Source organism: Papaver somniferum, unplaced genomic scaffold (assembly GCF_003573695.1).
Source record: "Papaver somniferum cultivar HN1 unplaced genomic scaffold, ASM357369v1 unplaced-scaffold_57, whole genome shotgun sequence".
NCBI lineage: Eukaryota > Viridiplantae > Streptophyta > Magnoliopsida > Ranunculales > Papaveraceae > Papaver > Papaver somniferum.
The window spans coordinates 4,226,077-4,298,165 of NW_020648415.1; the positions used below are offsets into that span (position 1 = coordinate 4,226,077).

Genomic DNA, 72,089 nt, shown 5'->3' on the forward strand with positions numbered 1-72,089 from the left:
TTTAATTGTATTTGCATGTGCATGAATGTATTTGTGGAAATTGAATCGACTTTGCATGCATGAATATATTTTAATTGCATGTGCATGTGCACGTGCATGAATGTATTTGTGGAAATTAAATTGACTTTGCATGCATGAATATATTTTAATTGTATTTGCATGTGCATGTATGTATTTGTGGAAATTAAATTGACTTTGCATTGAAAATATTTTAATAATCTTATTTATGAGTGGAAGATAATTATGGAAATTATATATTAGTTAATGGACACGTTACAATCAACAGAGCAAGCAAATGTAACCGCCAAACATAATGAGTACAAGGAAAAATAGTCATAAAGAAAATAACGATCATAATGGCAGACAAAAGAAGAAAAATAACGCGCATGCAAGTGTAAAATTTAGACATGAACAAACATCATTTGGCACACAAACAGACAAACATTGATTTTCAATTTTTTTTTCCTAAGAACACAATATGAAGTTTGCAAGCTAATACATGGATTAGATAAAGGAAAAAAAAACAATATCATTGGAGTAGAACACAGAGAAGAGACAAAGTGGGACATAGTGATACACAAAAAAAGTATTAACTATGGATAGATCAACAGAAACAAGTAAACATTAAAAAAAATTATGTCACAATCATCATGGATTAAAAGAAAAGAAAATATAGTGAAAAAAATATACATCATTGATACTAAAAAATCATAGTATGGACATGAATTTCACAACTGATCATACAAATATATACATCAATTTCATACATATGATAATAGGACAAAATAAATGTTATAAAATTATCTACTCCAAATAAGATGCACATGAAAAGGAAAAAAAAATAGATGAATATAACCATGAAAAAAAATAGATGAATATACACAAGCACATTACATATTTACATACATCAAACAATTGTATCAAGAGACACAACAACATGGCAGACAATTTTTTTTTTCGTTTCTTTCATGGGCAAAAACAAAATAGAAGAAAAAGAAGAGTTTTAGGTATACCTCCGACATAGAGCAGTCTGATTGATTGGGGGATCAATAGAAATTGAGCTTGTTTCTTTAACTATTCAATCCAAGAACAAAACTACAGATCCAATAATGTCAGATTTCTGAAACTCTCGAACGTAGTGCGGGTGATTAATTCGAGAGATTGTCCTGATTACTAGAAAGAAAGAAAAAAAAAACGACATGATAAAGCATCGTGTCTGATAACGTTTTGTAGTGATAAAGATGAGAATGATAGAGAAAGAGGCAGAGTTTCTTATTCATCATCAGAAGGTTTACATGGAACAATGTCCTTTATATACATGTAGAAGGGAGACCCTAAATATCTACCTGGGACGCACATCTATGGGCCGTAAGCCCTACAACAGTTGGTGATTATTTCACACAGATATTCCGCGTAGGAGGGTTCACACACATGGCAGAGAGTGAAGTGAACAAATTTTATGTCACGGGTTCAATCCTCACCCAACTCATATTTTTCACATAATTTCTCCAGAACGACAAAAACAGAATATAAGTTAAGTTTCAACATGGTGCGTTACTTTCGCACGGTAGAAGAATCAAAGATGGTTCAGACTCAGGAGTACGAGAGACAGAACAAATGGTGAAAGACGAAGAGTGTGAGTTAGGCGTCACGCGATCGATTCCGCATACACTCATATTTTTGAGAAAATTTTTCTACAAAGGCCAACATTGAATACAAGTCAAGTTTCCACACTGTGCGTTCATTTCGCGCAAAAGGTGTAGCACAGTTGGTTAGAAGGGAATACTACAAGTCAGAGGTCATGCGTTCAAATTCGCATTCACACGAATTTTTCACAATATTTTGAATTAAGACGAAGATGATGATAAATCCACACTATCGTTCTATATACACAAGAATAAAGCTAACACAGTTGGTCAGAGGTAAAAATGACGAGTTTGATGACCCACATTCGAATCTCCCCACCCTCTTCTTTTTTCGCATATTTCTGATCTTCCAAGGGCGAAAAACGGAATAAAGTTACAGCATTATGACTTTAATTCGCATAACATAGTCTGTAAGTTGGCTACGAGCGAGGACAAGGAGTTAGGCATCACATGTTCGAATCTCACCCGAAGCATATTATTTTTCGCGTTTCTTTCGCACGATGAAGACGCACAAATGGAAGCCAAACTTCAGCATTGTGCGATTATTTCGCATAGGAGAAGATGCACATATGGTCAGTCAAGGAATATGCAAGATACAGATCCAGAATTCAAATCCAACCTCCTACACATATTTTTGCAGAATTTTTCTAAGAAAGGGTATCATCGCAGCTGTGCGATTATTTCGCATAGGAGAAGATGCACATATGGTCAATCAAGGAATATGCAAGATACAGATCCAGAATTCAAATCCAACCTCCTACACATATTTTTGCAGAATTTTTCTAAGAAAGGGTATCATCGCAGCGAAGCATATTAAGAAGAAAAGAAACGACGGAGATATCAAGGGCGATATCAACACACCAAGAGAAACTCACATCAAGAGGGATAGAGAGCTACAACAAGAAGAAAGAAAATCAAAGAAGAAAAGGAAAAATAAGACCTTAATATAAGGCACAAGTGACACCTCAGAATAAGACCTTAATAAAAGATACCAAAAATGATATTTATTATCAGATTGGCTAGGAATCCAACTGTGTCGTGCAACCTAGTTCGCATACATGCAAGAGAAAAAAGAATAAGTATAAATAAGACCTATCGCACGTCATAGTCGGAGAACCTAGAAGGCATGACTCAAGGGAAGGCTACACCGACCCCGGAACTTGAGTTATGGAGATTTGGGGTGAGAATAAAACGATGATGCCCATCCGGGAGAGATACCTTAAACTTTCAGTCTAAGATAACAATCTTAGATTGAGAAACTAAGGTGAGAAAGGCTCTCCTAAGGAGTGCAGAAACTCGATCAGGGTGCCGAGGTACACGGTTGAGTCAAGAGTTCCCGGGACGTCTGGAGCGTACCTTGCCACTATTGACAAGTCCTGACTATGATGCACTTGGTCCGAAGATACCCCACTTAGGGTGCGGTCTTGCTACCATAAACCCTATAGGTAGTGTATGCGAGACTGCGAAATCAACTGGTTGTTGATACCGGATGGGAAGATCCATAATCTTAACCCTATAGAGGTAAGATTCCTTGAAGGGGCAACCAGAGGGAAGATGAGGTCGGCACCCTCCATTAGGGAGATGAATTATGTCAAAAGACGACAATGTTATGGGGATGTTACTCACGGGAGTACTTAGGCATGTCACATTGTTGCATAGAGATATCCTGAAGAGGCAATAATACAAGAGATGATAAGGAAAGATCAATGGGTCATTGCATGAAAGTGTAAAGACGACCTGCGATTTTGCCGCCCAAAGGCAAAAGTAAGACCTTTACTTAGGAAGGACAATAAGACCTCCAGAGAAAAGAAAAATATGTTTATTTAACTAAATATTAATTTTGCAGGATATCCGAAAAAGGAGTAGCAAAACTAAGTTCGCACATGAGCAAAGGAATTGTTAGGAAAAATAAAACCTCATGAGAAAAATAGAACACAAGTTAATATTGTTTTGCAGGAATTGATAAAGAGCGGATAGGCTGCCAAGAAGATCGCATAGTAAATGTGATTGAGGCAAAGCCAAAGAAATAAGGAAAAAGTAGCAACAATACAATACGATATGATGAACTAAGGATGGACAAAGAACAAAGGTAAGTAACTCCAGATTATCTATATATTACATGACATAAGCATCGCATACACATTCATGGCATAAGCATCGCATACGTATTCATGGCATAAGCATCGCATAAGCATTACATGGCATAAGCATCGCATACACATTTCATTGGATAAGTGTTTTCGCTCAATTATTTGAAGAAAGATGTGAAAATCAATTCGCTCATCCAACACTTTCTCAAGAGTTCTTCCCTCGTAGATAAAAAGACAGAGGCAACGATGGATTATCAAGAAAACATTTTTTGTTCTTTATCTTTTCGGTCAGAATCATTTCCAAAGAAGACACTCATTCATGAATAACAAGAATTCTCACCAACAATGGAGTAAGAGAAATAAAAGACATGAAATAGGAATCACATCAAAAAAGTTTCGCATGATTGATTCGCAATACTTCTTATATTTCGAGGATTAGTACTTCTTATATTTCTTCAAGGATACTTCGTACTTCATACTTCACATACTTCAAGAAATGATACTTTTCAAAGCTTCGGAACTTAACAAAAGAATAGAGGCAAGTACGTACTTTTCAAGTCCAGTATTCTTTCGCTCGTTCCTTCAACAACAAAGATCAAAGACTATCCCAACATCACGCATCTCGCACCAACGATTACAACAAAGTGGGGTTTTCCTTGAAGATCACTCTTCAAGCGATATTCAGGAAAAAAGTGGCAAAATGTAGGATCAAAATATCGCATAGGACAAATCAAGTGTGTGATATGCATATAAGGTTATGCGAGTTCTATCAATATAAGGAGTGCGAGAACGTAATATGAGCGTGCGATGGTGTCGCATGGCGATTCCGTAAATATAGGAAATATGAGGTGTACTCCACTACATGTGAGCTGTCATCCACTATGTAAATACCTATATAAAGAGAAAGGCAGGAGAGAGAAAGGGATAGAGACACTTTAGAGAGGACACATTAGTAGAGAGAGAAAACAAAATGATTATTATTAGTATTATCTCCTTCTTCTTCCTCCATAAAACTAGAGCTCCAAATACTCATTAATGGAGTCTCAATTGTAATCCTTATGTAATTCAATAATCATAGTGAAACCTAAACCCAGTGGATGTAGATCAAATTGATCGAACCACGTAAATCTTGTGTCTCTCTTTATAATTTAGCACTTTAATCTTTATTTTGATTGTGAAATAGATTTAGATCTAGGAATAGTTAATGGGATGTGTTGTAGGATTTTTACAACTACAATATTGATCACCATTTACCCTATGATTTGATCGTCTATGAGAAACATGATGATGGATTAGTTGAAAGACTAAGAAGATATGGCCGTATACCTGTAAGTAACTTACTAATTCTTCTTATTTATATTGTATGAATTATTAAAAATGCATCTTTATGGTCAATTTTTAGTCACCATATTTAAGGTTCACTTTGCCGTCAAGATTGTTCCAATCGTGGCAGAATTATTCCACACAAGAGAATCATGAAGTTCAAAAACACATCTCAAAGATGATTGCGATTTAAGATTCATGTCCAACTAAGCTCATAAATTTAATTTCCAAACAACTAGTGAGCAATAAATCTTATATAATACGAGTAGTATTAATATTTTCCAATACACGATTTGACAGAACAAGAATCGAGCAAACGAAGATCAAAAAGCAAAGAGCTACTACACGCCAGACGATCATCTTCGAGAAACTTTATCCCAGGTACGGTAGAACCTTTTAGGTGATGAACATTTTAGATCTAACAAATGAGGATAAACATATATGATGGCACAAGAATTAATTTCTACATCAATTACCATCTATTTTATCCATTCTTTCACTAATACAAAGGATTCATCAGGGAGTGGTACAATATTTTCTTACACACAGTCGGACATAAACCTATGTATGTAGTGTGTAATATCATGCCCACTCGCTTCGAAACATAAGCTTGAATGGATGTCCAAGAATTAATATATCACATTTTGAGATCCTAATTTTAAAGTAACGTGGCCTGATTAATCTATTTCATTTCCTTCAACTGTAAGAAGTTGGAAGAAAGGGAAAAATAAATTTTGTGCAACAAAACAAGATCTACATGGATCAATGATATGTTGAACAGCCGTGCAACTTATTACAAACCATGAGTAATTTTAAAGTCTTTTACATGAATGAGACATAACTGTAGGCTATCAGCAAAGAAATTTATAATATAGTTCCACATGGGACTAATCACTTTCAATGTACAGGGCTTTGATTAGCAAAATCACTTCCATATCTGTCTCTGTATGTATAAGTTGTAGAGTGAGTTAGATGGGTCATTAACAAATCCAAAAAAGAAAAAAATGTGAAGTAAACTAATGACCCTAGCCCGTGCAATTTGCACGGGCATAACAAGATCTTGTTCTTAAATAATTGAGTATTTTAGAAAAACATTGTCAAGAGGAGAGGAAAAAACGAGGACCTAGGATAATCCGCTATTGTTCTTTTGTCTCTCTATTGATAGTTTAGAGAAAATAATAAGAAGAAAAACAAATTAATTTTGTTGAGTAACTGATTTTAATAATTTTAAAAACAATTCTTTTTATTTATAATTATAATTATACTGAGTTTTTTCAATTATGATTAAAATAATCGGTTATTATAAATTTTAACAGAGTCCAAATCTTAATTTTTAGGATTTGAATCAAATCCTCTCTTTGAGACCTTAATAACTACCATTATCATCTTGCTCAGATTTGGTCCTTTTGGACTAGATATGAGTAAGGATTATTGTTTTTTCTTAGTTTTAGTGGATTTTCTAATAGAATAATATGTTGTTTTTAATTTCTGATGTCTTTTGACACATTTCTTCATCATTTTGGTGATTTTATCTTCGCTTTGTACGCGATTTCTTCTTCGCTTTGAGAGCGATTATTTCTTCACTTTGATGGTGATTTGTTCAATCTTTGTTGGTTGCTTCATGGCTTGTTATTCTGGATTTGAGAACATCGACGATTCAACACGGCATCGCTTTGAGTTCATCTTCAACAAAAGGGATTTAGGGCATCCGGGTTTTTCGTTCATATATACAAGATTAAGGGATACACACTCATTTCTTTTTGGAAGTGTAGTGGCATAAAACCACACATTACATCCAACGAAGTAGAAGATGGTTTAACATGAAGTAAAGGTACACAAGCAAACATAGACACAAGGATATACGTGGTTCGGTATGATTACCTACGTTCACGGGGTGAAAGGATGAATGTTATTATTTATTTTCTTTGATTACAAGTTGTTTTCTCCCTTTCAAATGATGAAGCTCAAAAACTCGAGTATGATGCCTTCTTTTTCTCTCTCTCTCAACCTGCCTCTCTCTCTCGACCAACCCTTGTATTTATAGGCCAAAGTCGACATACAACAGAATTACAATGTTGGTTACATTACATCAATTTTAGCTATTCCCTATCGGACCTGCACTGCTCTCCCGACTTTCTGGTTTGACCGATAGAGTCTTGGTTTTTGATAGTTCTTCACCCGAGGCCGAGTCTTGATCATCTGGTTAACACGATGTCGCCCTTCTTTCTTCTTGTTCCTTTGTTTGACCATCTTCCTTTGTCTGACCGAGTGCTTTCTGATCGTTCGCCCGACCTGTCAGGAGATAAAGGTCACGTCACATCCGACAGCTGTTGGGCCATCACATCCGACCCACGTGATACCTCGCTCTTTGCGCAGTTCGGTTCTATCATGTGCTTCGCCGGTCTTTTTTCTTTGGTGTATCATACCTTAGGATCATTCCACCTAGCCCTGTGGATTATGTACACCTACATTTATGCCCCTTCTTTCGCTCGTGTGCTTGGCACGAGGGAAAGAAAATCGTTCCACATTCCCACGTCCTCGAGCATGTCGAGAATTCCGCCATGCAGTCTCCCACTAATTCTCCCTTTATGACTTGTAACCGTTGTTGTTGGTCGAGGCGTTGCATCCTATAAATATCTCCCTTTATGTCCTCTTTCCTTCGTTCGCCATTTTCAGAGAAGCCAAGCATTGTTATTCCTTCTTCTTTTCCTTCATTCTTTGTTGACACCATTAATTCCGGTGACCCTTTTATCTTCTCAGTCTCCATCTTCGCTGTTTATGTTGGTGAGGTTTGCGACAGTTGTGGTTGGTTCTTCTTTTTACTTCTCTCTCCATCAAAGTTCATATCTTTCCGTTCGCTTTCTGCCATGGCTACTTCTTTTCCGTCAATGACTGAAAAAAGGTGCGTGAGTGATACCTTCTCCGACGACGATGTTGTTTCTATTGATTCCTTGTTTTGGCTTGAGAGTCCTTCCCATCACGATTATCGTGCTATAAATTCCTTTTTCCCTGATGATTCTCCTTCTTTTTCATGTAGGGCTTATAAGAGGATCTCCAAAGACTTGTCTGATGATGAGTTCATTGAACCGTTGAAGGAAGAATTTGGTCTTCAAAACTATGAAGTGACCTTAGTCTCGGGCCAAACAGGTGTGTTGAAGAAGTCCGATGTCGATAGGTATGAGCAGTCATCCGAGGCAGTCATTGTTACTCGTGGGAAATTAAAACTTGGACTTCGCTTTCCTTTATACAACCCTGCTAGCCCTTTCTACTACAAGGTGTTGTCACAGCTTCGTCCGCTTCGGGCCTTGACCCAGTGGAATGGCAACACTTTCCGCCTGATGAATGAGTGGAGGGATAGAGGCGTGGGTCAAGGATCTACGGCCGATTGGTCGACCTATAAGCCTGAAGATGCTCCTAATTATACTTCTGCCAATTTCGTCATGAACTATTGGAGCGGGACACCTACCAATTGCGACCTTGCTGGTTTTGCTGCTAGCCCTTATCGTCTGAAGTATATGCCTGAGGTTGTTGAACGATTGATGCTAGATGTTGATCCCCTTGGTAAAGGCTCCAAAAAGCGTGCTCTCCACACCAATGACCCATACTGGGACCGGGTTCCACTACTTGTTCGCGACCAAATTTTGCATGGTAGCTTCCCTCCTCCTCAATTTCCTAAGGAGCCTTATCCATTCTGGGTGATTAACGATGATACGGTATGTTGCTTTTTTTCCACTTTCTTTGATTCTTGTTGTATCGGCTTGGGGTACTGATTACTTTCTTGTCGTAGGTTAAGACTCGGGGCGAGTCTACCAAATTGGCTTCTATTTCCAAGAAAAGGAGTGCTGGCACAAGGGTCGAGGAGGATCAGGGGAAGGTAACAAACATATAACTTTTATTCTAAGTACATGTACTTGCCCCTGTTTTTTGCCTTCACGTGTTCTGACGCTGAACCTTGTGAAGAAATTCTCTAGGCACGAGGATGAAGATGTTGGAGGGTCTGATACTCGTGGTAGTGAAAGTTTGGTTCCAAGGCGTAATCCTCCTCGGGGGAAGGTGGCGACAAAGGACGTGGTGTTGAAAATCTCGGACGTTGTGATCGATATCCCCGATCAAGATGATGAGGACGATATATTCGGGAAGGATCAACTGTTTGATGAGGATGCTGGTGGTCAGAAGGAAGCGACGGTTTTTGTGGAGACTGTTGTTGTGACTCATGTCGTGCAGTCTGGTGATCAGGGGCCGACCCAAACATCACTCCAAAAGGTTCCCCAGAAGGATGTTGGGTCTCCCTCGGGTGTTCAGACGTCCTTTACCATATCGGGCCCTATTTGTGATTCACTTGGCGCATTGCACTCTGAAGAGTTCGGCTCCTATACTGATGAGCAGATGATTGCTGCTATGCCCCTGTATCGTGATATCGCGCCGGTCTTTGATAATTTGGTAAGTGATTTGTTTGCACTTTTCCTTTGGATGTTATCGGACCCTACTAATATCGTCTTGGGATGGAATTTGTAGGCGTTGACTCGGTCGAGGTTGGAGGCTGCCCGCCGTCGACAGTAGATTATGAAGTTGGAGGCTGCTCTTCAGCAGAAGAAGGAACGATCTCGTGATCTGGAAATCAAACTCGCCGATGCGCAAGGTATATTGTTTGCAATAGTTGTATTGATTGAGTTCTTCGTACCAATGTCTGAGTCAATTATTATTCTTCTAGCTGAAATATCTAATATAGATCTAGACGCTTCTTTGGAGTATAGGCTTATGAAGAGAAAGTGGGATATCGAGAAAGATCTTGTGGAGAATCTTCGACAATGAATTTCCAATAAGGATGGGAATATAGACCGACAGGAGGCCGAGGTCCAACAACTTCAAGAGGAATTGGACATATATCGCATGTTTGAGTATGTCCCCGAAGAGATACATAACTTACGGGCCCGCTTGGGCATCTTTCAAAGACTTGCTGGTGATAAAACGTTACTAGACGATAATCTGGAGAGTCAAAATGGTTCCCTTAGGCTTCAAAATCGAGATCTTCATGAAGATCGGCGACGAATTTTGAGGGAAAAAAAGCTGTGGCCGAGCAGTCCAACCAAGATCTTCTTGAAAGGACCAAGGGTTTCGATAAGATGTCCAGTGACCTAGAGTGGACCCAAGTCCAGTTATCGATGCTACAAGTGTCCTATAACCGTCATAGGTCCGAGTGGAGTGATCACAAGAAATATTGCCCTTCGAATGAGTTCAATGAACAATACTATAATGATTTAACCTTGAAGTTTTCTAAGGCCGAGGACGAGTTGGCCAAGTCCGTGGAGTCGTTAGAATCTGTATTGCCAATTCTGTCAGGTCTCTGGAGTGTATGTTGGGGCGACCTTAAGACCTAGTCAGTTTGTTGTTTTTCCTCCGTATTTTGCTATGTTCCGTGTTTAATATGCTTATAATGTTTTGTTGCAGCCGAGCAGGGTCGTGTCAAGGATCTGGAGCGAGATGTGCAAAATCTCGGGCAGGAGGTGGAACAGTGGAAGAAGGAAAAAGGTGAGGGGAAGGTTAAGCTCCATGCTGTCGAGGCGAGGTCCGAGCAGCTTTCTCAGCAGATTGTGGACGAGAGAAATGCTCATCATAGCGAGCTTGCTGAGGCGATCAAGGCCTGTGTGAACGAGTACATCGCGCAAAAGCACCGCGAGGTTTCTCAGAGAAAGTGGGTAGACGGTGTTGTTCCACCCAGGAGTTGATCATGTCTTTTGTAGTGCTGCGCCACTAATTTTCCCTTTGTCGCGGGTTGTAATTCGTTTGAACACTTGACCCATGCTTCTTTGAACAACTTCTTTGAATGGGGTGCTGTGTCGCCAAGCTTGTTTTTCTTTTTTCTTTTCTTTGACAATTTCCGCCTTTATCATTGTGTTGACGCTGTTTAATTTTATGGTTGATATCTTGTTGTTTGTGCTCCGTATCTGCATTTGATGTCACATGCATTAGTATTAGTGCATTTTATGTCGAACACACTTAACAAGGAGGGTCATCGGGCCCGATGCCATGTCCCAGCCGAGGTATCTCATCCCTATATTTTAGATTCAGTGGAAGGGTTTTAGTCGTCCTAGTTCTAGGCCCGATAATCCCGAGTGGTTATCGACCAACCAACTCGGGCAAGTGGTCAGGACCACCTGCGATGGGGGTAAGATGTAAGTAGGTTACCTAGCTGAGAAGAAATTGTATCTTAACAACCTTTGGTATCTGGATTCCAACCATCGGTACCCTTAGGCTACCTCGGCACCCCGAGTATCGAATAGCCAGTCAACTATAAGTCACCTCGGCACTTCCACACTGGCTTTGCCCCGAGTACGAATGACCATTCGAGTGTAAGTCACCTCGGCACTTCCTCACTGGCTTTGCCCCGAGTACGAATGACCATTGGTCGCTTATGTCATATTTCCTACCCCTCGCGGTTTTAAAGAAATGAATGACAAGTATGTTTACCTGTTTCCCTCGAACCCATCATGGGTAATAGAGTTTCAAATGTTGAGCGTTCCACGGTTTTAACTCGGGTTTGCCGTCTGGTTTGAGTAATCGATAAGCTCCCTCGCCAGCATTAGACACGATTGTGTATGGTCCTCCCCACCTTGCCGCTAGTTTGCCGCCCTTTTTGTCACGTTCCCAATCGGCTAGATATTTCAACACTAACTGCCCTGGTTGAAACTCTCTTGGTCGAATTCGTTTGTTGTATTCTCATTGTAGTCTTCTTTGGTAATTATCCATTTTTTGCAACTCCATCTCCCTTGTTTCTTCCAAGTCATCGAGCTTTGCCAATATTAGATCTGCCGATATGTTTCACCGCCAGGCTTCAGTTCTTGTGGTGGGTATCATTGCTTCAGTTGGTAGTATCGCTTCGATTCCATAGGTCAGCATGAAAGGTGATAGCCATGTCGCTTCCCTTCGAGTGGTTCGATAGGCCCATAAAACATTGTAGAGTTCTTCGCACCAATCACCGTATTCTGCATCTAATTTTTTCTTCATATTGTTGGCGATAGTTTTGTTTGTGATCTCGTCCTGCCCATTACTTTGAGGGTGTATGGGGGTAGCCTTTCTTTTTCTAATGTTGTAGGTGTTCAATAGTAGGTCGATGTTTTCTCCCTGGAGCTGTTTTCCATTATCCGAGACGATGGCCTCCGGTACTCCGAAACGACATATGATGTGCTCCCGAATGAACCTGAAGACGTCCTTGCCACGGATATGTATCATTGGTGCCGCCACCACCCATTTAGTGAAGTAATACGTCACTACTATTAAGTATTTTCTATGCCCCGATCCCACATGTAATGGTCCCACGATATCGATCCCCCACTTTGCGAAGGGCCAGGGGCTTACTACCGAGTTTAGAGTTACTGATGGTGCATGTATCTTCTTACCAAACCGATGGCATTTTTCGCAAGCTTGCACCATTGGTTTTGCATCATCGTTCATATATGGCCAGAAGTATCCCGTCGTTTTCGCTCTCGCTGACAGACTTCGTCCCGAGCTATGATTTCCGGCTGCTCCATAGAGTAGTTCATTCAAGATTGTCTGGCCTTCTTCCTTACTTAAACATCTTAAGAGTGGTCCCAGGTATGATTTCCTGTATAGGATTCCATCTCTTAGCTCGTAAGTGGACGATTTGCTTTTCACTTTGTTGATCTCGGGTCGCCCCTTGGGTAACTCGCCTGTTTCCAAGTACGAATGAATCGACTTTCTTCAATCTCCGTTCGGATATCTGTCGGCTGTGTTGATAGCCACGTCAACGTGCACCTCGGGTGTCTCTGGCATAGATGGGGCGAGGAGTCTCGTCACATGAATACCCTCCACACTTGGGTCTGTGAGCTGGGATGCAATATATGCCAATGCGTTCGAGTGTCGATTATCTTTTCTGTATATGTGGCGAAATTTGATGCTGGGGGTCTGGTCGATATAGAATTGGGCGAGCTCCCAATACTACTGCAAAATCGGGTCGTGGATGGCGTATTTGCCTGTGATTTTTCGGATCACCAACTAAGAGTCGCTAGTTAGTCTTACATCTTGTAGGCCCATCTCGACGATTAATCTCAGGGCGTGAATCGCAGCTTCGTACTCGGTGACGTTGTTTGTCGCCTTGAATTCCAATATAAACGAATGGACCATTTTTCGTCCCTTTGGTGTGGTAAAGACTATCCCAAGTCCCGATCCATCTTTGTTCGACGCTCCATCGACAAATACTTCCCAACGTGATGGACTACTTGCTTCGAGTAAGTCGGCCGGGTCTTCTCGATCTTCTTCCATTCCTGGTATTTCCTCGACCTCATCTTCGTCGCTTAGTGGAAAATCTGCCACTACTTGTGCCTTCACTGCTGTCCTCATTTCGTAGAAAATGTTGAATTATTTGATTTGGGCCCCCATTTGGAAATCCTTCCTGATCGGCCGGCATTGTCTAGTACCGCCTCAATAGGCGATTTTGTGAGCACGCGGATCCGATGGTCTTGGAAATACATTCTTAACTTCAGAGTGGCGAAAGCTATTGCTAAAATCATATGTTCCATCATTGTATAATTTTTCTCGGCGGGACTTAACGTTTTGCTGATGAAGTAAACATGCTTTTCTTCGCTCCCTTCATTTCGGATTAAGACTGCACTGATAGCATATGAGGTTGCGCAGAGGTATAACGTGAGGACCTCCGATGGCTCGGGTCTTTGTAATACGGGTAGGCTAGCAAGATGTAGTTTAATATTATAAAACGCCTCCTCACAAGCGTCCGTCCATTTAAATTTCTCCTCCTTTTTGAGAGTGCTAAAGAAGTTCTTGCTTTTGTCCGACGACCGAGATATAAATCGCCCCAACGCTGCTATACTTCCGTTCAGCTTTTGTACGTCTTTTATTGTAGCCGGTGACGGCATCTCGAGTATAGCTCTAACTTTCTCGGGATCTGCCTCTATCCCCTTTGGAGTGATGATATATCCCAAAAATTTGCCTGATGTGACCCAAAAATCGCATTTGGTCGGATTAACTTTCATTTTATATTTTCTCATCGTCCGGAAAACTTCTTGTAGGTCCCGAATGTGATTCTTGGCTAGGGGAAGTTTTACTAGCATATCGTCTACATAGACCTCGATGGTGTGGTGGATCTGGTCTTCGAACATGTCTCCCATCAACCTTTGATATGTGGTGCCCGCATTCTTCAGACCAAACGACATCTTGGTGTAGCAGTATAGTCCCCTCGGCGTGAAGAAGGAGGTGTGTTCTTGATCCTCGGGGGCCAACGGGATCTGGTTATACCCCTCGTATCCGTCCATCAATGTTAGTGCCTCGTGCCCTACTATAGATTCCACCAGTTGATCGATGCTTGGGAGAGGGAAACTGTCCTTCAGACAGGCTTTTGTTCAGGTCGCTGAAGTCAATGCAGATTCTAACTCCTCCGTTTTTCTTTGGTACCACAACCATGTTGGATATCAACTGTGGGTAGTGCAATTTCCTGATTATTCCCAATTTTTGTAACTTCTTTAACCCCTTCTCGACGGCTGTGTGTAATTCTAGTGTGACTCACCTCATCTTTTCTCAGACTGGTTTGAAGCTTGAGTCGATCTTTAGATGGTGACAGCATACCTCCGGATCTATGCCCTCCATATCGTGCACGTTCCATGCGAACACGTCCATGTTTTCCTTTAGCACCTCCACGAGATGGTTTACTTGTTCGCCCGATAGTAAGGAACCGATCCTTACTATCCTTGGTTCTTCTACAGTTCCTAAATTAATCTCCCGAGTAGGTTCCACGGCCGAGAAGTTTGGTTTTGATTCCTTCATCGATGTCTCCTCCTTTAATTGCTATGAAGGCTCGTTTCCTTGTGTTTCATATGTCATGGACGCCTGCGAAATAATTCTTTCCAGTTCCTCTACGGCTTTTGGTTTCTTTAGCCTTGTTCTTCTCTCCCCTTTGTCGTGCTCGCCGCTCCTCATTTATCTGGGCATCGACCTGCATGCACTGTCGGGCTGCCTGTGAATCTCCTACGACCTCATCTATCCCCTTGTACGTTGGGAATCGTATCCTCTGATGATTAGCCGATGCCACTCCTTTGATTCCCGCGATCCACGGTCTCCCGATAATAGCTTCATAGGGCGAGGCGACATCGACCACACATAATGTAGTTAACGTATCTAGGTAACCACCTCCGTCCGATACCCTTAGGGTTACTTCGCCCTTTTGGATGGTCATGGTCCCATTAAAACCGTAGATACGATATGTCGATGGGACGAGTATATCATCTGACAACTCAATCCTATTGAACGTGTCGCAGAAGAGTACTTCGACTGAGCTCCCACTATCCACTAGTATCCTTCTTACCCCCCATTCCTCAATCCGCATGGTGATAACCAAGGGATCACAGTGAGATTGGCCGTTCATCGGGACATCCTGAGTCGAGAAAAAGATGGGTCAAAACATCCAGGGTTCCATCGGCAAAGCTTTTGCTACACTGAAAATTTCCTTCCCATTATGATCCCTCTTGTGGATTCTAGACATGATTCCAAGATTCAGATTATACGCTTGAGTGGCCGAATGCGAAATCATGTTGACAAACTGCGTGGATCTGTCGATTCTGACCTGGTGGATGGGTATATCAGGCGCTGCGGTCGTCTAGGCTGGGTGTCGGAAGAACTGTCTCAGGTAACCGTCTCGAATAAGATGTTGCACGATGTCTTTTACTTCTCGACAGTTATTTGTAGAGTGGCCTCAATATTGATGATAATGGCAATACTCTGGGTGATCCTTGGTCCCCTCGAACTGTATCCCTCTTGAAGCTGGGTATATGATGTCACTCATTTTCTCGACCTCCTTGAAGATTTCTTCTAGTGGAGCATTCAAAGGGGTGTATGTTATCGCCTCGTGCCTCTGCCTCTTTCCTTTAGCTACCCATTCCTTCTTCCCATTTCCTCGCGTAGGTGGGCTCGTTCTTTTCTCGGGTCGTCGTTGAACATCGTCTGATGTCGACTCGGGCGCCGCACTAGCCTCTTGCACTCCCCTATCCCCTTGATTCTTCCTGAATTTCTAGGGCGATGAAATGTTCTTGCATTTTCCTCATTTCCTTCAATGTTTGCGGCTTTTCAGTGAACATGGCTATCCAGATGGGATCCTACCTCCCTAGTGCTTTTTCGAACCCGAATATCTGCTGGTCGACTGGTACCTTCCCAATTTCTGTACACAAATTTCTCCATCGATCGGTCAATGATATGAGAGGCTCTCTAAACGTCGGGCCAAGGTGAATAACCTATTGACCCTGGGCCGAGGTCTGCTGTTGTGCATGTACGTTTCAAGGAAGGCTTCGACTAGAGTCTCGTAACTGTCAACTGTTCCTGGTGAGAGGTTGTAGAACCATTTCCTTGCCTCGCCTTCCAGGCTTGCGGGAAGAACTTACACATTACCACCTCATGGTTTTCCCATTGGATTAGGGACATAGTGTACATCTTCAAATGCTCAATTGTGTCTCCCATGCCGTCGAACCTGGATGGGAAGGTGGGGAGCGTGCACTTATATGGGAAGGCCCTTAGTTCTAGATCTTGGGTGAAAGGGGTCCTCTCGGCATCGCTTATGACCTCGGCAAGCTTATCTTCTTCGCCAGTTTCTCACAGCTTCCTTATGTTTTCTTCTAACTCTCTTAGATTGGCTTCGGTCACATTGTCGGACCTTGTGTTCCTCTGCTGATTATTCCTCTCGTGCCTCTCGTCGTATGTTGATGAATCCTCGGGTGGACCGTATCTTCTGATAGGTGGTGTCGGGGGTGGTACTGATCGACCCGAATTGGTCGGTCCTACCGATGGTGGTACTTGCCCAATTTGGCCTTGGTGACCTGATGTCCCTCGGCTAGAAGATCTTCTCGACCTCGACCTTAAGTTCTGTAGTTGATAGTTCTCGAACTTTAGAGCCAGGTTCCTCTGCTGAAGATCCCTTAAAGCCTCATCTTGCCTTCTTTGGCTTTCTAGAATTGCGAGTAGTGTTGGATCTGTACTCTCATGGCTAGAGTGACCATTTGGATGGCCTAAATGGGCAGGGGGTGCCGCCGTCATCACATGTGGTGGAGGTGGTACAGTGGGGGGTATCTGAGTCGATGTCGCCCGATCGACCCCGATAGTTGTTTCTCGTCCTAGTTGTACTCGCCTAAGTCGTTCTTGCTCTCGCCCGAGGGCTTCTTGATACTAAGCTTGTCGTCTGATGTTTCGTCTCTGGGCATGCAGGATTAACGCTTCTTCATCATCTTCTGTGTCTGACGCGGTAAGTCCATCTATTTGATCATCCCTCCTTGGGGGCTAGGAAATTTGCTCCAGAGGCGATGGGTCATCGTCTCGTCCCATATCGATCTCCTCTTCTACAATTGGTATACCCCTTGCAGCAGCTCGTGATTCCTGTGGTGGTGGATGCCCGCCACTACCTCGCCTCGACCCAGTTACTCCTCCTTGCATGATACTGCCGGTGATTGTGCGGTTCCTCAGAGTTCTTCCCATCCCTGACGTGCTAGCCATCGGACACAGTGTGATGGGAGTCCGAGAGTCGTCCCTACCTACGTCAGCGAAAACAGACAACACCTTATTTTGACCTGTTTTTGAAAAGTTTCTATAGTACATACGGTTTTTTTTAAAGAAAAAGGTGACTGACACTAAAACTGAGTCTCAAAAGTACGATTCCCTCTATTCTACCATGCTGACCTCGCCAGTTTGCCCTGTTTAGACTCAAAGTGTTTCTTTTAGACGGGTATCATGCTACGTCGCTTTCAAGGTTGCACGACGTCACTTTCAGTACCACGACTCTACATTAACTATAATTTGTCCTAAATTCCCTAGACTCCAAATCATTAACACCTAGTTCTTTGCGAGTAAAAGGTCCAAATTCGTACTTTTATGAGGTCATCACGCCATGCCAAAAACTGGACCAAGACTTATGTATTCCCTTGAAACTACAAAGGGATGTCTTCCCTTTATTCCTTGGATTCTTTCACCGGCGACCGATAATCTCGCCGTGTTGTTGTTTTGGCACTTCCCCAAGCCAACATGGAACCTCAAGCAACTTCAACCACACATCAAAGATGTTATTTGGGAGTTTTATGAGAATTCCGTTGTTGAACTCGTAAGACAAAAACTAAGATCGAAATACGAAGACCAGTGCGAAAAATACTATGAAAACGAATATTAAGACACGAAAATAGACTCGCCTACAAGCAAGACTAGTCGACTGTTCGAAATCGACCCAACTGAAAATATTTTCTAACGACACGACTTCAACAATGAAAACTCAACTATATCAACAAACTTCAAATCAAACAAACATAAATAGACTTCACCAAACAGAGTTCATCCCATAGCATCAACTAACACGCAAAGTGTTTTTAGGAGCTTTTGGATCGTCTCTGTTGGTACATGCAGTCAAGGTATACGGAGAACTTAGACGGTCCCCTTAGTCGGCGCCAGAATATAGTGGCATAAAACCACACACTACATCCAACGAAGTAGAAGATGGTTTAACACGAAGTAAAGCTACACAAGCAAACATAGACACAAGGATATACGTGGTTCGGTATGATTACCTACGTCCACGGGGTGAAAGGATGAATGTTATTATTTCTTTTCTTTGATTACAAGTTGTTCTCTCCCTTTCAAATGATGAAGCTCAAAAACTCGAGTATGATGCCTTCTATTTCTCTCTCTCGACCTGCCTCTCTCTCTCGACGATCCCTTGTATTTATAGGCCAAAGTCGACATACAACAGAATTACAATGTTGGTCACATTACATCAATTTTAGTTGTTCCCTATCGGACCTGCACTGCTCGCCCGACTTTCTGGTTTGACCAATAGAGTCTTGGTTTTTGATAGTTCTTCACCCGAGACCGAGTCTTGATCGTCTGGTTAACACGATGTCTCCCTTTTTTCTTCTTGTTCCTTTGTTTGACCATATTCCTTCGTCTGACCGAGTGCTTTCTGATCGTTCGCCCGACCTGTCAGGAGATAAAGGTCACGTCACATCCGACAGCTGTTGGGAAATCACCCCAAAAGTTAGAAGGGACTGACGCTGACAAGAGTTGTGTTCTAGCTGTCTCTATGATATGTCGGTGTTTTCTCTCTGCAACACCATTTTGCTGTGGAGTTTCAGTGCAGGATAATTGGAGAAGGGTACCTTCTGTTGCAAGGAATTCTCTGAAAGGAGTTGATATATACTCTCCCCCTTGATCAGCTCTGAATGTTTTGATGGTTTTTCCAAATTGGGTCTTGATCATTCTAGAAAAGGTTGTGTAAATTTTTAAAAAATCTGATCTAGAACTGAAAAGATATATCCAGGTAAAACGGGAGAAATCATCAATGAAAGTAACATAATATAGTGCTCCTCCCTTAGAGATAATAGGAGATTTTCCCCATACATCTGAGTGGATGAGATCAAAAGGTTTGACAGAATGAGTTATACTATTACTGAAAGGAAGAGCAGTTTGTTTTCCTAATTTGCATGAGATGCAATAAGGTTCTTTATCAACCTGAATAGTTCCTAACAATCCACTATTTTATCATATGAGTGAGACGAGTGAAGGACACATGTCCTAACTTAGAATTCCATGACATAAAAGGAGACACTTTTAGACTGAGAAAAGGAATTTGCAGCTGCGGCAAGCTCACTCTTTGACAGCCTAGGAGAAATCAGTCTTTCGAGAAGATACAATCTTCCTACTCTACGACCTATCCCAACAAGCTTCTCTGTCTTGGGATCCTGTATCACACATCCAGAATAGAAGAAGTGAATGTTAAAACCCTGATTACATAATTGTCCAATTGATATAAGGTTCATTTTTATTTTTGGAACAAGCAACACATCAGATATATGTATCTTGTCAGAGATTTTAATCTGACCAATATGACTGGCAGCCAGTTCAGATCCATCTGCAGTTTGGATTGTAGGTATAGTAATAGGACTTTTCTGCTCAAATATGCTAGAATCAAAAGTCATATGGTTAGAGGCACCTGAGTCAAGAAACCAACCATTTGAAAAGCTACTTGTGGAAGTAGATAGTGCAGATGCTGCTGTAGAGTTATTGTTACCCATTGAGAGTGCTTGCTTGAGCATCTCTTGTATGTCAGCTAGATTGTTTGGTGTGGATGCAGCTGCATAACTGGATGGTGATGCAGCTGCATAACTGGATGGTGATGCAGCTGCATAACTGGATGGTGCAGATGTGTATCCAGTTCCATTAAACTTTCTTCGTTCTCTCATATTTCTGGAAGTAGGGGATGTACAGTTTCCTACTGTATGCCCTGGTTCCTTGCAGTAGTTGCACTGGATTGGGAAGCTTGATCCTTGCTGGATTGTTTGTGTTTGAGCTTTGTGATCCACTTTGCACTGATGGCACGGTGCAGTTCTTGGCTAGGTGGCCTGGTTTCTTACAGTTGTAGCACTGGATTTGTGAGAAATCACGATGAGTTTTCTGAGAGTTGAGATGAGTGTTAAAGTTTTCACGTGAATTGACTGCAAACCCTGCTGGTATGTCTGGTTTGATTCTTTTCCGAGTTTCTTCAGTGATGAGTTCTGACAATGCGGCTTCGACAGACGGAAGAGGTGATCGATGGAGGATTGAGGCTCTCACAGTCTCAAAGTCATCTCTTAGTGCCATTAAGAGCTGAACTAATCGAGACTCTTCTCTGTAATTTTGCCATAACTCTATATCAACTGTCCAGTTCGGTTCCATTAGTGCTAGCTGGTTGCATATGATTGACATATCAGAGTGAAAATCTGAGACAAATTGTCCCATCTGTTGTTTCATAGATCGAATATACTGTTCTAACTTATAACGTTGAGCAAAGTTTATCTGGGTATACCTTTTTGAGAGAAACTCCCATGCATCTTTGGCAGTCTCAAAGCTTGTAAGTTGCATGCTTATAGATGTTACTACTGTGTTGCTTATCCAAGTTAATATTTTGTGATTATTGATCTCCCAGCTCTCTGCAGTTTCTTCTCCTGTATCTTTTCCTTTGTCAGTGATAACGACTCCGTTTGCAGGCTTCTTAGCTTTGCCGTCAATATATTTCCACATGGTTTTTCCCTTGAGGAAACTTCTCATTAAGAAAGACCAATGATTGTAGTTTGTTCCATCAAACTTCACAGTAATGGGTTGATAATCTTCACGTGACATGTTGGGCTGTGATGAAGAAGATATGACACTAGGGTTTTGAGTTTTATGATTCTGATACTGGTTACTGGTTATCGTTTGTTTGTTGCAGCGGAAACACGGTTTGATTTAGATCTTGACTAGCTCTGATACCTTGACAAAATTTGTCATGGTATATTGAATTAAGGTAAAAGGTACAAACGAATTATACATGCGCCTGGTCTTATATACAAGAACCAGAGATAAAACAGGAAGGAAATAACTTGGTGTACAAGCCAAGTAATGTACAAATATAACAGATATGCTAGAATAACAAATATGGTACATCTGCATAACAGATTATGCATCTGCATAACAGATATGGCACATCTACATAACAGTTTATGCATCTGCATAATATCTCGTAATAATTATATATTAACTCTGGATATTTTCTATAGACTTTCAGGGGTATATATATATTGTTCCTTGCTTCTAAAAATAAGAAGTTGTTTTTTCTTTTCTTGATCAGACTTCTAATAATTATACAACGGTCCATATGTGAAGTTGGTTCAGTTATGTCTTTGTTGGCGGAGTTCAATAGTAGTCGGCCTAAATTATGGCTCAGCTTGAATCACCGCCAATTGAATTATACCGTTTTAATCACCGAGCAGTACATATTCAACATACTCCCACTCAATGTAGTCAATATCGGCCGTATATTGGGGATATTTCGGATATCGGCCCAGAACGATACGATAAGAAGGATATTGGGGATACGATATTCGCCCGATAATATCGTCCGTATCGGTCGAATATCGGCCGTTTCGGTCAAATATTGGCCGTTTCGGTCAAATATTGGCCGTTTCGGTCAAATATCGGCCGTATCGGTCGATACGAAAATTTCCTACATTTCCTGATATGAGGCGGTATTGGTCGTTTTCTATAAAGTTTAAGGGTAATTTTGGCGAAGAAAGTCTTCCAGGTGGTAGTAGAGGTGCATGTAGCTCTCGAAGCAAGTCTACTAAAGTTACTCTTTTGTTTTTTTGATAAAATTGATGTTATCTATTGTATCTTATCCGAAAATGTGTGGAGAAATGTTTAATATAAAATTATAGTCTCTAAATCTAGAACCGATATTTCAACGATAATATCTCCGATATAAAGTCGTACCAGTGTATCGGTCCCGGCCGAGATAAACCGATATCCGATATTAACTACATTGCTCCCACTGTGGTTTTTGCACTAAGATTGGTAAAATGTCATGGCAAATTTGGCTCATGGTCATCACAGCACATATTTTGGCCCAGCGACTAATGCGAAACACCCTGGGTTTTTCCGAACCTTCTTCAGCTGCCGTAGAATAACGGTAACGACTTGAGTCAGCATAGCTTGACTCCATAAATACAGAGAGAAAATTCTGTGCAGATTAATCACACTCAAATTTATTTAGTCTGTTTTTCCCCCTTTCTCCTACTCCTCTTTCTTGTTCAGAGAATGTTTCGATCCTAAAATAGGACCAAAGCTCTCAAGGAAGACCGCCATTAATGGACAATCATCAGCAACAGAAGCAGCAGCAAGTCGGTATATTATTCTCTCCACATTAGAGAATCCAAATTTTATTATGAAAACTAGGGTTAGTTGCACGTTCACCTACAATTCTACTATTAATGATGTTCTGATTCTTCATTTGTAGCTAGTTAGTTGATGAATTCATGTGGATTATCTGAAAAGTGAAGTTTCTAAGCAAATCAAATTCAAAACCATATCCCAACCAGATTCAGTTTTTAACATTATTTCAAAACTACGGTTTCATTAAGCCCCACATTTCAAAACTCATTTCCGAGAGACCATTCTATTTGCTATGTAAAAATCATAAAACCCAAGTTGGATTTTTTCATATCTAAAGGTCTACATGGAGTAGAACTAGAAAACTTCATCACGGGCCGGGAATAAAATCATCCTGCAAACAAGCATAAACTCCCAATTAATTCCTTCATTTGATATCCTTAAGAGCATTGTTCATACTGATACAGACGTCATAAAAATAGTCAAACGATCCACTTGGATTCTCAATGTAAATGTAGCTTAAGTGAAGGTGTCCTTGAATCTACTATAACCCAATCAACAATCCTAGAGCATTAACGGCAGATGCTGATAAAATTAAAATGGTCATGTAAAATTTTAATGGAATGGGTTTTATCCTTTACTTACAACCTTTATTGTAGCTATACGGGAATTCACATCAATGAGTGAGCCACTTGGTTAACAAAAGTGGATGTTTACAAGAGATGGGGTTGGTCTGAAGATCATACTCAAACAGCATTGAGGAGAATTTCTTGTTCTATGATGTATCTCGAGAAGAAGATTACGGCACTTATGGGTTTTCTTGTGAATGAAATGGGTTATGATTCATTGATTATTGCGGAAAACCCACTGATTTTGAATGCTAGCTCGAAGGAGAGGGTTATTATCCCTAGGGGCTTTGTTATCAGAATTTTAATCTCAAAGGGTCTGATTGAAGAAAAAGTTTCTCTGAGGTCAAGTTTGTGAAACCATGTGAGCAAGAAATTCCAGAATCCAGTATTCCAAAATCAGTATGAGAAAGCATCAATGAAGGTATTCCGAGGCAAGTTAAATAACTGAGAGCTACTTCTTTGAAGAGTTTATCACGCACATGTACTGGTATGCGTTCTTTCTCTTTTGTTTAGTTTCTGCCTCTCTTTAACGTATTAGTTGTATGCTTGTGTCTTCAAGAATCAAGTTATATATGTGTATGAAGTATGAAGAGTGCTATTTTTTCGGAAAGCTCGTAAACTCCTGTCCGCATGATTATGTTCAAAATGATGTTTAATTTGGTTGATTGAAACTGAGAACTTAACTGAACTGCCCTCATTCTCCTTTCAAAAGGTGTGGCACGAATGTTTAAGAATGCTTCCCAAGCATACACTGGCGACGTGTTCAATAATGAAATGGATAAGCTTGACCTGAGCTCTGCTGCTGCAATGGAGATATGGAAACTCGGGTTCTCTTCGTTGGCAAGAGTAGAGGCAAGAAAGCCACTTTTTAGTTTGATGACAACAAACATAGCCGAGTCAGTATGCTAAAACCTGCTAAGAGGTGGTATCCCGTGTCTCACCTTATGGAATTCATCTGAAGAGTTCTGTGTGATTGGTCTCGCACGCCTAGAAAAGCTGCAGGCCTGGTCTGGACTAATGAGTAGCACGCCACTGAAATAATTCAACAAAGGACGTGCATGAGTGGAATCAGAGCCGATTGGTCCCACCCGTTGCTGGGTTTGTATAGAGATCAATGAACAATTTTCTTCAATGAATCTGTGTTAACCACCATGGGTAGTATCTTCAGCAGCAGCGAAATTATCGCCTCATTAGAGACCGAAAGTTTGATAGTCTGAGTGAAGTTTTGTTCTACAAGAAAAGAAGACTTGCATCCTGCCACTTACCACATTGTGCTTGTTACTTACTCCTTGGCTCAGTGACTGTATCTTTGATAGTTTGAGTCAAAGACTTACGAAGAGATAGCAACCCAGATATTGTTTGAGTTAAGTTTTGTAGCACAGCGAATCTCCTCCGCCACATGCAAAATTGGAACTATCAGTCGGCCAAAATCAACTGTCCATTGATTGGCCTTCGCGGCTGACTATGTTTCATTTGTTTTTTGATTTAACATGATGATTCGCTAACCGATGTGCTGACTAGAGTGAGGTGAGACTGAAGCATCTACATTTTTCCATTCCATCGTTTGTTTGTTTTTTTCTCTTGCTCAAATTTCCAGTTTTCTAGGCTACATCAGCAACAAATGGCTTTTTCAACGGAATCTCTATGGAAATGAGGTGGAGGAATTCAAGTAAAGGCAGGAGAACCCAGCTGTGGCATATGTTTTTTCCTCTCAAAACAAAGGTTAGCATCATTCAGAATCAAACACTTTGATACCGTCAAAAGTCACTTCACTTTTATTATTCTGTCAATGTCAATTTAGTTAATTCTAGGGAAAGTGCGACTAGCATGTTCGAGTTTAAAGGAAAATAGCACATTATACCTAATGTCTAGATCCTTTTACAAATGATGAGGAGTTGTAAATGCTTGGTTCAAGGTTTCTGTTTCATGAGGCAGATATCTAAATATTTTATACATTGAAGTTTTTGGATAATGGGTGTTTCTAACTCCTGAAGTACTTGTTGTGTCTTTTAAGGTTGTTTGAAGCTTAGAGTTGTTTTGAAACTAGTTTGGTTGGGATATTGTGCTATACCTTCTATAGTTCTATGCCTGTGGATTTTGTTTTGTATTTGATCTTTTGTTACCCGAACACTCGCTCGATGTTCTTCTGGTTATTTATATTGAAATCGGAATTTTTTGTAAATTTGTACTATTTTGTTTCAGTTCTTTATCAAGTCCCAGGAATTCGGTTTTATGCTTGGAATGTGGATATGTGCAACATAATTGAATCATGAGAACTCTGATTTGGTCTATTTCTTCTTGTAGTTTAATCCCTAGTCATGGCAATATAAAGTGCCATGCCCATGCATGCTACATCATCAGGATTTAATAATATATAAACACTAATGTAGATGTAATTTTACTGATGGGTTTTCGTAGCCGGATAAAATGATCAAACTAGGAAATGAGTTACCTTAGACTGTTTTTTTTTTGTTGTTTTGATCAATCCTTAGACTGTTCTCACTTCTAAATTAGATATCTTAGCTTGGTTCACAAACTTCAAACTGAATTTGTTAGTTACCGTAGAAGTTCCTTTCTAATTTCGAGTCGCGTTTATCTCCTGATAAGAATCCGATCATTTCTATGAGGGGTTATGGATATTCTCTTCATGCAGGTTGCTTAAATCAGTTAATTAGATGAATTTCCTCAAATGCCAAATAGGCCGATTTGTGAACAGTTAGTTCCTTCTTTGTTGATTTTTGCAAGATTCACTCCCTTGTGTATTGTGGTATTGACTGACGAAAAAGATTGATCTAAGATTCCAACATGTAAAGAAAAGATTATTGATATCTGTCTATATGTGTGTTTGATCAGAGAAACACATTACCTGTCTAACTTGATACAACTATGTGCAGGTACAAGTTTGTTGAGGAAAGTATTTCTAGCAAGTAGTCTCAGCAGCTAGATTTTTATCGGTGAGAATCCGTCTTTAAGGTAAAGGAGGCTTGTCATTTGGAAGGCAGCTCAAGAAACGCTATAGCATCACTGGATCAAAGCTAAGCACTACCTGGCAGAACAACACCAACTCCTTCGTAAACTGTATGGAAAGTTGGAAACTAGTATCATCATATTCCAGTTCTGTTAAAAATTAATTTCAATCCAGATGAGCTCAATACTGAAACTCCCAGATATGGTGTTTGCGCATGCACTGGGAAAGCAAAACAAGCAGGAATGCATCCTTTTGGTGATTCTTTCCTAATGAACATTTTTGTGGAAGCAAAAAGGCAAGAAAAATAACTAGACGATTTGATAGGAATACGCACACTTCCTTTCTTTGTGGTGCATTGGTTTCTTTCCCAATGAACGTTCTACAAATATTGTCTACCAAGACTTTTGAGTGTGGTGGATCAATTTCATGAAGCTATATTGTCTTTGGAAGTAAAATAGCCTGAACATTTTTTTTCGGTGCATGCAAGTATACACTTCGAGAGGACAGTAGTTTTATTCAGTGGGAGAACCAAATGCATTGTAGCAGGCATGCTTGTATATGAGTTTGAAACTGAAGTCTTTATTGTTGTTTAGCTATGAATACTGATGGGACAAGAGAGAGCTAAAGATTGTGTATTTGTATTTGTATTTGTAGATCATCTGCCGAATTACCCTCATCCAAAAAGTCTCCTTGCCGGTCTTGTTTGATAAGGAAGGACTAGCTAGTTTTACTCTGCCTTGATTTGTGGCATGGACCCACAATCATCGTAGTATGAAATATTGGAATCCCGTACCTATTAGGGATCTGACATGGGATAAGACTCTCTCTCTTTAAATATATATATATATATATCTTGGCTAGGCCAACAGAGCTAAATCCATGAGAAGAAACTTATTTGTTTATCTTAAAAAAAAATGAGTAATGGTAATAGTAGCAATACGAGAAGAATATCAAGAGAAGGGAACTCTACGACACCTAAACCAACAGTACGTATGATTTTCATCTTCATCTTCTTCTTCTTTTTTCTGAATTGGGTACCCCCTTTGATCTTCTTCTTCTTAATTAGCTAGTGTTCTCAGTTGTTTTAAGGTGCTAACAAGATGAATTTTTAGATGATTTCAATTATGTTTTTGAACAAAATTAAGTGATCATCTTCTTACTGTTTGATATGGAGTTCGTTCCTTTCTTCTCGTTATACCTAATCAGATAACGATCACTGGCATGGTTTATTTTTTAATCTGTCTTTCACACGTGGTAATTTAACTGGATGGTTAGCACAGAGTTAACAGAAAAGAGGATTTTACCTATTATGAATTTATAGAGGAAGAAATGCAAATTGGCTATTTATTTTGAGGGGGAAACACAAAATCTCCCTAAAATATTTATTTATTCATGAAAACAAAACAAAACATTAGAACTGATACGATTGGTTTGTTAGGTGCAAATTCGAATGTGTCCAAAATTATAGTCCAGTTGTACTTCTTACTCCATCATCCAGCGTGTTATGGATTACTTTTAGGGTACATTAGTTTTAACGAGAAAAACTACTAAGGAGGTTTCCCTTAATTTTAAAATTATATGGATAGCTAGCCTGAGAGGGAGAGGCCTTTCCCAATGCAAGGGTTTAGTTGGGCGGGAGAAGGTAAGTTGTGAGGAAATTAATAGGTACGGAATATATTCACATACTGGGATCTTTTTTACTCATCCTTTTTTATCTGATTACAGTTGAAAGCTATCAACCAAATGACAAGGATTAATCCCATAAGTTGGGTGGGTAAGCTATTTCGTTCACTGCATATAAAAGGTAAAACTACGACAGATTGTCAAATTCATCTCCCTCGTGATATCATCTTAGACATACTCAGTAGACTTCCAGCCGAGCTTATATTCAGGTGCCAGTGTGTGTCTAGACCTTTACAAGTTTTAACCACTACCCCATTTTTTATTCACATGCAACGTCAGCGATCTACTTCGGTAATAGTTGTTCAGCTTCCTTCTTCAGAAGAATCCCCCGTTTGCGAATACGCAAAGCTTTGTTATATGGACAAAGAGTTTGAGAGGATCGAGGAAAAATTCTTCGAATCAATATCATCACCGATTGGTTCCTCCTATTACTCTACTACCTATACAAGGTTTCTTTTGGGTTCCTATGATGGGTTTCTTATATTCGCCAACTTTGATGGCTTTCCTCAAACTTTTTACATATGGAATCCTATAACAAAGGAACAATTAGCAATAGAAGATACGAATACGCATGTACGCGGGTTATACTTCAATCCAATTATAAAAGATCATGAATTATTGTATTATACTACTACTAGAGGAAAACCGCATTTCGGACAATATTATAACTTCGGCGCACTTAACTTAAGAACTAAGCTAAGGAGAGATTTTGGAAGGTTTCATTATCCACCATCTAGACACAGACTTCCTGTTATCATAAATGAGACCTTATACTGGATGATTGATCGGTCACATGTATTATTCCCGGTTAACATAATGTCTCGTCCTCCATTTGAAGATTCTATTATGTCTTTCAATATTGAAACTGAACAATTTAGCACACTTCAACCTGGAGGGACCAAGTATAACGTCACAGAACCTGGTGGAGGCACTAGTAGGGGGATGCTGAGAATTTGTCGATTGCATTTGTCAGAAATGAATGGGGAATTATGCTTGTGTGATTTCGTAAATTTAACTAATAATCAACTTCTTTTGTCAATCTATAACCATGCAACACAGTACTGGAGTACGAGAGCAATTGTGGATCTACCTGAGTACCATTATTCTTTGAGTTTTGATCGGCTGAACATATTTAATGCGGAAGTTGTGCAGATCAAGGACAATGAGTTGCTAGTGAGACAGGGAAGCAGACTTGTGCTTTATAATATGCTTACAAATGCTTGTAAAATTTCTGAGACAATGGGTTTCAAGGATAAAGGTATTCGAGCAACTGTTCATGCTCATAGAATTGCTTCCTTTTATTTGTGATAATAATTGCATCAATGAGGAAGAGAAGATTTGGTTGAATTATATTGACCTGGTTCGAGAGTTTGTGGTATTTCTGAATGTGATTAAATCATCAGATTCATAAGTCACAATAAGGTAATTACTAGTAGTGTCTACTTACTACACGGGTCTAGTTATTATTTTCTACTACCAGAGATTTGGCAAATAATTTTAGGTTTATGCTGCCCATATATTTTATTAAACTTTTATTATGGCATTGGAGACAAATACTACACATTGATCTCTCTACTTTAGATTATGATTTTAGGTTTCTAATTTCAAATGTAATTTCGTTACAATATGAGAAAAGCATCATGTTGGAAGATTCTCATATTCCCTCCGTCCCAAATTAATTGAGTTATATGTAGTTTACACAATTATTAAGGCAAGGAGAAAATGAGAGTATTTTTAAGTATTTTTTTACAATTACACCCATATGGATAATAACTAGTAAAACTTTAAAATGATTTATCTCTTAAACTATACCACGGTTTTTCGTAAAATTTATACCATTGAAAAGCATTTTGAAACACCTACATAACAAATATTAACATGACTATCAAATTATACAGATTTTTTATAATAACAATAATTAATTAAAATGATAGTTTTAGAAATATCCCGTTAATTAGTGAGATAGTTCAATTATTTGCGGGATAAAATCGAAAACCAATTAGTTCAATTAATTTGGACGGAGGAAGTATTTTAGTACCTCACACTGAGATGATGGCAGTCTACATGATAAACAACCTCCTGTAACAAAGAGACTAAAAGAAAAGAAGGGTCTTGAACATTTATAATAAGAATGAAGGTATCTTTATACTATGGATTCTTAAAGGTTAAAAGTTGAAAGTGGTACGTAATCCCACATTTAGATGATGTGGGTAAACATTTGAAATTGTATCTAAAGCATTTCTTACTCACTTGCCTTTGTCAAAAGTCCAATCTAAAATGCATATTTGTGGTTTATTACCCCATAGTCATACTTTCTCTGGTTTCAGTTTGAACTTCGCAGTCATTTATTTATAACAATAGAAGTAAAATCACTTTGTAGGTTAGAGAGGAGAATTAATCAGTCTCTTCGTTGCCAAGAGAGAAAGCAGGTCCTGGCGGTGATGATGCAAACACTGGGTGAAAATACATTTTAATTCTGCAAATGTACCTTTTCAACAAAGCCACGCACCTAACATCTGCCATATAAATTGCATGAAACATTTAAATACATTTTAAATCCAAAAAAAATAAAAAATCTTAAGCAATAAGCATTGTGGTGAAAGATGTAATATTCACATTTATAAGATGTGCAAGCTGCTGTTTTCAAGGACAATGAGTTGCTAGTGAGACAAGGAAGCAGACTTGTGATTTATAATATGCTTACAAATGCTTGTAAAATTTATGAGATAATGGGTTTTAAGGATAAAGGTATTCGAGCAACTGTTCATGCTCATAGAATTGCTTCCTTTCATTTGTGATAATAATTGCATCAATGAGGCAGAGAAGAATTGGTTGGATTGTATTGACATGGTTCGAGAGACGACTGTGGTATTTCTGAATGTGATTAATCATCGGATTATTAGGTCACAATAAGGTAATTACTACTAGTGTATACTTACTAGACGGGTCTAGTTATTATTTTGTACTATCAGAGATTTGGCAAATAATTTTAGGTTAAGCCGCCCATATATTTTATTAAACTTTTATTATGGCATTGGAGACAAATACTACACTTTGATCTCTCTACCTTAGATTATGATTTTAGGTTTTTAATTTCAAATGTAATTTCATTACAATCTAAGAAAAGCATCCTGCTGGAAGGTTCTCATACTCTCTTCGTCCCAAGTTAATTGAGCTATCTGTAGTTTACACAATTATTAAGACAAGGAAAAAATGAGAGTATGTTTAAGTATTTTTTTACAATTACACCCATATGGATAACTAATAAAACTTTAAAATGATTTATCTCTTAAACTATACCACGGTTTTTCGTAAAATTTATACCATTGAAAAGCATTTTGAAACACTTACGTAACGAATATAAACATGACTATCAAATTATATAGATTTCTTATAATAACAATAATCAATTAACAGGGCCGTCTTATACATTTGGGGTACTCTAGGCGAATAAATTTTTGGGCTTTTTTATGAGTTCACAAATCAGCGGAGGGTTGGATACTTAAATTATAGGAAGCTTAACATGACAATTTGGATTAGGCAATGCGGCCGAAGGCCCCAAGAAAGAAATTCAACATTTTTTTTTGTTAAATTTTGGACTCTCATCTTGTAATTTGGTATAAAAGTACCCGTTGTTGGTTTCAGAAATTGAAATTTTAGTGACGTTTATAGTTGTTATTAAAGATTCTTAGGTCACAATAAGGTAATTACTAGTAGTGTTTACTTACTAGACGTGTCTAGTTATTATTTTCTACTACCAGAGATTTGGCAAATAATTTTAGGTTTATGCTGCCCATATATTTTATTAAACTTTTATTATGGCATTGGAGACAAATACTACACATTGATCTCTCTACTTTAGATTATGATTTTAGGTTTCTAATTTCAAATGTAATTTCGTTACAATATGAGAAAAGCATCATGTTGGAAGATTCTCATACTCCCTCCGTCCCAAATTAATTGAGTTATATGTAGTTTACACAATTATTAAGGCAAGGAGAAAATGAGAGTATTTTTAAGTATTTTTTTACAATTACACCCATATGGATAATAACTAGTAAAACTTTAAAATGATTTATCTCTTAAGCTATACCACGGTTTTTCGTAAATTTATACCATTGAAAAGCATTTTGAAACACCTACATAACAAATATTAACATGACTATCAAATTATACAGATTTTTTATAATAACAATAATTAATTAAAATGATAGTTTTAGAAATATCCCGTTAATTAGTGAGATAGTTCAATTATTTGCGGGATAAAATCGAAAACCAATTAGTTCAATTAATTTGGACGGAGGAAGTATTTTAGTACCTCACACTGAGATGATGGCAGTCTACATGATAAACAACCTCCTGTAACAAAGAGACTAAAAGAAAAGAAGGGTCTTGAACATTTATAATAAGAATGAAGGTATCTTTATACTATGGATTCTTAAAGGTTAAATGTTGAAAGTGGTACGTAATCCCACATTTAGATGATGTGGGTAAACATTTGAAATTGTATCTAAAACATTTCTTACTCACTTGCCTTTGTCAAAAGTCCAATCTAAAATGCATATTTGTGGTTTATTACCCCATAGTCATACTTTCTCTGGTTTCAGTTTGAACTTCGCAATCATTTATTTATAACAATAGAAGTAAAATCACTTTGTAGGTTAGAGAGGAGAATTAATCAGTCTCTTCGTTGCCAAGAGAGAAAGCAGGTCCTGGCGGTGATGATGCAAACACTGGGTGAAAATACATTTTAATTCTGCAAATGTACCTTTTCAACAAAGCCAGGCACCTAACATCTGCCATATAAATTGCATGAAACATTTAAATACATTTTAAATACAAAAAAAGAAGAAACCTTAAGCAATAAGCATTGTGGTGAAAGATGTAATTTTCACATTTATAAGATGTGCAAACTGCTGTTTTCAAGGACAATGAGTTGCTCGTGAGACAAGGAAGCAAACTTGTGATTTATAATATGCTTACACATGCTTGTAAAATTTCTGAGATAATGGGTTTTAAGGATAAAGGTATTCGAGCAACTGTTCATGCTCATAGAATTGCTTCCTTTCATTTGTGATAATAGTTGCATCAATGAGGCAGAGAAGAATTGGTTGGATTGTATTGACATGGTTCGAGAGACGACTGTGGTATTTCTGAATGTGATTAATCATCGGATTATTAGGTCACAATAAGGTAATTACTAGTAGTGTATACTTACTAGACGGGTCTAGTTATTATTTTGTACTATCAGAGATTTGGCAAATAATTTTAGGTTAAGCCGCCCATATATTTTATTAAACTTTTATTATGGCATTGGAGAAAAATACTACACTTTGATCTCTCTACCTTAGATTATTATTTTAGGTTTTTAATTTCAAATGTAATTTCATTACAATCTAAGAAAAAAGCATCCTGCAGGAAGGTTCTCATACTCTCTTCGTCCAAAGTTAGTTGAGCTATCTGTAGTTTACACAGTTATTAAGACAAGGAAAAAATGAGAGTATTTTTAAGTATTTTTTACAATCACACCCATATGGATAACTAATAAAACTTTAAAATGATTTTTCTCTTAAACTATACCACGGTTTTTCGTAAAATTTATACCATTGAAAATCATTTTGAAACACTTACGTAACGAATATAAACATGACTATCAAATTATATAGATTTCTTATAATAACAATAATCAATTAACAGGGCCGTCTTATACATTTGGGGTACTCTAGGCGAACAAAATTTTTGGGCTTTTTTATGAGTTCACAAATCAGCGGAGAGTTGGATACTTAAATTATAGGAAGCTTAACATGACAATTTGGATTAGGCAATGCGGCCGAAGGCCCCAAGAAAGAAATTCAGCATTTTTTTTTTGTTAAATTTTGGACTCTTAGCTTGTAATTTGGTATAAAAGTACCAGTTGTTGGTTTCAGAAATTGAAATTTTAGTGACGTTTATAGTTGTTATTAAAGATTTAGCAACAATTATAACTGTAAAAAACTATATGTAATTTAAAAGAGGTGTTACAAAACATTTAGTAACACTTATAAATGTCACATATTGATATTGTATAATAAAAAAATAAATTGGGCCCAATAATTTGGGGCTCTAGGCAGCTGCCTAGACTGCCTTGCCCTTAAGCCGGCCATATCAATTAAAATGATAGTTTTTAGAAATATCCCTTAATTAGTGAGATAGTTCAATTATTTGCGGGACAAAATTGAAAAACAATTAGCTCAATTAATTTGGGACTGAGGAAGTATTTCAGTACCTCACACTGAGATGATGGCAGTCTACATGATAAACAACATCCTGTAACAAAGAGACTAAAAGAAAAGAAGGGCCTTAATAAGAATGAATGTATGTGTATACTATGGATTCTTAAAGGTTTAAAAGCTGAAAGTGGTACGCAATCCCACATTTAAATGATGTCCGTAAACATTTGAAATTGTATCTAAAGCATTTCTTACTCACTTGCCTTTGTCAAAAGTCCAATCTAAAATCCATATTTGTGGTTTATTACCCCATAGTCATACTTTCTCTGATTTCTTTTTTTAACAAAAAGAGAGATTAGGCGCCTAGAAAGGCTGCCCACTCATAGTTACATTTTGGATACTTCGTGTGCTAGCTCTAGCATCAGGGACATCCTTCAAAAAATAGGTAGCATTACTACAGTAATCCAATTCAGAAGTGTTTATGGAATTCTGTAAAGAAGTCATGATAGTTTGTAAATTTGTTCCTCACCAAGTAGAGTCAGAAAATAGAGTAGATTGTCTAGCTAGTATGGCTAGGTTGATTGCTGCATAGTTTTGTTGGGCAATGACTTTTGAGAGATTTCCTAGGACAAAATCAATTGGCACATTGTTGTTGTTGTTGTCTTGGTATTGATTTCTTCTTCCTTTGAACCTTTGGTGAACTTCCCACTGGTAACCTTTTTTGATGGCTTGTAAGGTGTCTTCAGATTCAGCAGCAAAGTTGATGTTGGATTGGTGCATAGTCTTTTCCCAAGTCAGAGCAAGTCGAGCTCCTCTACTCGATCTTCCTGTTCTGTCGATCCAAGTTGTAAAGTCTTTGAAGTTTCTGGTTCCCAAGCATTGACCTGCAAGAGACACAACAACAAGGGAGTAATTAGTATAAGGTGGTTGATCACTAGTAACATGACATAGGCCAGCTGGGTCAATATGCATGCTAATAGTGATTCCAAACTTATCAGTGGTGTGTCTGTGATGACTGTAATTCTCAGGTGGAGAACTAGAGCTATTAGGTTTGTAGTACAGGTTATTGAGTATATGCCCTGGCTTATGCTGAACTCTTGAGTGATTGCAAAGATGTTGGGTTATTTCCTTGGCAGTTATTGAGGCATATGGATAGATTTTTCGAAAAACCCAGTCACATCTGGCTTTCCAGATAAACCAGCAGATGGTGGCATAAGTTTCATTCCAGCCAGCATTGATATTATTAGCATGGAACCAGCTGTTGAGCCGATCATGGAAAGAATTGAAAGAGGTGAAGAGACTATGGTGTTCTCTAAAGAGCTTTCTACAGACTTCAGAAGCAGCAGGGCAGGTTAAGAGAACATGTGTTATGTCTTCAGCTCCATTATGGCAGTAAGAGCATATAGGATCAATGTAGCTCAAGATGCTAGCTGTTTTAGCATTAGCTGGTAGAATTCCATGAGCACATTTCCATATGAATAAATGGATAGATGGGTTAGTGTCAAGTACCCAAATATGATTCCAAGGAGCTATCTGAGTATCCTTAGCATACTTGTCTTGGATCTGTTTTCATATAGGGATTTGACAGAGAACTTGTTATTAGGGGTGAAGGTCCATTGGATTTCATCTTGAGCATTTGGAAAGTGGGGGGTTTGAAGCATGAGGTGTTTAATATCAGGTGTGAACCATTGGTTTAATATGGAGGTGTCCCATTCCCCATAAGTGTTGAAGAGTTGTTTCACAGTTTTGAGAGTTCCTGGGCATAGGGTAGGCTTTGTTAATCTGCCAGAGTTGTTTGTGATCCATCTGTCTTCCCATATATGGATTTGCATTCCATTTCCAACCTTCCAAAAGTAGTTTTGCTGGATTAAGATTATGCCTTCCAGAATTCCTTTCCAGATCCAAGAATCAGTATTCTTGGGCTTAGTATCCATTCTTATAACTTCAGTGTTGGGGTAGTGAGAAGTTTTCATTGTACTGCTCCATAGGGAATCTGGCTCCTTGATTAGTCTCCAGGAAATCTTACTGAGCATAGACAGGTTGAAGAGTTCCATATTTTTGAAACCTAGGCCCCTAAGTTCTTTAGGTTTATTTGTTGCCTCCCAAGAAAAGTAGTAGACACCTTTGGATTTATCTTGTTCTTTATTCCAGAAGAAATCTCTTTGGATGACATTGATATCATTGCAAGTATTTTTTGGAATTTTGAAGCAATTCATTTGGTAAATGCTAGATGTGGAAGTGACTGATTGGATCATAGTCATTTTCCCAGTAGTTGAAAGATTAGTCTTCCATCCAGCAAATCTGAGCTTGAGCTTGTCAACACAAGGATTGAGAGCTTGTATCTTACTTTTTGTTGTGAACAAGGGGGATCCCAGGTATTTGTCAGCAGTGTTGATCCTTTGTACTTTCACAGTATTACTGATGCTGTCGGTTATATCAGGTGCAGTGTTTTTGCTGAAGAAGATGCCAGACTTTGAGAAATTTATTAACTGGCCTGAAGATTGCCCAAATTCTTTAAAGATCTGGATGAGATTATTGCATTCTTGCATATTTTCTTTGCAGAATATCATGCAGTCATCAGCAAAAAGAAGATGGTTAATAGTTGGGGCATCCTTGCAGATTTTGATTCCCTAAATTTGTTGTTGAGTTTCAACATGAGTCAGATATCTGGATAAGGCTTCCATACAAAAGAGAAAGAGATATGGGGATAAAGGATCCCCTTGAAGGTTTAAAGAATTTTCCTGGAGATCGATTAACTAAGACAACCATGCTTGTAGTAGAGATGCATTGGTGTATTAGATTGCACCACTGAGGGATGAACCCCATTTGAGATAGAACTTGAAGAAGCAAATCCCAATTTACTCTGTAAAAAGCTTTGGCCATATAAATTTTTATGCCCATAGCGCCATTACTCCATTTTTTCCCTCTTCTAGTATTCATGTGATGTATAGTTTCATGAGCTATGACTATGTTGTCAGATATTTGTCTTCCATGGATAAAGCCAAATTGGAATGGGGATATGATTTTTGGTAGCAGGGGTTTTAGTCTTTGGGCTAGGAGTTTAGATATGATTTTGTATGTGATGTTACAAAGAGAGATAGGTCTGAATTGATTTGGTGTGGTGGGGTTATCAATTTTGGGAATAATGGAAATGAAGGTAGAACTCATTTCCTTTAGAATATGACCAGAGGTAAAAAACATGTTGAACCATGTGAATGGTGTTTTCTCCCACAATGTCCCAGTTGGCTTGAAAGAAGTTGGGGGGGGGGGGGGTGGAAGCAATTGGGACCTGGAGCTTTGTCTCCATCCATGCTAAAGAGAGTGTTTTTAATTTCCAAAGGTTCAGGGTTTTTGATAAGGTTTTGATTCTCTTGGTAAGTAATGGTACTGGGGATACGATTTATAATGAAAGGGTTAATGTTTATGGGTTCAGCAGTTGCCATATTTGAAAAATGATTTGTAAAGGTCTTGGTGATTTCATCATTGTATTGAATCCAAGTACCATCCTCTTTTTGGATAGAATCAATCTTGTTCCTTATGTATCTCTTTTTGGCTGCAAGGTGGAAGTACCCAGTATTCCTGTCCCCAAGTTTGATGTGTTGATCTCTGCTTTTAGTCTTCCAGAAAGACTCTTGTACTTGTTGCCAATATTCAACTTGATGTCTTGCCTCTTTAAGATCTTTTCCTCTAGATTAGTTGAATTGATGCTTGGTAATCCAGTCTAAATGTTGTATGCTTTCTTCTAGATTAGTCTTGATGTTGCCATAGACTTCTTTATTCCACTTATTTAGTTTAACTTTTATATCTCTGAGTTTTCTGGCCATTTTTATGGCTAGTGATCCTTTATGATTGGTCTTCCAGCAGTCAGCTATAATGTTTTTGCAGTCTTCATGGTTGAGCCAAGGGCTAAAGAATTTGAAGGGTATTTGCCCATGTTTCCAATTGGGATTGGTATTGAGAATGATAGGGTTGTGATCAGATCCAATGGCAATGAGGTTTGAAATGGTAGTGTTGGGTTGGTTATATAACCAAGCTTCATTAGCAAGACCTCTGTCCAATCTTTATTCATTGAGTTGATGACCGGTTCTTCTGTTGGTCCAGGTGAAGGGGAAATCAGTGTAACTTAGATCAGTTAGATTTGCTTCTTCAATCTTGTTTAAGAATATATCATCTTCAGTTTGATCAATTGGATGTTGGCTAAATTTTTCATGATCATGAAGGACAAAGTTACAGTCTCCCATGATCAACCAACGCAAGGAGTTAGAAGCACATGTATGTTCAATTATTTTCCAAGAGTTTAACTTATCATTAGTAGTATAAGGGCTATCATAGTATCCAGTAAAAAGCCAAGGTTCTCCATGAAGAAGGTGTATGGTGGCACTAATGTGATAGTCAGAGAAGTCCTCAATAGTGACACCTAGGTTGGTTTTCCAACCAAGAACTAGACCCCCAACAGTTTTGGATTTACCCTTAGGTTCAACAAACCAGAAATTAGTGACTCCTATATTTCCTAGTATTTTCTTAAGATTTCTAGATTGTTGTTTAGTTTCAGATAGGAAAATAATCTCAGTATTATGCTTATTTAGCATGTTGTTTAGATTTTTGACAATATTGGCTTGTCATATGCCCTGACAGTTCCAAGATATGATTGAGTAAAATTGCCAAAAGTAGGATATTATAGGATATGAGAAGATAATGATTTTGTAACCTAGAGTTAAGTAGATTTTCCTAGCATTAGAGTCTAAGACAATCCATAGATAAAGATTTATAGTAATAATGATAAACATGTCAAATTTGGACTTAATATTTTTGAGAGTTACCTGAGTGGTATTAAAGGGGTTAGCTCCTTCTAGATTGCTAGTAGTATTGTCTGTCAGGTGGTCCTCTTCCAATTGGATAACTTGGTTGTTGCTCCTCTTAGCTGATTGATGCCCATTCCACTGCATGTTTTGGTTCTCAGGATAGTTGGGAAGGTTTTACAATTTTCTCTTAGGATCAACCAACTGAGGGTGGTGCTCAGGATCCACAGCCTTAAGTTTCAGCTCAGTTCTTCTCCTCTTCCATAAAAGTTTTTTCTGGTTGTTAAAATCATCCATCACTTGGTTTTGGATGTCAGCTAAGGTAGGTAATTTTTGTAGGGCATTGTTTGAAGTGATATCAGTACTTGGTTGATGAAAGTTATTGTTGGTTTTTGAAAAGATGGTTGTGGGGTCAATGGATTCCTCTAACTCAGGGGAATTAGAGATAGTAGTGTAATTCTTTCTTGATGCTGGTTTTCTTTTTCCACTGAGAATCTTTGTTTCTGTAGCTTTCCACCAGTTTCTTGTACCTTTTCTGGCAAGCAATAGCTTCAGGGTTGGTTGTGGGAAGATTATCGATGATTGGATGATTTAGACCAGCTTGGAAGATTATATATTGAGAAGATCCATCCAGTTCCTCAGAAGTGTTTTGAAGGAGAGTTTTATGTTGAGCAATTTTAATTTTGATTGCAAACTCTTCTGCTCCAGCCTTATCAGTGTAATGTCGAATAAGGGGTGGTTTTTGTAGGCTACTGGATGGAGTGATAGATTTGTTGGATGTGGAAGGTGTAGTGGGTGTTGATGGGTAATTTTTTTTGGAGGTGGAAGTGTATTGGTTATTTGGAGGTTTCTGGGACTTTTTGTCCTCTTCAATACACAGAGGTGCAGGGTGATTAAGAGTTCTGCAGATTTTGCAGAATTCAATACCATTTAGAGCATTGGCTAATTCAAGCCAGTGAGAAGTAGTTTCATCTTTATAAGCATCAATGCCATATTTTAGAGCCTTGGTGACATTTATAGTGATCAGGACTTCCAGGTTTTTCTCATCATCGTCTCTTCCATAAGACTTCTTGGAATCTTGATAGATTCCGACTGGTCTAATTAAATTGCTTATGTAAGGGATGATGTGAGTTGGGATTCTCTTCACCAGTGCCCAGATGCGCACTCTGTAAAAGTTTGCTTCATCAATATAATCTGGTCCTGAGGATGGGACTTCAGTGAGAACTATAAGCTTGTCAAAGATTCCTCTGGTGCCCCCTTTCCTGAAAACTTTGTAATCTTCAATACTATTCAGTTTAATTTGATAGTAGATTCTTCTTCTTTTTCCCAAAGAGATACTTCTGCATTTCTGTATAATTCCCAGTTGTTATTTATAAATTTGATTATAACTCTTGTTTCATGAGATATTTTGTTGCAGTATCTTCCAATCAAAACCCATTTCCAGTCTATCTTTTTCTTTGGTAATATATTAGCTTGGTTAACAAAGACTTTGGGTAATAGATCCTCTGGGATATTTAGGGAGGAATTCATTTGTTTCACTAGAGTTTCTATGTTTTCTGAGTTTTTCATTCCTGAGGATGAAGCCATGAAAAAATGGATACTGAGGTTTGTGTTGAGGTGAATGTTTAGGGGATAAAAAAGGAAGAGGGTTTTGATTTTGGTGAGATAGGTTGTAATATTGTGTTTCACTTTAATTTGAATTTTGAATTATTGGTTAGCAGGTTTCAGGTAGTACAATTTGTTATTTTGTTATAGGTGAGCAGATTGCAGTGGATGGCACCAATGGATAGTTGAGCTGTAGGCCAGAGGCCATGCGCGAGCTTGCTTATACCAGCTAGAGATGTCTTTATCTGGCCTGCATTTGTGTACTATCTTGACTACTAGCAATCTGAGGAGGTAGAACCTGTCGTTCAAGATAAAACCAAGACTATTTCCAAGATAAAGTTGATATGTATGAATATAATAACATAGTGCTAGATCAGTTTGGGAGATATTTGTTTTGTTTGAACTAATGGCTTCACAATGGATGAATATAAGTTTACATGTGATGAATAGGTACTTCTTGTGTTGATAGTGACTTAAATTTTGTAATCTATTGAGGCTTAGGTGAAAGTGACCATGCATGTGGTTTAGAGGTGAGTGGTTTGGTTGACCTATGTACTGTACGAATCTAACTAGTTTGAATGACGTTGAAGTCACTATAGAGTACCAAATGGAGTGATTTGTGGATATGAGGCTGTGAGTTCCTAAGAACTCCAAGATTCTCTTAGATTTGGACTGCAGTGTAGTTTTAGTGAAAACGACTAGAGAGTTAAAGATGGTAGGATTGGCCTGTCTTTGGCCTAAGTCAATATTGAAATCATACCTGAAGCACGTGCACCTACAAACCTTAATCTCTAAAATGAAGTTCGTTCTTTGCTTGAGATTGTGGTTGGCGTAGTGACTGCATCTTGAGAGGTTGAGGTGATGCCAAATGCATGAGCAGTTATTGGCCGAAAACTTGGGGTTGTAGGTGGGCTTGCCAAAAAAGTTGATAATAGTTTCTTCAAGAGGTTTTGTGATAATTGGGCTTCCCCTTGATTCTATAGAAGCAATCCTGGTGAGAAGAGTTGAAACTAGACGCGGGTCGGTATACAGATTCAAAGTCGTGTTGTGGAGAGCCCGACTTGCACGTCTGCCTGAGATATAGTTTCCAAGTGTTTGATGTCGCCTCTTAGTGGCCAATAAGATGGGGTAGCGTTCTATAGGGATTTGCATGCACCTAGTATGCATGTGCCTCCACGAGATCTCAATTAAACAATCTCGAAGATGATTAATTGAAGGCTGAGATGTGCTAATTGTTAGTCTTCCCATCCATAAGGTCTGCTGGGGAGAAAACATTTCTATTTTCCAACTCTGCAAATTCCCATTAATTTTTCGCTCATTGATACTATGACAAAGCGGAGCCACAATGCGTATCTGAATCTTAATGATCTTCCAGCAATGTCTATTAATCAAGATCCCATAGGAAGGCCGGGAGATAGGGAAGCTGAGATTGATGTGTATGAGAAACAAGTATTGATTTTTGGCACTCATAGAGGAATTGGATGGGTCTAGATGTCGATAAAGGTTTTCATATTTGTAATTATCTTTATTTGTTGGATGTAATGGTTTGCTAACTGAGAAATTCCAAAACTTCCACTCTTACAGGTAGTAGAGATAAGTAGCAGCAGCAACATCGGCGAAAATCCAGATACATAATGGTCGTGCATGAGATGTTGATGAAGAAAGGTTAATTACTCATGATAGTTCCAGGGCTTTTGGTGGTATTGGAGGGGATAATCCTCAGCCTATGTCGCATCCTCGACTCCATGGAGTGGAATAAGGATGGGTGGTGTATGTTGTTCATCCTAACAAAGGTCAGTATGTGATCAATGAGGGTGTAGTGCTTGTAGGTGATCAGCAGGTGGTTTGTGGTGGGGCTAGGCAAGGATTTTTTTCTGCACTAGTTCTAGTGACTTACAAATCTAAAGTTCGTGAGAATGATGCTTTTGGGCTCCCCAATGAAATTGTAGTCTTCCCCAATATCTTCATGATGGCTCTAGTGATGCGTCAGTTGGCAGAGGATGATTATGATGTTGCAATCTTTGGACCATGGGAGATTATTGATTCTAATGAGATTCCAGATGATAAGACGTTGCCCATGATACTACCAGAGGATGGAGGGCACTATTCTGTGCCAAGGTGGAGAGCTGCACCAACAGAGGATAGTGTTGACAATAAAGCTAATGAAGGTGGTTTGGGGGGATCTGGAAAGGCACCGGGAGCTTGACAAGTAATCCTCCATCTCGCTCCAAATGGGAAAGTAAGTGTAGGATCAGAATCTCGCAACAACAACATGCTTGCGAAATTACTAGCAATACATCACGAAGACATCACAATATGATTTCAGAAACGACATAACAGATGACATCAACTTAAACATGAGAAAAATGTGATGATCTTGTGAAAATTAGGAATGTTGTGAATGTTACATTTGTAAGCTTGTGAAAATACCGCAAGCCAGATCCGAAATTAGGGGAAATGTTAGTTGTACATTAGCTGTCATCCACTATGTAAACACCTATATAAAGAGAAAGGCAAGAGAGAGAACGGGGAGAGATAATCAGAAAGAAAGACACACTTTAGGAGAGGATACATTCTGTAGAGAAAGAAAGTAGAATTGGTTGTATTATTATTATCTCCTTCTTCTTACTCCTTCAAGAACCTAGAGCTCCAAATACTCATTAATGGAGTCTCCATGTAATCAAGATGTAATTACAAATAATCATAGTAAAACGTTACCCCGTGGATGTAGATCAAATTGATCGAACCACGTAAACCTTGTGTCTCTTTACAATTTTAGCATTCTTATCATCATTTTTATGTTTAGATCTACAAATTATTACAAGGGGTGTGTTGTAGGATTTCCTACAACTACATTTTTGGCGCTAGAAGGAGGGAGCGAGTAAAGGATTTATCCTTCCTGTAACTTGTTGGTTCAAGAAATTTCCATGAAGATTAGCTACTGTTCATATTTTTCTAGATCTACAAAATTTAGGTTCAAAAATGGAAATTTTATGGAAGAAATCACACTTTCAGGGAGTAAACATCATCAACAATTCAAAGACATGAAAAGAGTGAGAGAAAAAAATTAGTTGTTGTGGTGAAATTTAAGGAAAAAATGGAAGTTTCAGTGGAATATTTTCATGTTCAGGAGAAAGCAAGAGGCATTTTGTGAAGAAACAAAGGAAAGACGAAGATAATGATAAGAGTCAGAAGTTGTTATTTTTGTCACAAACAGAAATTCGCATAGATGGTTCAAGGCTGAGCGAACAACAAATAGGTCACGGGTTCGAATTCTCAGAGACACATATTTTTCATTTTCTTCTCATTTGCATGGGAGAATAAAAGAATAAGGAAAAAGGTTATGTGTTAGTTTCGCAGAGAGGTCCTTGCACAATTGGTCCAGAGAGCAGTATGTGTGTTCATAGTCGCAAGTTCGAATTCGCCTGCGAATACAATTTTATTCTTTTTTTACAGAGAGCGAAAAAATGATAATTTCGCAATATTGTTTCATTATTTCGCAAACAAGAGGCAGCACATTTGGTCATCTGCGAAGTTAATGAGTTCATGGTCGTGTGATCAAGTCCCAACACATGCGTATTTTTTCGCACAAATATTTCTTTGATTATTTCGCACAAAAGAGAGTTGATGATAATTTCGCAGAGATATTTCGCAAAGAAGAAGCTTGCACAGTTGGTCAGAAGGCATGAATGCAAGCAACAGGTCGCGGGATTAATTCTTGCTTCTCGCATGTTTATTTTTGTTATACGAAATTTATACAGAATTGTCTCTCACACAGTTGGAATTTCATTACTTCACAAGAACTTTAATTATTTCGCAAGAGAGGGTTAGCATAGTTGGTATGGTGCGAGAATATGCAAGTAGCAGGTCGCGGGTTCAATTCTTGCCTTTCGCATATGTTTTTGCTAAGCGACACTTATACTTCATGCAGCGTATTTTTCGCGAGAGATTGACAACAACGGCGAATCACATAAAAGCTAAGTACCACTTTCCTTGAACATTTTACTTTTACAGAAAATAAAAGATTTTTGTTTTGATTTACAAAAGGCGGTACAATCGCAGAATTACAAAAATTTCAGAATTACAAAGATTCCACAATTACAAAAGAAACCGAGAAAAATCTCCCACAGATCAATTTATATATTTCTCTTGAAAACTTGCTTTGTTTCAAATGAGAATGATATCTAACATGGAGAGTAGTAGGAGGAAAAATAAGACCTTCCATCAATAGGCTAGTAAGACCTTCCATCAACAGGCTGCATAAGACCTCATTAGGATCATTTCCATGAAAGATGTTTATCGAATGAGACGAAACAAGTTATACAAAGGAAATCAAAACAAAGAAAAACGATTTGAACTTGCAATTAAATGAAAATTTTTGATAAAAGAAATGTTGAATACTAATCTAAATTCTTATTTGCATTACAGCATTGCATGAGGTAGAGAGCGTGGAGTATAATTTCGCAATACTTCTTATTCGCAATCAAGGACGGATACTTCTTATACTTCTCAAAGGATACTTCATACTTCTTATATAATTAGAGGATTAAGTACTTCTTATACTTCTCAAAGTATACTTCATACTTCATACTTCTTATATATTTCGAGGATTGAGTACTTCTTATACTTCTTGAAGGATACTTCATACTTCGCATACTTAAAGAGATGATACTTCTTATTTACTTCGCAACGCTCCGGAACTTCAAAAAAGAATATAGGCAAGTACGTACTTTTCAAGTCCAGTATTCTTTCGCTCGTTCCTTCATCAACAAAGATCAAAGACTACTCCAACAACACATATCTCGCTCCAATAATTACAACAACGGATTTTTTCCTGAAGATCGCTCTTCAAGCAATATTCAAGAAAAAAGAGGCAAGATGTAGGATCAGAATCTCGCAACAACGACATGCTTGCGAAATTACTAGCAATACATCACGAAGACATCGCAGTATGATTTCAGAAATGACATAACAGATGACATCAACTTAAACATGAGAAAAGTGTGATGATCTTGCGAAAATTAGGAATGTTGCGAATGTTACATTTGTAAGCTTGCGAAAATACCGCTAGCCAGATCCGAAATTAGGGGAAATGTTAGTTATACATTAGCTGTCATCCAGTATGTAAACACCTATATAAAAAGAAAGGAAAGAGAGAGAAAAGGGAGAGATAATCAGAAAGAGAGACACACTTTAGGAGAGGATACATTCTGTAGAGAGAGAAAGTAGAATTAGTTGTATTATTATTATCTCCTTCTTCTTCCTCCTTCAAGAACCTAGAGCTCCAAATACTCATTAATGGAGTCTCCATATAACCAAGATGTAATTACAAATAATCATAGTAAAACCTAACCCCGTGGATGTAGATCAAATTGATCGAAAATTTTAGCATTCTTATCATCATTTTTATGTTTAGATCTACAAATTATTACAAGGGGGGTGTTGTAGGATTTCCTGCAACTAGTAGTTCTGATTATGTTTTTTTGTCTGAATTTTGTTTAAGTTCCCCGTGCATGAGAACTTAGAGCTTGTGGTGTTGAACTTGGTCCTATAGGTGTTGGGATTGGAAACAATGGGTGTATGTAAGTGAATATTTGTATGTTTCTTAATTATTGTAGTATGTTCAACTGCTGGAATGGTGTGTTTATTTTTTTTTCTGAAATTGACATGGTAACAAGGGTATTTAGCAAGGGGGTTTTGTGAGATGAATTGTATGTATGCTTGTAGGGGTTTGGTGGGTTTATCATGTGGTTCATAAAGGTTGCTCCAGCAACTAGAAAAATCAAATTTCCTATTTAAGAGATAGAGCCATATATGAAGACAGTAGTATAGGAGATAGTGATGAATATACTTACCAGCAGTGCAGGTAGGGAGCAGGGAGACATAGTTGTCAGCACTTAGAACAAAGAGGGCAGAGTAACATTTAGAATCATGAAGGTTGATTTCCGGGTAGTTTGTAGAAATCAGTTCCAAAGATTACCAAAGAGATTCAGGTTATCTAGATTCTGATTTTTTATAAGACTAGGATATGAGAGCTCAAAGTTGGAGAATAGCGAGTTAGGCTTAAGACCCTCCAGAACCTGCAAATTCGAATTGATTCCGGAAGTGGGTATAGTTAGAGAATTGATTGTGATGGGAGAAATATCTGTGAGTTGTGTGATTTGTGTGGATTTCAAGGTCTTACAGGGTTCAATGGGATTTGTGATTTTTGTGTTGATTTTGAAATCAGGACTCAAATTGAGCTTCCCAGTTGCATAGATTTCATGTGTGATTGCATTCTTGTAGGTAGTATTGTGATTGTGCTCAGTGTAGTTGCATTGAGTGAGTATGAGATTTGATTGTCATTGAGAGACTCCAGCTAGAACATCCGGCGGGAAATGACCATTGAGAAGATCGTTGGGGGAAGAAGACAGAGAAAAGACGGGAGGAATTAGTCGGAAAGGGGGGAGAAATCAGGCAAGGAGAGAGGAGAGAAGGTAGAGCTTATTTTTTTAAATTACTAGCACTCCTACCACTGTGTCCTGAGACTTCGCAGTCATTTATTTATAACAATAGAAGCAAAATCACTTCGCGGGTTAGAGAGGAGAAATAATCAGTCTCTTTTTTTCCAAGAGGGAAAGCAGGTCCTGGCGGTGATGATGCAAACATTGGGTGAAAATACATTTTAATTCTGCAAACGTACCTTTTCAACAAAGCCACGCACCTAACATCTGCCATATAAATTGCATGAGACATTTAAATACATTTTAAAACAAAAAAAAAAGAAACCTTCAACATTGTGGTGAAAGGTGTAATTTTCACTTTTTTTTGATCGGCAAAACTATAGTAGTATATTAGAATAAAAGAATAAGAATGATTACAAGTTGCTTGACATACCAGCCATGCAACCAAAAGAAAAGAAGGGAAAAGCAAGATGTTACAGACAACAAAAGATCAAAACAAGGTCCTAATAACCGTAAACAAGAGGGAAGCTCTACTTTCGCATCAGATCAGCCTATTTGAATATCAAATCCTGAAATCTAAAACCTCTAAGAGGTTTTATTGGAATTGACCAATACAACAAAACGGCTTTGATATCCAAAATAATCCTTTCTTGGTCTTTTGCTATACCATTGAAACATCTATTGTTTCGCTCCTTCCAAAATATCCAGCAGATTGCATATGGAAGCAGCTCCCACATGTGATTTCCAGCCATCCAGAAATTCGGGGTTTTTATAAGATGCACAAACTGCTGTTTTCGCGTCTTATTATGATGAAATATGTATAGTTATCACCTTTGATATTCGTGAAAAGGAGCATTTTTCATCGGAACTCTATATAGGTTATGAAACTTGCATATGTACACTTGAAAAGTATTTATGCCTTTGCTTAGTTGTCTATTTTGTTTGGGAGCTTGCATGATATTTTACTTCCCTTACAATACAACGGTAAAGCTAAATCAAACATAGTAGGCTGCTCTTAAAGCGACTCCGTTTTGGAATCTACTTCAGATCATCATGAAGAACTCAACAAGTAATGAATTATTGTTCAAGAGTAACAAGAATATCGATATGTTGTGGTTTTCACGGGTAAAGCTTTCAAGGTGCATGCGGCTATTTGAGATTAAAATTCACCTCAATGGTTATTGTTGGATGGAACCATTTCCTTCTTAATCCTCCCTATGTGTACTGTCTTTGGTTTTTTTTTTCTTTTTTTTGTTGTGTATGATTTTTTCCTTGTGTATTTGGATATTTTTATTGTAAGGGTCTTTTGCTTACTGTTTTTTTGTGCTAGCTAGCTTTCTTGTTATTGCTCTTTCTCTCTATTTTCAGTTTTACAAAAGTCAATCATTGGAAGATGGTTTAAAATAGAAACCGTGAATGAGGAGGACTCAACTGCAGTTGCCAACCAGAATACTGCCGCAGGAGCTGTTAATGAGGACGTCACATTGAAGAATATGAAAGCAAAACTACAATCTGCCAAGGACAAATTGAAGAACAATTTTGAAAGATGTAATTGTTTTCTAAAGTTAAGGCCTGAGCTTTTTTTGGCAAGGGGTTTAACAAAATTCATGAACCTTGCTTTTTGCTGAATGATGCTAGCTCAGTATGATTTTCGCTTTTAATGTTTTGGAAGATTAAAAATATAAAAACTAGAAAGTAATATTCAGAAACACCTGATAAAATAGAGAGAATTCACCAATGCTTTCAAAAACAATAGTGAGCTTACCAAAGAAAAACCGAGACAACATTGGCTAATTGGAAATGGTAGTGAGACAGAAAGTTTGTTGAAGACAGAAAAACGGGGAACGAATCTGAAAGAATAACTGGAAAACCCAAACTGACTAGCGAACCTAAAAATGCAATAGGTATGCCACTTCAATTATCTACCAAATACACATAAGACAGCCTTAAACTGCCTTCTGAACTCACACTACACCAGAATTAGGTTAGTGTACCTAGAGAGTTCATCTCCTAGACTGTTTAATGTAATATAAAAAATGCAAGATATATACACTTGAGGGTGAAACAAGTGCAGGTGGTGTGCATATGACATGGGCCTAAACAAAGGATACAGGAGGACTGCCATATGAGTGATTCAGATACGTGATGATAGACTGATAGGGAATAGGGGAACTTAGGCACAGGCCCAAAAAAAAATATTTCTTACCGCCAGGCCCACAATTAATTTCTGATACAGTCGCACCCATAATTATTTAAAAATATTTAAAACGTACTGAAAGACTCTATTACCCTTCATCGTTTTTGGGCATAATTTTTTTTCTTCTCCGCCGGTTTCTTTCCCTATTCCTCCATTAATCTCTGTAACGGATCTGCAAAGATTTTTTCTCCATCATTTAAAGAAATAAATCATTTAAAATCGATGATTCAAAGAAGTAAATCATTTTTGACTAAACCATAGAATACATTTCAACAAAAATGGATGAAACAGACGAAGAAGAAAAAATCAAGTAGAAGAAACAGAAAAAAAAAGTTATGCAGCTAAATTTTCCCTTATATTGTCTTATGCACTAAACAAAATGATGCAGAAGACATTATGCACGTGCATAAAAATCCATAAATCAGAAAAGTGAAAAAAGTAATGCATAAGACAATATGCAGCTAAAACAAAATAATGCATAATGTCTTATGCATCTAAAAAAACTGATGCATAACCAGAAAAAGTGAGAAAAGTAATGCGTAAGACATTATGCAGCTAAAACGAAATAATGCATAATGTCTTATGCATATAAAAAAAAACTGATGCATAACCAGAAAAGTGAAAAAAAGTAATGCATAAGACATTATGCAGCTAAAACGAAATAATGCATAATGTCTTATGCATCTAAACAAAACCGATGCATAACCAGAAAAATGAAAAAAGTAATGCATAAGACATTATGCAGCTAAAACAAAAATAATGCATAATGTTTTATGCAGAAATAATAATGGCATAATGTCTTATGCACTAAACAAAATGATGCAGAAGACATTATGCACGTGCATAAAAATCCATAAATCATAAAAGTGAAAAAAGTAATGCATAAGACAATATGCAGCTAAAACAAAATAATGCATAATGTCTTATGCATCTAAAAAAAAACTGATGCATAACCAGAAAAGTGAGAAAAGTAATGCATAAGACATTATGCAGCTAAAACAAAATAATGCATAATGTCTTATGCATCTAAAAAAAACTGATGCATAACCAGAAAAGTGAAAAAAAGTAATGCATAAGACATTATGCAGCTAAAACGAAATAATGCATAATGTCTTATGCATCTAAACAAAACTGATGCATAACCAGAAAAATGAAAAAAGTAATGCATAAGACATTATGCAGCTAAAACAAAAATAATGCATAATTTTTTATGCAGAAATAATAATGGCATAATGTCTTATGCACTAAACAAAATGATGCAGAAGACATTATGCACGTGCATAAAAATCCATAAATCAGAAAAGTGAAAAAAGTAATGCATAAGACAATATGCAGCTAAAACAAAATAATGCATAATGTCTTATGCATCTAAAAAAACTGATGCATAACCAGAAAAAGTGAGAAAAGTAATGCATAAGACATTATGCAGCTAAAACAAAATAATGCATAATGTCTTATGCATCTAAAAAAAACTGATGCATAACCAAAAAAGTGAAAAAAAGTAATGCATAAGACATTATGCAGCTAAAACAAAAATAATTCATAATGTATTATGCATCTAAAAAAAACTGATGCATAACCAGAAAAGTGAAAAAGTAATGCATAAGACATTATGCAGCTAAAACAAAATAATGCATAATGTCTTATGCATTTAAACAAAACTGATGCATAACCAGAAAGGTGAGAAAAGTAATGCATAAGACATTGTGCAGCTAAAACAAAATAATGCATAATGTCTTATGCGTCTAAAAAAAACTGATGCATAACCAAAAAAGTGAAAAAAAGTAATGCATAAGACATTATGCAGCTAAAACAAAAATAATGCATAATGTATTATGCATCTAAAAAAAACTGATGCATAACCAGAAAAAGTGAGAAAAGTAATGCATAAGACATTATGCAGCTAAAACAAAATAATGCATAATGTCTTATGCATCTAAAAAAAACTGATGCATAACCAGAAAAGTGAAAAAAAGTAATGCATAAGACATTATGCAGCTAAAACGAAATAATGCGTAAGGTCTTATGCATCTAAACAAAACTGATGCATAACCAGAAAAATGAAAAAAGTAATGCATAAGACATTATGCAGCTAAAACAAAAATAATGCATAATGTTTTATGCAGAAATAATAATGGCATAATGTCTTATGCACTAAACAAAATGATGCAGAAGACATTATGCACGTGCATAAAAATCCATAAATCAGAAAAGTGAAAAAAGTAATGCATAAGACAATATGCAGCTAAAACAAAATAATGCATAATGTCTTATACATCTAAAAAAAACTGATGCATAACCAGAAAAGTGAGAAAAGTAATGCATAAGACATTATGCAGCTAAAACAAAATAATGCATAATGTTTTATGCATCTAAACAAAACTAATGTTATGCATAAGGCATTATGCATAACATCTTTAATTCAAATCTAATCATATATTTCCGATTGAGATCAAAAACATGGAGACAAATAAGGTATGAAAATTTCCAATTCAGTTGATATCGAAATACTGCAACACACTTCTTACCCTTTTCAATTTCAATTTTAATTTCTTTTTACTTAAAATCCAAATGTTAAAAATGAAGAATCTGAGTTCACCATTGTTTTCTTCTCGCTTCTCTCTGTTCGTCGCTCGAAGAAAAGGGTAGTTTGGCCTTTTAAAAACTGAGAAGCAGAATTTCATAAATTATGGGTCTGCTACGAATTTTTGACGGGAAAATGGGTGCGCGTCTGAACTTTTCTGTCTGTGGGTTTGACAGTGGAAAAATCTGGAAGAATGGGTCTCCCTGTAATTTTCACTAGGGAATAATCAATTGTCTTCTCCATGAATACAACAAATAGAACAATAAAATAATTAAGTTAGTTAGTTGAACATGAATTACGGCAGCAGCAGAACCACCATTCTCATTTCCATCAAGATTGATATACCGGTACCTGCCAACCCCAACCTAAAAAGATTTCGATCCAAAAAATTCTGGGATTGAAAATGCAACGGGTTTTGAGCACAATGCTTAATTTTTACAAAATCTCAGTAATCATTCATATTATTGATAAGAACCCACCAGCCACAGCAAAAATTACAATAACAGCAACAATAGCAAACAATTACAATAACAGCAACATTGCGGTATATATACAGCAGGGCTCTAAAATGCACCTAGTGGTCAGTTAACTTCGTAACCCTGTACTCTTCATACAACTGCACCCTCGATCAGGCCGAAAAGCGGAGTCGAACTATCTGCTGTGCCAGACTTTCCGTCGGAACTATCTGCTGAACTAGATTAAGAAACTGTACCAGACTTTCTTTCAGAAAAACAAAGAAAAGGAGGAATTTCCAAAAACATATCTTACATATGCATACATGCACTTGTATCCGAGGCATCAACAGAATGGTATATAGTAGAGCAAGAAGTTACATAATCAGGAGACTATGCCACTTTCAAAAGTTAAGATGAGTTAGACACAGGAACATCAATCACCAAAAATAAAATGCATAAAGAGCAAACTAAAGTGTGTATGTTACTTGCACTAAAACTGGTTTTTGATCCAAAATTGATGAAACATAAAACTCAATAACTATGAAGGAAATGGACATTGGTTTAATTATAAAGAACCAATTACATTTATTGTGGATAGATTTGAGTCCCAGCCTCTTGCGGCTAACTTTCACTAGCAGACCCATTTTTTGTAGAGCAAGAAGTTGATTCAATAATCAATTCCCCTGATGACTAACAGCATTACATAATCGGGAAACTATGCCCCTTCCAAAAGTTAAGAAGAGTTAGACACAGGAACATCAATCACCAAAATAAAATACATGAAAGCAAACTAAATGTTACTTGCACTAGCAGACCCCTTTGTTAATTTCTAACCACGGCTGCAACTTCCATGAGAATCATGGACTGCCGTTCTTAAACTCATTAACAGCCCCTGCAATCATTAAGATAGCACTTCCTATGAAAAGCAAACCAATGAACCAAAGATAGAGTTTTGAAGTCGACGGCATCATTTCTATGGGTTGCTTTCGGAAAGTCTCTGCTTCGAAAGCCGAAATCAGTTTCCGTTTTTCAAGATGCTTGTATTTTCCCACCAATTGGGCTGCTGCTGTTACCGGCAATTCGACTTGGTTGCCTTGGGTGTTGGGTTGTTTTTCAGCTCTTTCCTCCTTGGATTCTGAAAGGGAAGTGAAGACGTTGGTGTAGTCTTGGAAACGTCCATTCAGAGCCCTTAGTTGTAAACCAATGTTACAAATCTTTTGATACTGGAGCCATAGATAACACATACAAACTGCTGCAGATAGGATGACTATTGACACTCTTCCAGAAAACTCAACGGGCTTCATTCTGGTTCCTGCTGGAAGACTATGGCTGTAAAAGAAGACACTAAGGGCGAATAAAAGGGTTAAGATCACTATTGAATTGTTGTGTGCTGTATCAAGGCGATCTATTAGCTTTTTGTATGCATCAACTATTTCCTTTGTAGCCTTCCTCAGAATTTCCTTATCTTCTTTCAATTCGGCCTCAAGATTTGTTGTTGTTTGAGCATTCACGACGGTTTTCGCCACATAACCGGGAGCCTTGACGATGATATTCCCAACATCCATTAAGCCTCTTGCCAAAGTATGCAGCAGAGTCTCGACATTGTTTGCAGTGGTTCTCACGGCTTGCAATTCCTTTCGAATGTCCGTGGTTATATCTTCAACAAGATTGGACAATCCAGTATTCTCATCCTCAACCAGTTTATCTACTCTATTACTCTCAGTTGATGCATCCTCCTTAAATTGATCCAATGATTCACTCAACCCTTCCATCTTTTCTAGCAATTTGTCTACATTGTTTTTCATCTCCACTATGTTGATATTAGGTGCACTGTACAAAGGTAGATAGGAAAAAAACATAAGACAAGAAGAAGATGATGATGAATAACCAACAATCACATAAAACCGAAAATCTTTCTAATTCCCAAACCGCACCAAAACCCTAATTTGGAGATCTAAAAGTTGGGTTGCTAAGAAACAAACAATTACCAAAAACAAAAGTACCCAAATACGATTTCACAAAGAAATTGAAATTAAAGAAGCATGAAACTAACAAGAACGAAAAAAGAATCAATCTTTCTGATGAGTTTTGTCTCAAAATCATCAATTGATTCGAGACAAACACTCATCTGAACACTAAAACCACTATAATTAAAAAATATAAAAACAGAATTATTATTACCTGTTCTTTTCTGAATTGAAGCTGCTTCCGCCGGATCCACCCTTTTTACCACCCATTGAGAGACTGAGGAAAAAATAGTAATTGTACAAGAGAAGATATGTGTGAAATATTCAGAAAGGAGAGAGTGTGAAAGATTTGAGGTATGAGAGAAGATTTTTAGATGTTTTATAGAGGGAATTCGTAGCCGTTAGAGAATATTTTAGGTTTTGAAGTCCGTTTCTGGGGAGGATTTGGTGCGACCTTGACACATCATCTATTGTTAGGGTACCTCATATGTGAAAGGACCTTGTAACGTATCCAAATCACGAGTGCCAATGGCAACTAGAGTTCTCCTCCTGAACCGTGTTCGCTTTTCCGGTTAACAGACTTGATTATCATGGCTTAACTGGGGCCGTGGAAAATAATTAGGGGCCTCACCCAATCTATACCCTCCCCATAAAAGATAAAGAGCTTCCACAATGTTGGTGAAAATACTAATTTAGCCTTTTCTAATAACTACCTTAAAAGTTTCATTAACCACTAATCTAGGTCCCCAATCTTCATTTCAATCAAAACTTCTTCTCCTCCTATCCTTCTTCTCCTCCGCGCCCTCCCTCCCATTCCATTAACGAATTCTGAGAAAAAAAATCTCACTGATTCATCGTCGTAAGTGAACTAATATCCCCTAATCTAAGTTGGGTTTGCCTTTAATTTGATTTGTTGATTGAAAAATTAGGTTTTCAACTGCAAAATTGCAGTTACAGTTCCAGGGTCGTTAACCACGGTTTTTTATTGCTTAACGATTTTTGATATGCATGTTGAATTGATGAACATTACGTCCAGGAATTTCTAAATCGTTAACGATTCTTCTCGACGATCCTTTTTAAATACGAACGACTCTGTCTTATGCAGAACCACCTCTATGTCCCAAATAGTGATAGGGTCGTCAGTATATTTCTAAAGCATTAACGATTTTTTGTTTGACGACCCCTTTATGAAACTAACGACTCTATATGATACAAAATTTATTCTCTGTTCAAAAATAGGAAGGATCGTCATGTCAAATGGTTGTAGTCGTTAACTATGTTGAAGGGTCGTCATGTCAAATTTTTGAAGTCGTTAACAATGTTAAAGGGTCGTTTGGTTTTATAAATTTTGCATGTCGACCCTTGATCTATGAAATGACGACTATACTATGAAATTTGTAAAATTTTGAAGTCGTTTAAGTGATAGAGTCATTATTATTTATATATATAGTAGGGAATGACGACTCTCATTAATCTATGAAATTGATTGATAGGGTCGTCAGTATATAGGAATGCCAAATTAACGATCCTAAGAGTAACATCTTCATAGAATAAAAAGTTTTAGAGTCGCTGGGTTCTAAACATATTAAGTTAACGACTCTATGTGACCTAACTAGATGGAGTCGTCAATTATATCACACTTGGTTGACGATTTTTCATAACCTGCAAAAGTTGCAGGTTTGAGTCGTCAATGGTTGTGTCAAGTAATTGACAACTCCTTAGAGTCGTTCGTTTATTACCCTCTCGACTTAACGACCCTCACTCTGAGTAGTTGCATAGTGTACATGAATCGACCACTTGGAGCATCATTCATGTAATTTGAAGAGTATAGGAAGTTTACCTGATTGTTTTGAGCTTCGGGTTCTTTATTTGGAGGATTGGTTCCTTCATTTTGAGCAATAGGATTCCTCCACTGGAATCACTCATTTCAAATAACCCTAAAATTTCCCCCAAAAACTCAACTTCTTCCTCTCCAAAACACAAAAACACAATTTTTCTTTTATCAAAATTTTATCCCTAAATCTTATTTTAATCTAACTAAACTAATTAACAATTAATTAACTTAATTATCACTAATGATTTGGGGGTAGTTTAGCCATTTAAAAAAATGGGATAAGGGATAACCACCAATTACTATTTCATGATCTTTTTTGTCCTGTAGCTAGGGGCCCCTAATTATTTTCTGGGGCCCCCAATTAAGCCATGTTGATTATTCACTTGCAAGGTCTCTAAATCACCGGTTTGAAAGGCGTTTTTAATCTTTTATTACTGGGTAGATATCATTACTACTTCCTAATGCAAATATTTGACCTTTAAGGCATAAATTGTAACTTGGTGATTTTAATAACAAGCCTGTTATAAGGGCGGCATGTTTTATTAGAGGGGAGACAGTGTGATAGTAATGTCCCTTTAGTTGGTTAGGGGATGTCCTAAAGGGGATGTTAATTGACTAGATTATCCTCCCCATTTTTTAACCTAAATCTAAACTAAATTGAAAATTTATTTTCTTTCTTCTTCTCTTCTCCTCCTCCCATCAACAGTAACCTCCATTAAAACTCAAACTTTCATCGTCTTCGATTAATCGACGATTCAAAAATTAATCAAGTGTAGTGTAATGACTTATATGAAGTATGTTTTGAAAACCCAATTAGGGTTTAGTTTATTTTGTTCGATTTAAGTTTAATTTCTATCAAAATTAGGGTTTTATAAGAAAATTGAAATTGAAGTTTCTGGGTTTATGTGAGTTATAGTTGATTTTAACTATATTAAGATCTGTAACTAGAGATTTTGAAGTTGTTACGATTGGTAATAGTCCAACTACCAACCGTATCTTCTTAAATCTGAGAATTTTCTTCAGTTACGGTTGGTAACCATTTTAGTTTACGAACCGTAACTTATATCGAGCATTTGGTTACCAACCGTAACTCAGTTACGGTTGGTATCGAGCATTTGGTTACCAACCGTAACTAAGTTACAGTTGCTATCGAGCATTTAGTCACCAACTGTAACTGGTTTTACGATTGGGTTTTCTACAAATTTAACCAGTTACGGTTGGTAGTTCATCTTTTACGAACCGTAACTAAGATTTACGGTTGGTTACGAGCAAAATTCCAACCGTAATTAGCTCTGAAAAGATAAAAAAAATGGATTTTTTTTTAAACTCTAAAATCTGATTTTGTTTTGATATAGAGTTAATTGAAGTGAAACTTAATCATTAATACTAAACTAGATTATCAACACTAAACTATGTAAGGGTTAATTTGTCATTTCCAGTTTTTTATGGATAAGGGGAACTTGAATTATCATGTAATGACCCTTTTTGGATGCGTATACGTCTAATAAACCATGCCGCCCCTATCGTTAGAGCATTGCTCGGTCGAACTCGCATGTGTTGCTATCTCAAGCATGTTTGTTAATGTTAGTGATCAAAACTATAAGTCTTAATTTCTAGTCTACTATAGCTAAGGTCTCGGACTAGGATAAAAAGTGTATTTGAGCTCAAGAACTCCATGGCGATCATCATACAAGACGAAGAACTACTCAAGGAACTGATGAAACTTCATCGACTAAAAGATATCTGCAGACTTGAACTTATCTATGACTCAAAGGTCTATTTATCTCCTATCTTGAGACAAAATTCGTTTTTCTATATATACTTAGATTATACACATTTGATATTTCGAGCCGAGTTTATCTCGCCTATCTATTTCTCGAAATATGTGTTGGTAAGCTTTCGCTTTAACCAAGTTCATCTTTACCTAGTGACGAAAGTTATATTATGTTTTAATCACTTTGAAAATTGCTCTGACGAAAAATAGTTTGTGAATAATAATTATATAACGTTCTCTGAGAATGTTTCAATGATTGAAATGAGAGTTTAGATTATATAACCACTGGTGGATATAAGAATTGTTGTGGAAACACATATATGTATAAGTCATATTCCTTGAATCAAAGTTTGCGAACTTTGTTGATCAAGAGAACCGGAAGTTTGCACAGTTGCAAACTCAGTCCGCGAACTGGCGGAAGTTCTCGACCCGAGAATATATACTAGAGTTTGAGAACTCAATCAGCAAACTCAGTCCGCGAACTGACGATAGTTCTCGACCCGAGAATATCTGCTGGAGTTTGAAAACTCTTTCCGGAACTTAAGTCCGCGAACCCATTCCGCGAACTTGAGTAGGTCATATCTAAAAACGATTGTTCTTGAACTCATCTTTATATTGATTAAGGAATGCTTTTGCAAAACGTGGCAATAAAGTTCATGAACCGATTCGAGTGAATCAAATCGTTTTTGCTTCGATTGTGTCTTGTGAAGTTACATAAGATCTAAGCAATTGAACAACTCTCTAACTAGTTCATTTGAGTCATTTGAACTAGTTATGGTGAAGAAGAATATGGTTGATATGAAAGTGATCATATGCCTAACCATTTGGTTAACTATTGTTGAACCAACTAATGTACAAGTTTGGGTACGGTGACACGATCCTAAAAACGTGTATTTCATTTGTGTATAACAAGCTATGTTTTCTATATAACGGTTGATAAATATTAGCTTGAATCTAATCAGGTTTTCATCTAATGGTGAATATTGAATGCTTTGTTACTAATCTAACATTGATTGCAAACCATGATTTGAAAGACTATATAAGGGAGAACTCTAGGAACTGGGAAACCTAATCCACACACCTTACGTGTGATACTAGTTGTAAGCTAGAGTCGATTCTCCTTTAACCTATAGTTTTCTTTTCTCAAACTGGGTTAACGACATAAAGACTTCATTGGGATTGTGAATGCAGACCGATACTACTTTCTCGTAGTTGTGTGATCTGATCTTGTTGTTTCTATCGTACGAGTACAATTGTAATAACTGGCTTGAGATTTCTATCTCCCATAGGCAAGATAAAAAGTAATCACAAACATCTTCATCTCATCGTTTGTGATTCCGCAACATCTTGGTTCGCTACCATACGATTAAGATTGTTGTGAGGTGATTGATAACTCTAGGCTGTTCTTCGGGAATAAAAGACTGGATTATCAATTGGTTCATGTTCACCTTGATTTATCAAAAGACGGAACAAAACTCATAGGTATATTCGTGGGAGACGAATTTATCTATCACCGTAGACTTTTCTGTGTGATACAAATTTGTTTATTAAAGTCTTCGACTTTGGGTCGTAGCAACTCTTAGTTGTGGGTGAGATCAGCTAAGGGAATCAAGTACGTAGCATCCTGCTGGGATCAGAGACTTATGAGCATAACTTTACCTTGGATCAGTGTGAGATTGATTTGGGTTCAACTACAGTGCAGACCGAAGTTAGTTTGCAGTAGGCTAGTGTCTGCAACGGCTTAATACACTGTGTGTTCAATCTGGACTAGGTCCCGGGATTTTTTCTGCATTTGTGATTTCCTTGTTAACAAAATTCTGGTGTCTGTGTTATTTCTATTCCGCATTATATTTTGTTATATAACTGAAATATCACAGGTTGTGCGTTGTTCAATCAATTAAAATATACGACCTTTTGGGTTGTTGATTTAAATTGATTGACAATTGGATATTGGTCTTTGGTACCATCCAAGTTATCTCTCTTTGATAAAGACTCGCAGATTTCTATTTCCTTGAGTATAGATCAAATCGAGAGATTGAGATATAAAATCTTTGATATACTTTTTATCTAGATTGAGTCTGACTGTCTAGTTGATTCTCTAGAAAGTATATTGGAGTTTGTCCATACAGATTGCTAATCGAAATATTGGGTGTGGTTGTTATACCCTCGCTTTTTCACCTATAACAGGCTTGTTTAATAAAGTGCCACACTTTTAATTTGGTGTTTAAGAAAGTATCACCGTTTTTTTTTAATTTATTTAGTACCACACATTTGACTTTTTCCGTCCTGTTTTCTTTAACATCCGTTAGTGCATATGTGGCAATTATTTAGCCTTATAAAAAACATATAAGTCCTCGAATCATTTTGATGTGACCGAGTTAAATCGAATCACTGTAATGAGGCATTACCGAGACAAATCATTAGTCAGAGCTTCATGGAATTCTCTCTTACATATCCAAACCTTCTTGAAAATCGTGCACGTTCGAATCAAGAAGAGTTGTTTAATAGGTAGTATAAATGAGCTTCATGGAATTCTCTCCTTTAGCTTTTCTGATTTGCAAATTTTGAGTTGAATAAACACCAACAAATTAAAGCACTTTTACGGTATGAACACATGAAAGCATAAATGAGCACCAAAATGAGATCAATACAACCAAAACGCAAAATGCCACGACGGAAATAGACATACATAAATTACCTTGTTAAGTGTCTTTAAATCAAACAACAAAGATGAGATCAATACAACCAAAACGCTTGTTGTCGTAATCGGCCAATGATAGGCTTGCAGAATCTACAACATATTTGTTTTTTCCTCTATGCAGAGGCTAATCTCTATGTAGTGGTGGGTTTCATTTATATTGGTGTTTGTTTTTCCTCCACGTAGAGGTTAACCTCTATTAAAAAGTGATGCTTTCCCCCGTTCCAGAAAAAGTGATACTTTCAAGTCGTTTTAGAAAAAGTGATATTTTAGCCCCGTTTCAGAAAAAGTGATACTTTCGCATGTTTCAGTAAAAGTGATATTTTTGCTCCGTTTCATAAAAAGTGATATTTTTGCTCCGTTTCAGAAAAAAGTGAGTTTTTCCCGTTTCAGAAAAAAGTGATATTTTTGCCCTGTTTCAGAAAAAGTGAAATTTTTGCTCCATTTCAGAAAAAAGTTATATTTTTACCCCGTTTTAGAAAAGTGATTTTTTCCCCGTTTCAAAAAAAGTGATACTTTCGTTCGTTTCAGAAAAAGTGATACTTTCACCCGATTCAGATAAAGTGATATTTTTGATCCGTTTCAGAAAAAGTGATATTTTTGCCCCGTTTCAGAAAAAGTTATATTTTCGCCCCGTTTCAGAAAAAGTGAACATCTTTTGTTGTATTTTCTAATATATTTTTTCTTTTTGGAATTTTCGAACATCTTTGGTTGTAATGGATCTTCATGGATTTTTTGAATTTTATAAGGGTAAAATGAAAAATATATAAAATTGGCTACACAATATAGAGTTGTTAGATAATGGTCAAACAAACATGATTTTAAGAGACATTATATAGTCATATTTTAAGAGACATTATATAGAGGAAAAACCAAACATGTTGTTAATGTTCATTTCAAATTGACCATTGTTTAGCACCTTAAAATAGGAATACAATTCATATTTTGTTGTAGTAGGGTAATAGAGAAAGGTAAAGAGACAGAGAGTTTCTCATTGATATGAGTAGTAGGATTACATGGACACAATAACATATATATACATGGAAAGGAAAACCCTAATTGGGCCGCACATCTATGACCCGTAGGCCTTACAACACTCCCCCTTGTGCGGTCCAACAGAACTTCACATGACGTGCTTCACATATATAGTGCTTTGAATGTAGTTCTTCAATGTCGTTCTTTCCTTGATGACTTGTGCCGAAATCAATTGCCTCATTAAAACTTTGACAAGGAAAAGTCCAGTGGGACAAAACTTTGGTACAACTCTTCACATGTAGTACTTCACATGTTATCTTGTATTTTACATGTAGTTCATCATTATGCAATACGATCTTCAAAGATCGACGCGTCTAAGTTAATTGCCTCGTTAAAACTTCGTCAGGGAAACCCAAAGGGACAAAACCTGAACTAAAGAAAAATAGTACGATATTAGTTAAACTTAGAACATAGTTGGATGCGTATGCGTTGCCTCATCAAAATCTTGACAAGGAAAACTCAGTGGGATAAAACCTTGACGAAGGGAAAAGATTACAACGTGACAGATACAAGTAAAGGTAATCTGTTGCATATGATCACTTTGCTCCGTTGAAGTTGACTAGTTGCTTCACAACTTCTAAGGCAGAAAAACCATGTGGGAAAGACAATAGCCTTAGCTAGAAAATTACATTCCCGGTGTTAGTTGTTGTCTCATTAAAAACCTTTCCAAGTAACAAAACCCTGTGGAAAAAAACAACCTCGGTGAAGGAAAATAGTTCAACACGCCATTAGATGCTCCCCTGATGTCAGATAATTTTCATTAGTCTAATGCATTCAGAAGGAGTTTATCACACTTTACTTTGGTGAATTGAATGTTTATAAAACCATGTTGTTGATTCTGGAAGTTACGTTGCTTAAGAGAATATCGCGTTTCATTTCTTTGATTCAGATATTTTCAGTAATATCAACACGATCTCTAGTGTTCAACTTTCAACATACTTGATGTTTTTAGTGTTATCTCGCTAAAAAACTTTTCGAGTAACAAAACCCTTTGGGAAAAACTATTCTCGATCGAAGGGAAAAAGAGTACAACACAGCTTCAATTTCGAAGTAAAATATGTCAACATCATATCCTTGGATCCTCCCCCTGATGTCGGCATCTCCCCCTGATTACTTTCAGAGTTGTTCAAAGTAGTTTCTTTAGTCATGTACTTTTCGAAACTGAATATCGGTAATGACTTAGAAATAGTCTACCATGCATCCCCCTGATTACTTTCGTTGGAGAATAGATTATTGTTCCTTCATAATCAACAACCTTTGGATTGCAGTTCCTTTAGCATTCATTTTTATATCTTTGCTTGGATAAAACAAACTCATGTAAATGGTTACTTTTAAGTACATGATTACATTCATTGTACCATTCCAATGACGTTGCGTCGACGCTGAGCTATATCTAGCTAACAAGTTCCACGAGGATGTAAAATTTAATCGCGTATATTACTATACTAAGTACAACAATGTGTATATTGTACTTATATATGGGAATTTTATCCCCAACACATCTTCGTCATCTTCCTTTAGACGAAATGGTCACTTACTTACATTTGAACCTCGACTAATCATGAGAGTGCTATCAGGATGCATGTCTTTATTAAATTGCCTGACAACTTTAGACATATGCAAACTGGTGGAATGATATACCACAAGCTCAGTATTCGGTCGAGCTTTTCCCAGAGTTTTAATCTCAAATTCGGATTTCAAATAGCTTTTAAGGTCTCTTATTACATCAAGAGTACCCATCATGTCTGTACCATCGACATAGTGCTATCAGGATGCATGTCTTTCCATTGACTCGTGCGCATTCTCATAATCCACTTGGGATATCGTTGTTCTCTGGAATCATTAAACTTCGGAACGTCCTCCAGTTTGATTCGTGGACTTATTCAGAGACAATCTTATGAGATAATTTCTGATGATATAAGTAAGTTGTGCCTTCCTCACCTACTTCCTTTCTAGGTGAGGATTTATCGAACCAAGTGGTCTCTCCAACTTCCTTTATGGAGTCACGGCCTCAACCACACTTCCACTAAATTTAGTTGCAACACCTTAGTCTATGGTGTATATCCCTTATCAAGGATTTATAACCTTGCAGGTAGGTTTGCAGCTGGTATGTGTGATCTCATCACTTTAGTGACATCAATGTACATTCTGGAAATCGATTATTCTTTCACTTCACATATACATTTGTGGAGTACAAGAATTAATATGAGACACAGTGGGAAAAAACCACGACAATTCTAGTCGTTCCCTTAGAAAATACTTTTTTTTTATCTCCCCCTAACAACGGGAAGACTGTCTCATTAAAATGATAACCCGCAAATCTAGCGGTAAGAGATCTTCTGCCAAAGGTTTTAAAATGCGGATAATTGTTGGAATTATTGTCCAACATAATCACTTAATCATTTCGATGACCCATCATAATACGATGTGAAGTCATAAGGGAACATATATAGTCCAACCAAAAATACGTAAGAACACAAAATTTCGGGCTTATATCCAGTTATCAACTGGTACGCAAAGAATGGTTGACCAATCGTGGGTCTAAAACGAATAAGTGAAGATGCGTGTAATATTGCATATTCCCCCAAGCAGTTAAAGGTAGGTTTGTACGCATAACCGTGCCTTAGGCACCATATGTAACCTTTGATGATAGCCTTTGCGATACCATAGGGTATAGGATGCTCTACATTTATCCTATTAAACATGCAATAACCATCAAGTCCTTTTGATGTATACTCTCTAGCATGAGAGTCATAAATCACTTTAATGGTCCGCAGTTTGCATGGATATTTTCTAAATATCACCTCGTTTTCTTTGTAATATGGATTGTTTACCATTTTCATCTTAGGATGGTCTTGGTCCTATTTTACTAAAGGCTTTGTGAAATGAATGATATTCTTTCTTACTTAAAAGCATAATAGGAAGGGGGATTGTGCATCTAGTTCTTTAGAGAACACTTATTGAGAGATATGATGTTACTTCGCATTCTGTCAATCTTTTTCTCGTTGTCTCGTCCACTCAAACACAGTGATGTACGTATGAGTCCTTTCAAAACGAAACATCATGTCACAACCAAAGTGCTATTTTGGTTATCTCAAAGCCTATATGAGTCAATTCCCAATATTTCATCGTCGTAGTCAATATGGATTCAATAATCCAAATACTATAGTGATTTACATTTCACTAGATTGACTCATTAGTTTCTCTAAGGTATATTTCCTTCCAAATATATTAGAGACTATAAAATTAAGATGCAATCAATTGTATCCACTTCCATGGGTCTCTTTGGAATTTAACAAGGTGATTAGCTCCCGGTACATATAGAGTTTTGTGACTTTTAATCTTTGTTCCATCTTGGAAACAAAATTTGAGCATTGCTTTGCTCGATGATCCAATCATCGTAGTCACATTATAAGGAAATAGTTCAACAACTAATTTAAATTCCTTAAGAGTGTCGTGTAACAAGTGGTGTGACCTTATTACGTAACAAAATAAAATCTATCTCATTTACTTTAGAGTGTTACCGTTCATGAAGTAATTCTGAGTATATCTCAAGTTCTTTAGAGTATTTCAATCTCATGAAAATGATATACTTTTCATTTCATAAGTGCATACAATGAATTTAATTATTCGCAAAATTTTTTTTTTATTTTATCTAAGGAAATATATGTCAAACTATCATGTAGACAACAGTTTAGGATCAAAATGTAGAATCTAACCATACGAATTAGATTGAATAAAGGTAAGAAAAAATTGGTAAGTGTATTGACTAGGGCATGACCTTCTCCTAGAATATAGTGTGTTCGATTTCCTTTAAACTCCCTATATCTCTTGTAGTTGACTACTAATATATGATACTTGCATTACAACGCTTGAATCATTCCCGTAAAATGCTTATACCAAGATTTGAAAATCTCTTTAGTATGAGTCAGAATTACATCTTTGTCCCGTTATAGGTAGATACATTTACTTTGTATCATTACTACTGGAGCCATAATTACATCTCTGACTCATCGAAACTTTTGTGAGTTTCTTTCCACAAAACGTGAGGTGTGCTTTTAATTACAACATATCATTTTCAAAGTTATTGTATCATTATAGTCTAGCAAGTGGATTACATCCCACTGAACATTCAAGTTTGGGGGAAAATGAATGTTTCGACAAACTTCCTTCAAATCGTTACATCGTCTGAAGTTCATATGTCTCCTTGGAAATGTTGAAGGTATGGCTTCCTCTTTGAACGGTGTATCTTTACAAGTTGAAGATTTTTATGACGAAAGTATTGTACTTGTGCAGACATACTTCCACATCATAGACTCTTTAATGGTGCTCAAGTACTTCTGAGTTCAAAAGGTCAAATTAGAGTCGAATTGGTTTAGTCAAAGTATGGTCAACTATTTGGTCAAGACCCGGTCCATTGGATTGACAAGGTCATGGTTAATGAATATAAACATATATAGTCTATTATATATGAAATATTCAGGCCCAATTGAAACTATGATCACATGAGCCCAAACCATATCGTTAACCCTAAAAATTGACAAAATTCTTCTTTCAACTGTTCTGATCGAAAGACAAATGCATCATCGTCCGATCATGATGAAATTTGTACAGTAGATTCATCACAATGTTTCGACAAACATATTAAAATTTCAAAGAATCTCCATGAGGATAACATATACCACATATAAAAATTTCATAATATTCCAATGGTTAAAATTTTAGGAAAATTAGGTTTTTTGACGCTGTTATAATTAGGGTTTTCTAAACGAAGACAGTTCCACTAAAATTAGAATCTGGAGATTGCATCATATTCCGATTTAACTGAAATTTTAACAGAGTAAATAAAAACTAATTGGGTTGAACATACTAAATTTTCATGAGAATCTAACGGTGAAATCTATACGTTTTATAATCATGCTTTCGTGGAACCCTAATATATATTATGAAACAAAATTTCTTTGTTCAAAAGAAATTCCCGGTAACGCATCCATGCAAAAAAGAAAAAATCAACCGATCCAACATAGCTCTGCGGTATAGCTTCGTGCATGATAACGTGTTGTAGTAGAATAATAGAGAAAGGTAAAGTAACAGAGAGTTTCTTATTGATATGAGTAGTAGGGTTACATGGATATAATAACATATATATATGGAAAGGCAAACCCTAGTTGGGCCGCACATCTATGGACCGTAGGCCCTACAACATATTCCTATTTTTCTGAAATACTCGTTCATCCCTGTTATCAACGGTTTACAACAAACTTTGTTCGACCGATTTCATGATTTAGAATTTGCCCAAAATTGCTACTCAAAGAAACCCCATATCTAACAGAAATTTCATTACAGATACACATCAATTCTTCATCTCCTGATCAAATAAATCCAACAAATTCTTTTCTCTTCTTCCCGGTTCTAAATCCCCCATGGCAATTCAATCTGCAGAAATTTAATTCGTCACAAATTCTCGATCTGAAACTTCACAATTCACACAAATCCAACAATCAGACAAATCTATTTCACTTATAGATATTCTTATAAAAAAAATCACAATCAATTTAGCCATTACAGGAAATCATGAAACCCCTCTTTCTGATTTTACAACCTTCCAATTAAAACCCCTTTTGTAATAAACCCTAACATCATCTTCCCTATTTTTCCAAAAACAATATGATTAGGAACAACTTTACTACTTTCCCAAAGAAATTGACGTAATCAGTGAAAGAGAAAAATAAAATGGTGATTCTGGTGGTGGTCGCGACTCTAAAAAGAAGAAGAAGAAGAAAAAAAAAGGGAAAGAGGCGAGAGAGTGAAGCAGAGAAGAGGAAGAAAAGGGAGAGAGTAGCGAGAAGAGAAGATGAAGATGAAGTGAGTGTCTCTTAGTTTAGGGTGGCACTTTATTAAACCGGAAAACCAAAGTGTGGCATTTTATTAAAATCCCGTTGGAACTTCCATATTTCCTTTTATAGAAACCCGCAGGATTGTTTGTTGCACTACGTCGTCGACTATTTGAGAAACATAGTTCACATGTATCCTTAATTTGATAGCAGCCAAAGGAGTTCGTCCTTCGTTCTATCAACAAGTTCAAAATATACAACCAAAATACTTTGTGAAACGGTTGGTTGAAAAATTTCGTGCAGACAAATTTTGCGTTCTAACTTTTGGTTTGTTAGTCAATTGTAAGGTCGAAGTCAGAGACCTTAGTGCTTTTGATGATTGGCTAGATGCCCATTCTAGATATTATTATCGGAGAATCAAGAAGAATGCACTTGTCAGACGTCACTTCCATTTTAATTTTTTTGTCTTACATAATTATTATTGACAGTCTATCTATATTTGAGAGCTTGGTTCTTATCTGTCCAATATGAGTCAGACATGTAGCATGTATCGTGTGGCCTACATTGATTTATTACCTATCTTAACAGTTGAGTCTTATAGTCTATCGGTTACTCTAGTATGTTGTTATATTTAAGATCCTTTATTGTGGCGTTTTCAAATGATTGAATTTTCAGGTGACTTTCAATTTATAGTTCAAATGATTGAATTTTCAAGTAAATTTCAATTTCTTATTTTCTAGCTCAGTGATTTTTTAGTGGAGTTTTTTGTTCTTAGTTCTGTGTTGGGTTTTCCTCTTTTGTTTATCAATCTTAATTTCTCTGGGTAATCATGTTTTTTATAATTTTGGACTTGCATTCCAATTTCTTTTACCTACTGGGTTTTAGGGACGCATTCAAACTTGTGTGCCTATAAAACTTACATTTTGACACACATATTAGCGTATCCAGTAAAACTAACTTTTTAACGATGCATAGAGTGTCGTGATTATCATATTGGACACGCCACAAACGCTTAACATGGCCATATGATGGTCTACATGCACACCCATTGACAAACTAAAAGTTGACGTGACTAAATAGTGATTTTTGAACATGCAATTTGGATAACGTCGTTTTAAATAGATATAATTGGCACGCCAATAATCATGGTGTGGATGAAAGTACCATAATGAACATGCCAATAACCCATGGCACGGCTACATGATACATTTCTGTTAGAGCACTGCTCGGTCGAACTCGCAAGCGTTACTATCTCAATCTTGTTTGTCAAGTTTAGTTGATTAAAATTATGTACTTGAATTTTAGTATACTTCTAGTGATGTCTCAGATTATGATAGAAGTGTGTAGTTGAGCTTTAGACTTGACGACATTCACCAGTTGAAGAAGAATATCTACTGAAGAGCTTGGAGGAACTTCATCAACAAAAGATATGTGGAGACTAAAACTTATCTATCACTCAGATGTCTATTCTATTTTATCTTCTAATGAGACTAAGCCTGGCGTGTAAGACAAACTGAAATGGAATCAATCAACTATGATCTTGCACGTGAATCATGATTGTCTTTTATTGATGAATTTGCATATATAAAGACTCAGAAATGATAGAGAGAGATAGAGAGAGATCAATTAAGGGAGATAACCTAAGAAAGTTTTCAGTAAAGGAAGAAACGAGTTCCATCTTAGAGATTAATCCGTATCTCTGTATTTCTTATTTGTTGTGTATAAAAACTTAGCTTGAATCCACTGTTAGAGCAACATACATTCATTATAAAGAGTTTAGAAATATCATATAAGTGTCAAAGTGGTTAATCCATTGTTGGGATAGTCCATCTGATGTTGAAGAGGATTATTTTCGCATACCACAAATTATAATACACGAGTACAAGAAAACAAATCCGGATAAGTTGAAAGAATATTCACATATAGTTGCAAATAAAGCACCTTGGTGGCTCATCGAGAACCTAATTGAGCCTAACCCAAAATATTAAGTGCAAACTATGGTACAATATTTCATATACCTACGGTGCTCTCGAAGAGCACTGACACAGCAAGAAGACCCCTAACTAATGCCTCAATCACAGTCTCGGAAAAAACTAGGTTTCACCTCACAGGCCTATTCAGATATAACGAGGATTAAACACCAAAAACAGAACATGGAATAATCCAACAAATGCTCTCCAAAAGGATAAACGAAATTATATTCTTTAAAGTCCAAAAACCTCAGAAATACCAGATATAAATGATCTATACATCCATCTTTTGAATCGATTTCTGCATTCCATGCATTGAGTGTCACCATAATCGGGTTCCTTTGATGGAATATTGCTTTTGAAGCTCACATATAACTCCCAAGGCTGTGCACCTACATAGTAACACCGCATAAATTAAAAAGAGATAGAAACTCATCAAATTTCCAGTAAAAAAGGAAAAAAATAATTTAACCTACCACAATAGAAGATTTACTTTTAAAATAATAAAGAAATGAGTTGGGACTCTGATCATAGGAAAGAGAATTTGGTTGCTTTAAAGATAACAAAGTGCACAAAAGAATAGCAAGGTGGACAAAGGTGTGCATAAACTGTGAATAATTAAGGGGAGAGATAACTACAGTGTGGAAAAGTTTACATATTAGCGAACTCTCACATGCAAAGACGCAGAGAACCCGCATACACTAATTTACTAACATCACAGAAAATTTATTTTCAGATCATGCTCCCTTGAATATGATGATTTGACTCCGTTAAGAAACACTCTGAGATAAATCCACATTAGTAAACTCAGAATACTAATAGGTACTTCATTTGAAGTTTCTATTATATGCGGTTTAAGGAATTGAGAGATGGATGCAGCAACGAAATTCAGATTATGCCACTTCACAAACCCAAATAGGCTCAAATGGTTCATTTGGTTGATTCAGAAAATAGATTTCGAGTTGTAATAAGCACGTAGATGGTAACTGATGAGGATGACGATGAAAATGCAAATCCACCATTAGAAATAATAAATCCTGACTTACCTAAGTGTTTACATGTGGTAAAGATGATATCAAAATAAATGTGAGTCGTAGCAATTAGATAGTAAATATCTACATACTAGTAACATGGTCATAAGCGTTGAGATTTCTGGTATAAATGAACTTACTCTGTCAACTATGAGTAAAATTAAAGCATAATAAGAATTTGGACACCACGGATCAATACAAATTCTTCCCATACAATCATATCCTTTCCTTCCTGATAATCTTGAAACCAAATATTTGTGTTACCTTCGAAATATAATGAGGCTAACATGACTTTTTGTTCCTCATCCATCGTATGTAATTGAAAAAACTTAATACACTTACTAATCCAAGATTTAGGGTTAACATCATCGAATTTAGAAAACAATCGACCTTGGGTTTCTGTGGATTAGAGAATTGAGGTGAGACTTGACGATTACCTTCATTATTGCTCCCGGCTGCAGATCTATCTTGAAATAGAGGTACAGGTGGTGATTGCAGCAACCCATCACCAGTTTTCATCTTGTGAAGAATCCTATCCTCCATCGCCTCTACCTCAGTGTGTATGGATTTGCTGATGTTTCCTTGAGACTTATCGTACTTCTTAAGAATATCTTCATGAATCGTCGTCAGTGTATTGAACTTCTTGTATAAGTCGTCAAAATATTTTTTGTTAACCATCTGTCATATGACACTTGGATCGAGTTCTCTGATACCAATTGTAACGATCTATGTTACAAATCATCTCGGAAACAACTCCTGGGAATAAAGAATCGAAGAACAGAGAAGAAATAAAAAATATTTTATAATTTAATTGATGGAAATTAGGTGAATAGAATCATTGGGTATTAATAGACCAACCCACAATAATTAAGGAAAGTAACCCTAATACTAAATAACCAGCATTGTACCAAAAACACCCTTATAGAGAAACACAACAATTATAGGCCTAAGCCCAAAACAACAAGGTCATGACTCTTTCATGACATATAGTATTATTTCAATAACTAGAAATAACTCGTGCCGCATCGGTAATGGTTTGATGGTGTTTACTTCGTGTTATAGAAAATATTTATCGTGCAACGACCTAATTATGAGACACTTACATTTTATATCGTGCAGATCTAATGTCCATATATACACACATACTAAAATCAAAGACTCCACATGACTGAAAAAGCGACAACCTGGTCCTTAACATATATATATAAGATTGTGCGAATTTATACAAATTATAACTAACCAAAGAGACTTATGTGGAAAATCCCCGACAACACCAACAACTATATAATTCTTTTCATGATCGGATTACTCCCAAATTAACCGGGAACTCACTCAAAACACCAACAACCATAAAATATAATGCAATCATGATAAATTAGCCCAATATATGCCACAAAAAATAGACAAAGTTAATACAATGCAATTATTACATACCCTAAGACGTATAACAACACAAAAAGAGCAAAACTTTTGATATTACTGACCAAAAATCTAAACTTGAAATCTAGTGGATGTTTTTCATCATATCAAATTTTCTTAACATGTATGTTGATAGAGTCCGACGCATAATCCTAGTTTTCAACAAATGGGGATGGATGCTAAAATGAAAAGAAACCAATGGAAAGAAAATACGCATAATTTA

General features: G+C 37.2%; 2 protein-coding genes and 1 long non-coding RNA gene across 3 annotated transcripts; 1 reads left to right on the plus strand and 2 right to left on the minus strand.

Annotated features, from left to right (window-relative positions):
* Positions 1 to 14,900: 14,900 nt before the first annotated feature.
* LOC113343334 lies at positions 14,901 to 15,413 on the minus strand. The gene has a single exon (XM_026587560.1). It carries the CDS (start codon positions 15,411 to 15,413, stop codon positions 14,901 to 14,903), a length of 513 nt encoding a protein of 170 aa, XP_026443345.1.
* A 7,666-nt stretch (positions 15,414 to 23,079) lies between these two features.
* On the plus strand, positions 23,080 to 26,522 carry LOC113343184. The gene is made up of 4 exons (XR_003357078.1): positions 23,080 to 23,848; positions 24,074 to 24,888; positions 24,967 to 25,083; positions 26,256 to 26,522. It is a non-coding gene; the product is annotated as an uncharacterized LOC113343184 (long non-coding RNA).
* A 26,323-nt stretch (positions 26,523 to 52,845) lies between these two features.
* LOC113343363 lies at positions 52,846 to 54,825 on the minus strand. The gene is made up of 2 exons (XM_026587586.1): positions 54,486 to 54,825; positions 52,846 to 54,134 (listed from the first exon to the last, which is right to left on the minus strand). Exons 1-2 carry the CDS (start codon positions 54,539 to 54,541, stop codon positions 53,162 to 53,164), a joined length of 1,029 nt encoding a protein of 342 aa, XP_026443371.1. The 5' UTR covers positions 54,542 to 54,825; the 3' UTR covers positions 52,846 to 53,161.
* Positions 54,826 to 72,089: the final 17,264 nt, after the last annotated feature.

Excerpts from the sequence above, each read along its gene's own strand:
- LOC113343334 (XM_026587560.1), bottom strand. The coding sequence starts at position 15,413 with ATGCGGATTGAGGAATGGGGGGTAAGAAGGATACTAGTGGATAGTGGG.
- LOC113343363 (XM_026587586.1), bottom strand. The coding sequence starts at position 54,541 with ATGGGTGGTAAAAAGGGTGGATCCGGCGGAAGCAGCTTCAATTCAGAA. Across the intron at positions 54,135-54,485 it reads TTCAATTCAGAAAAGAACAG|TGCACCTAATATCAACATAG; the intron begins GTAATAATAATT and ends ACCTTTGTACAG.